We start from the raw sequence: 72,089 nt of genomic DNA on the forward strand, positions 1-72,089 counted from the left end.
GAAACCTTCTCAAATAAAACTCATTGCCCATAAAAGACCGAAACGCCCTTACTCTTTGATCTCGGGGAACCATAAATAACTACTCTTAGAACGGGGCGTTACAAGCTTACATAAATCCAACGAGTTATGTTTTAAATATAACAAAAGATTACATTAAGTGCAAGTTATCGTCACTTCCCATCAATCCCATCACTCCCTTCGTTCCTTCGTTCCCTATAGTATCATTTCGTTACAAGTGGTCAGATTTAGGGATGAAAGTGGGTCCAAACCCAGACCGGATGGACCCGGACCCGAAAAACCCGGAACCGGTTAACGGGGTTTTATAGAACCGGAAATCGGACCGGTATATAGGAACCGGTTCCAGTTCGGTTCCGGGTATGGTTCCGGATAAAGTGGGTCTAGAACCGGAAAACCCGGAAATATCAAAGTGGGTAGGTTGGAACCGGATAAAGTGGGTTTAGAACCGGAAAACCCGAAAAAAAACCAGAATTTTTTGGTAATTACTTAATACTTAGTGGGTTGAACTTTGAAAATTTTCATATTGATATCCCGACTTTGGGGGACTGTAACTTATTGAATACGAAACCAAAATTAACAAAATTATAGTCTAAAATCATGTACAAACTCTAAAATACACTCTGAAAAAACCCTCATGTCAATCCGAATTTAAACGAATGAGATATGTTTGTGTTAATATTTTCACATAATACAAAGTACAAAAACAAATAGCTGAAAAGTTGAAAATTTTCAGTTTTGATATCCCAACTTCGGAGGACTGTAAATCATTGAATGTTAAACCAAAAATGACAAAATTATAGTCTAAACTCATGTACAAATTGTAAATTAGAACTTGGAAAAAACCACATGTCAATCCGACTTCAAACGAATTAGATATGCATGTTTTAAAACTTTAACCGAATACAAAAAAACTAAAAAACTAAAAACTTCCAGCTTTGATATCTTGACTTTTGAGAACTGTAAGTCAATGAATATAAAACTAAAAATGACAAATTTATAGTCTAGAATCATGTACAAACTCTAAACTACATGTTGGAAAAAACCGTATGTCAATTGGAGTTGAAATGAATAAGATATGCATCTTTTAAATGTTTCACAAAAACCGGTTCCGACCCTAAAAGTGGTTCCGGTTCCAAAAACCGGTTTTGGTTTTTAGATCTGGTTTACCCGGACCCGATGGACCCAAACCCGGATTACCCGGAACCTGGATAAAGCCAATTTTTAAACCCGAAACCGGACCCGGTTTTATATATTCCGGTTCTAACGGTTCCGGTTCCGGTTTGGTTTTCCGGTTCTAAATCTCATCCTTAGTCAGATCATTATATTGAGGAGAAAACCCCTAAGATAGGGTGGTCGGAGCCTTATGTCGATCTGGCAGACCCATAGGCTTAGATTGTTTGTTTGTTCATTCGGTTGAGGAAATGTCACAAAAAACAATTTCTTCTTATTCATTCGAATTCCACTTATGGAATTGGCATTTCTGGGTGTCTGGATCACCTTATTTGGTTTCCAATTATGATTTAATTAAGGATGCATCAAAACCAAACCATTATTGCGATTCTCCAAACTTTGCTTTAAACGGTTTCGTTCGTTCCCACCAATTAGGTTTTGGGGTGAAATCAACATGAATGGGGATGAAGAATTCATGTGTTGGATGTTATAAATTTGTTATGATACCACATGTTGCATTATAGTTCCATAACTTATAAATTACTCATAACACATGTACAATCGAATCACAATCAGATAAATCATGAAGCAATCATCATTCTTGATTCACTTTGATTGTAATCCCTTCAGACACAAATCAATTATCCCTTGTTCTTATGTTCTTATGGTATTGGCGAGGGAGAAAGGGAAGAAGAAAAAACGTCGATTATTAACTACTTATTATCTCTCGAGTGACCTCCTATTTATAGTGATGAATGGTATTAGACTATAGCATGTACACCCACCACACCATGTAGTGGGTTGAGCTGACTAGTGATATGCATGGGGAACACCATACTTGGTGGTGTGTGGTGGCCCCCCCTCCCCTCCCTCCTTACAGAAGGTGATTCCACTTTACGTGTTTCCTTTTTTACCGTTGGAAGCAATAAATTTTGATATTTTTCCTTTTTATACATTATAAATAAACAACACTCCTTCCATTTTATATTACAAGTCTACAACTTAAGCACCCAAAATCTCTATATTCTTTATATATCAAATTGAAAATGTTATCATCATATTCTACTTTGTCGGATACATTAGATTTACAGGAATCGATGTTTTTTTGTGAACGTAATGCAAAAAAACACACGTATTTACAAGAAAACGAAGCCAAAAGTCCATGTTCAAAAACTAGAAAATATCATTTATAGAGAAATCGTGTAGCTGGACATAATACTTTGTTGATGATGTCATGTTCGCTGAAAAATTTAGAGGTCGATTCCTGATGAGGAAATAGTTATTCCTACAAAAAGTTGATGACATGAAGAATCGATTTTCATATTTCAATTGAAATGGTTCTCTCAAATTCAAAATGTACAACGACAATTTGTCAATTAGCATTAGACATAGGGTGGACTCATTGGATGCGTATTTGAGGACGTCAAATCGAACGACACGAGAATGTCTTTACATGTTTGTTAAATCTGTAATTAGCCTCTTCCATGATCGGTATTGCTCAAACCTACAATTAATGACTTCCATCAATTGTATAAAACACATGAAAACAAACATGGGTTCCCTAGAATGCTTGGCAGTATTGATTGTATGCATTAAGGGTGGGCAATGTGTCCTAATTCTTGGCATTGTGAATTCATGTAAGGTGATCAAAACCAACCAACAATAATTTTAGTAGTAGCGCATCACATGATCTTTGGGTACGACATGCAATTTTTGGTTCTTCTATGCTAACAACAATACCAATATTTTAAACCAATCATCGATTTTCAATGACATCTACAATGGAAAATTGTATGATGTGCCGTTTCAAGTGAATGGAACATCATATAAGTGTGGGTACTACTTTACTGTGAGATATATCTTGAGTTAGCTATATTTGTGAAGTTATTCTCATGTCCAAACAACGAAAAACAATTAACGTTTAAGACAGTCCTAGAATCAGCTAGGAAGGCTGTCGAACGAGCCTTTGGTGCTCTTAAGGGAAGTTGACAGATACTTAAAGTTCCAGCACGGGTATACAAGCGCACAAGAATACATAGTGTGATGTATGCATGCATCATATTGCATATATGGTTTTAGAAGATGAAGGAAAGCGCTTTGTCACTACAATAAAAATAAAAATCTACTAATATTCGAAGGAGTAGAGATTGGTACGCCAAAGTACATGGTGAGCAGAAAGAGAATATATGACCGCATTAGATCATAACCTTCGTGCTGACTTGATGAAACACATTTACAAAACCCATCGAAGGGGGTGTTTGGCTTAGCTTTTTAGAAGCCAAAAGATCTTTTAGGAAAAGATAGAAAGCAAAAGATGTTTGGCAAGTACACTTTAAAAGCTACTTTTGGATTTGGATACAAGTAAAAAATAACTTTTTGAAAAAGTCAGGAAAACTGACTTTTTGTGACTTTTCCAAAAAGGATTTTTGCCTCTGAAAAGCTAAGCCAAACACCCCCTAAATCTTGTTGGAGACAATATTCGTGCTGGCACTCCATGTAGCCTAACCAGGTTCATAACAATAAATGGTCATACGACCACACATAAATATAAATATTTCAACATTAGTTACACTTATGAATAAAATAATGACTATAACTGGGGTCAAAATCTCATGAAACAATCAAAATTTTGGTAGATATGAAATGAGGTCCACACGAGAATTATGTATTTGATGTCCCTTTTAGTATTATATTTTCCCCTTTACATTTCTATAAACATAGTTTTGTTTCATGACTTTCTTCTTCGCTTCTACCAATCAAATTCTTTAGCCAACACCCACCATCTTTTTGATGAAATCCCCCAAAGAGAATTTCCTGTAACTTTTGTAGCTTTTGATAGCACCCAATCATCTGAATCTTTTGGTCCACTAACATGATTTCCATGTCATCAAGTTTTTGTTCGCTTATAATCAAAACTTACACAATCACCCATTTCATAATTTCTGTTCTTAAATTCTCAAAAGACAATTTTGACCACGACCCTTTACTTATCTAATCATGTATTATACTCTCTTCATAGGCCGGCAATCCGTATGATCTAGACTCAATTAAAAATTTCAAGATTAAAGTCAAGATTCAAACAAAAGGTTCACATCCTTAATTCTTTTCATATATTTCCCACTTGATGTTAACTAATATCATTCCCATCAAGAAACATGACTGAATTATTAAAGAAAGAAAAAAAAAAGATGATGATGATGATGATGGACACTTGACCTAGTAGTGTTTGTAACCCTGGACTTTTATGGTCACACAGTTGTACCTTATGCATTAAAAATTATACTTCTCTTTACAATATATAAACATCAAGTAAAGCTTTTTCATTGCCTAATTATGGGGATTCTAAGCTTATGTTGTTTCTTGGTTTTCTCCATACATAAACTTGTTGATGCTCAAATAACGACTGAATCGAATGAAGGTTTGTATGTGTTTCATGATTTGACTTCATAATCATAACACAAGTTTTGATCTTTTTTTTTTTATTTATTGTTCTTTTTACAGTGATTGCTATAAAGAAAGTGATAGATTATTGGGGTTTGAGCTCAAGGGTAAACTTGTCAATTGACCCCTGCACTCGTGATGCATCTTGGGCTACCGAAAATGCAAACCCACGAATTGTTTGTGATTGTTCTAACAACGTCTGCCACATAACTCACTTGTCAGTTCTTTCATTTTTTTTTTTTTTTAATATTTATGTTTTAAAATTAAATAAAAAATTAATGCTGCAAGTTGTAAAGAAAATGAAAGTTTACATTAAATTCAATTATTTTTGCAGGAAATTATATGCTTTAGATATATCTGGTGAACTCCCACAAGAACTTTTTCAACTTACTGAGCTTATTGACTTGTAAGAAACCAATAAACTTATTTATAAAGAAGTATTAAAAAAAATTGAATTTTAAAATTTTAGCTGAAATGTATTTCTTTTTAACATAAAATTTATATAATTTATGCTACAGGAACCTCGGACAGAATGTATTGAGTGGCTCTATCCCTAAAGAAATTGGAAGATTATTCAAAATGCAATATTTGTTAGTATCTTTTAAAATTCTTTCAAACTTATTATAATTGTGAATTCAATAATAATAACATGTCATTTTATTATTTATTTAATATTTAATATTTATTATCAGGAGCCTTGGTATCAATAATTTTAGCGGTGTCGTGCCTATGGAGCTTGGGAATCTCACGGATTTGAAATCTTTGTTAGTATAAAAATCTTTAATTTATGTTTTAATGACATAAAACATTAATTAATTAATCACCCTTATTATTTATAATAATATATTTTTTTTCTCTCATTCAGAAGCTTCAGTTCAAACAATTTCAATGGACCTTTGCCTATTGATTTAGGAAAGTTGATCTCCTTAGAGCAACTGTAAGTAAGAGTCTGCTTTGTATGAGTAAATTGGGCTATATGGATAATGATATTTATCTAGATAAAATGTTGTATACATAAGCTCTGTTTTTTTGTTTTTTTTAAATAGATGAAACCGTTTGAATGATAAAATAACCATTTTATTCTTATATTCCAAAAAAAAATTTGCAATATTCATTGATTTTAATATTAAAGGAGTCGCGATAAAAAAGAATAGCAAAAAAACAAATTTTACAATATTAAGCCATGTTTTTTTGGCTTAACCTATTAAGTCATTCTATCAAGATTAAGTCAAAAAATAATAACAATCCTATAACTATCCAGATTAGTGCTTTACCCATTAGAAAACATACCCTAACTTTGTAAGCTGCATATATATATATATATATATATATATATATATATATATATATATATATATATATATATATATATATATATATATATATATATATATATATATATATATATAATTTTTCTTACAAGTTTCTTTGTTTGATTTATGTTATTGTTGAATTAGGTACATAGACAGCAGTGGAGTGAGTGGACCATTTCCTCAAGAACTTTCAAACTTGAAATCACTTCATACGCTGTAATTAATTAATTCTAGAAACATTTGTGAACTTTTTATTATAAAAAAATTCATATCTTGAAAAGTTTTTTTTTGTGTGACAGGTGGGCTTCTGACAATGGTTTTACTGGAAAGCTTCCTGAGTTTTTGGGAACTTTTACAAATCTAAAAACATTGTAAACGAGATTACCTCTAGAAATCATATATCTTTTGGTTATAAAAATTTAGTTCATGTAAATAAATTCTCATTTGTATTTTAGGAGACTTGAAGGAACATCTCTTGAAGGCCCAATTCCTAGTAGTTATGCAGCTTTGACAAAACTAGAAGATCTGTAAGATCATTTAGCAATTTTATAAAACTTTAGAAATAATTAGAGAATAAATATTGATTATATGATATAATGAATTTAATCTATTTGTTCATTTCTTTTGTTTTTTATAGGAGAATCGGTGATCTAGGTGGTGAAGATTCTACACTTGATTTCTTAGTTAACTTCACAAGCCTTTCCATTCTGTATGACTTCACTAGTTCACTAATCACTACCTTCTCATTTACTTTTGTTTTGATTATTAGTTCTTACATCTCTAAGTTAAATGACTAAAATGCCCTTTATTAGTTATAAAGTTTTGGAAATATTTAATGTAATTCAACCTTTGTGTATAGCTCCTTGAGAAGCTCAAGAGTGGGTGGCGAAATTCCTTCACAAATTGGCACTTTTGTCAACTTACAAATCCTGTAAGATGTTGTTTCTTTTTTACTTAATGGACTTAACAGATACAAGACTTTGAAGGTAACTGTTTCTTTTTGACTTAATATGTTAAAGGGACTTAAGCTTCAACAAATTAACAGGCGTCATACCAGACTCTTTCCAAGATTCACAATCTTTGCATTTCTTGTAAGTATTTGGATTTTTTTTTTTAAATTAAAAGATTACAAATCTTCAATTAAAACACAATTTTATAAAATTTTCAGGTATCTTGGAAGCAATGACTTAAATGGGGTGATTCCACCGAATATCATAACTCCACAGCTCCGGGCATTGTAAGTTTTCATGTAAATTGACTATTTTGCCCTTCGATATTCATGTGTTTAATTTTTTTTTTTATAATCTTACAACAGAGATGTCTCCTTCAATTCCATCACTGGGAATTTGCCTGCTAATTTCACCAAAATTGGAAGATCAATGTGAGTTTCAACTTTCAACAACGTTTTAAAAAGTAAGAATCATTCAAACACTGCATAAAATGTAACAGTTCTTCTACAGGAATGCTGTAGGAACTTTGGTAAATGGAGATGGCTTACTAGAAGGGTAAATTTTCATGGTGTTCTTCATCATCTTCATCTAATCCAATTTTCTTGAGATGTTTTCTGTCAAGAACTGATTATGAATCAGTGCAGGAAAACCTCTGAGATCTCACGTTGCCTGGTAACTGATAACCAGTGCACAGAAAAGGTTCCAGTCAGTAAGTTCCGTGAACATCAAAAAGTCTCAGAAAATTTGAAGAATTCATATCAATTTTGACTTTATTTGAATGGCTGTAGATTCGTTTGCTGTAAAATGTGGTGGATCTTCAATGGTATCTACATATGGTGTTGCATTCGATGATGATTCAGAAACCCTAGGAGCTTCATCAGTCTACACAGGTTCGAACAACAGATGGGTAGTAAGCAACACAGGGAGTTTCATATCGAACCCTAATGGACCTCAATACACGACACAGACAGCTTCTCAAATCACAGCTACTTTAGATTCCGAGTTGTATAAAACAGCAAGAATCTCACCAAATTCGTTGAGGTATTACGGATTAGGATTGAGAAACGCGAAATACAATGTCGAACTCCATTTTTCTGAAATACAAATGGATGATGATTCAAGATCATCATGGAAAGGTCTCGGAAGACGCTTGTTCGATGTTTACATCCAGGTACATCGATTGATTACAGATTCAGTCTCATATTGTGTTTCATGGTTAACCTAATTTTGATGTAACAAAATTGAAAAGGGAGAAAGGGTTCTTCAAGATTTCAACATAAGAAACGAAGCACAGGGATCAAATAAGGCGTTGGTGAGATCATTTGAAGCGAACGTGACGAACACGATCATTGATGTTCATCTGGTGTGGGCTGGAAAGGGTACTTGTTGCATTCCGGTTCAAAGCACATTTGGCCCCTTGATCTCGGCTATACATGTTTCACAAGGTTAGTTTTTCGGCCACCGGCGAGCGTTAGGGTTTTAAACATCGACATTTAGGGTTCATAGGTTCAAATGCCAATTTCTTCATTTCTTGTGGAATAATCTTTGTTTTTTTTACTAGTATCTAGCCGTGGTGGTTCTTCCAACGACAAGAAGCAGGTCGGAAGGATCGTCGGAATAACACTCGGAGGTGTCGCCGGAATTTTCATAGCATGCTCTGTTTTTTACTTATGGTGGAAGAAGAAGACCCCAGAACATGTTCGTATCCTTACAGATTCGCCCAAGAAGAGCTTAACTTCCGTCTAGATGAACAACTCCTCCTTCTTGTGGCGTATGATCATGTTGAATCTGTGTATGCATTGTAGTAATATTAAAAAATGGTGTGCGTCGTATAATGATATAGCTAGATGTCAAGGGACTAAATATGAAAAATAGTAAAAGTCTTGGGTCAAGGTTGACTTTCACTAGTGAGTTGCTATTTCACTTTTTATTATAGTTTTCTTTTGCCATTGTTGTAATCTCATTTCTCTGTTTGTATAGGTAAGAAATAATGATGCAACAGATTTGTGGTCATTTTGTTGGTTTCTCCCATTAAAATTTTCTTCTTGATTTATTGTTTCTTTTTAATTAATCTTGTTATCCAATTTTAGGTTACTTTAAGTTCGTTTATATTTGAACAATCGTTTTTAGGGATTTCCAAATCCCCAAAGTGAGATGGTTTTTTTTATTTTATTTGGCTTGTCGAGAAACTTCATAGATACCTTCTCCCTATTTCAGATCTTTCTTCATAGATGCTTTCTCCCTCTTTCAAACAAATATGTTATTAAACAAAAACTAAATATTGAAATGGTTTTTTTTAGATAAATAATAGTAATGCCCTTTTGCCATTGTTAGATAAATATGTTTGCTTCAAGACCCATGTTTTAGGTGAAGTTTCTAACTTTTAGTTTGTGGGAATAGAATCATGTATACCTTGTAATTTTGTATGATAAATGGGCATATTATTATGTCGTTTTGCTTAAGGCATTGAAAACCTTATGACTAGCCGATCATATGTGATTCAATTTGTAGAATGACAATACTTGGTTTGAAAACCAACATTTGAGTCAAATATCTGGTTAATGAGTATGTAAGTAGTTTAGGAAATCAACTTTGTTATAAGATTACAAACTTAAAACTAAATTTTTTTATATATAGTAATTTAAATTCAAAGACATGTTTCATAAGTTATAAAAAAATTGGCTAAAATATATGCTTTACACATAATTAAAATTCAAAGTTTATTGTACGAATAATATTATATATGCATACTTCTGAGTTGTAGTAGAAGACTTTTAAATAGAGTTTAGAATAAACTAACAATGAATCATATGATTAACCCTTTTCAAATAATTAAATTAAAAAAAAAAAAAAAAAAGAACTCACTTAATAATATTTGGTTTTAGATTGTAATTTATAAATTGTCTGTTACCACATTTCAAACATTTTAAATGATCCAACTAAAGTTTTTAAAATGCATTTTACCAAGTTAATTGTAAATATTTAAACACATAATTTTATATACCCAACATTCAAGTTGAAAAACATTAATCATTAATCAGTACATGTTTATAGCAATCATTCACTCATTTGCTATCTTAACAGACAATATTTACATTACATATATATAATATCATTAAACACACAATCTTATACCCAAAATTCAAGTTCAAAAAAATATTAAATCGTGAATCAAATACCAACCAAACGAATATCACTTACAAACCAATAACCAATTACCAAAAAATACTAATACTATCTAACTATCCAATAATTTTTATCGTCATTTTCCTATTTCCATTTCGGTTGCTTATCGTGTCTTCCAACATCATATATACGGAAAAAATTAATGTAAAAGTGAATACATAACCACCACTTTGTTATTAAATGATAAAATAAACTTATAATTACATTTAGCAGTGTCATCATCTTTGAAAATGTCTACGATGTTGTCCACATCTGCAACCAACTTCCTACCCAATCTTCGGTGCAAACCAAGGTCTCTACTATAGGTGCAACCAAGTTTGTTCACTAAGGATCAAATATGTAGCATCTTGTACTAAAAGTCGATTTGGATACTACAGTAGAGATTTGAATGCCCAAAATATATAAATATATAAAGTGTTAAATTATAATAACTACTATAATAAAATATATAATTAATTAAAGTTAACCTTTTGCCATACCTGAGACAATCGAGTGATGGGATGCATTATTTTTTCCACCAAAACAAATATTAAAGTCTTTAAAGTATTGGGTTGGTGCATCGTTCAAATATCGTGTTAACTCCGTTTTCATTGAAGCCGATGAGTTTTCCGATTGAACCGTTTTCTAGAACTTATAGTTTTTACATAATAATAATAATAACCTTAGGAATAAGTTAGAAAAATATTGTAAGTAATAGCTTTTATGATAATAACCTGAAAAAGAATTACAAATCGGACGTAATTGTTAATTACGATAATAACCTGAAAAAGAATTATAAATCAGATGTAGTTGTGAATATAAATCGGACGTAATCGTGAAACTATACGCATGGGGGCATTGAGGGGGGCAAAGTAGGCAACTACACATGACCATTTTTTTATTATATATTTTATTTACAAATAAAAACTTATAATAAGTATAAGGGCCATTTTTTTCTTAATCATCCTAGGTCTTTGAAAATATTGAATTCCTCAAGACCGACCGACTATATGTGTTCGCTTTCTTACTCGTAATAGCAATTATTTTCAATGAAAGAATGGGGTGTATACCCCTTACAAAAACATGTCTAGATTGAAAAATGGGACAAGGCAAAGATGATATATTTTTTTAAAGGTTTTCATTCCCAAGGTTTAATAGGAATGCATGTTTTTTTTGAAAGAGCCCAGAGGAATGCATGTTATGTATATAGACAGTTGAACAATGTGCCACATTAATTTAATATCCCCTTTTATCACATAAGATATGCTGAGGATGTATCCATCAACCTATATATATACCTTTTAGCTACACATCAAATTATTTAAAACATCACCAAAAATAAAGCATGCCAGTTCAACAAGAGGACGTTATCCGACCCACCGTTGATTTTCCACCCAGCATTTGGGGAGATGTGTTTCTGGACTATAAAGAGGTATGCAAAGTATTACAAGTTATCATAAACACAACATTTGTGTGTCTTAGAAAATAAATGTTATCAAGCTAGAGTAATATGATGAAGCTCTATATTATCTATATATATTCATGCTTCTATATAAGATAAGATAATTTATGTAGACGTTTTATGAAGAATTAATGTTCCTTCGTGTGGAATTTCAACAAATTTAATTGCGTCTTATATGTAAATGAAGCAAGAAGACAATGACGGGATAGAAAAGTGGTTGATGAGTTGAAAGAAGAAGTGAGGAAAGAAATATTGACAAGTTTGAATGATCCCACACAACATTTAAATTTGTTAAAACTGATCGATGCTATCCAACGCCTTGGCATTGCATATTATTTTGAAAAGGAGATTAATCAAGCCTTGCAACAAATCTATGATGCATATGGTGATAATTGGAATGGTATGGGTACTTCCATATGGTTTCGACTCATGCGACAACAAGGCTTTTTCGTCTCAAGTGGTAATTACTATACTCTTTGTGTGTGTGTTTCTCGTTTATTCTTGACATAACTAATGATGCCTTACATGAAATGAAACAGATAATCTCAACACATACAAGGATAAAGAGGGGTGTTTTAGTCATGAGCCCTTAAAAAACGACCTTCAAGGCTTACTTGATTTGTATGAGGCTTCGTATATGAGTATACCCGGCGAGGTCATACTAGATGATGCTCTTAATTTTTCAAGAAAGTGTCTTGATGACATGGCAAAGAGCAACCATCTAAACCTAGTTTCTACTGAAATACACGAAGCACTAAAGCAACCTTTAAATAAAAGGTTGCCGAGACTCGAGGCAATACGTTACATACCTTTCTATGAACGACAAACTTGTCACAATGTTTCGTTGCTAAAACTTGCAAAGTTAGGGTTTAACCTGCTTCAATCTCTCCATAAAAAGGAGATTTGCCAAATATCCAAGTATATATATATATATATATATATATATATATATATATATATATATATATATATATATTTAAGCTCTTTCCTTCTCCTTAGGTATTGTTATGGATCCAAAATATCTTTCACATATATAGACTAACTAACTATAAATGTGTATATTTTTAAATTACTATAGGTGGTGGAAATGCTTCGATGTCCCAAACAATCTACCTTATGCAAGAGATAGATTGGTTGAATGCTACTTATGGGCATTAGCAGTGTATTCTGATCCTCAACATTCTATTGGTAGAATGTTTGTGGCTAGAGGTTTAGCAATAGGAACACTTATAGATGACACCTATGATGCTTATGGTACATATGAAGAACTTTTGATTTTTACAGAAGTAATCCAGAGGTAAAAAAATTGAAAAAAGGAAGTTATAGTTTAAAAAGACATATTGAGTTACATTTTGTTTTTAATTATCTATAGGTGGTCGATTACATGTCCTAACAACCTTCCAGAAAACATGAAACTTTTATACCAAATGCTCATGAATCTTTTTGAAGAAATGGAGGAAACTTTGGCTAAACAAGGAAAAGTCAATCGTCTTAATTATGTCAAAGAGTCGGTAAGATTCAACATGATTTCATCTTTGTAATAGTATCTTTCACAAAAGTAATATGAATATGCAGGGTTCTTGGACATAAGCTTATCATGGACTGTCCAAATTATTATATATAGGGGTTTTCTTTAATGTAGAAAATATAGAATTCTTTTGTTTTATATAGAGTTTTAGAACATTAAGGCTATATTATTGGAGTTTTTAAAATTTGTTGAATCATGTTGATTTGGTTGTATGTGATTGAGTAGATGAAAGAATACATGAGAAGCTACATGAGAGAAGCACAATGGACACATGATAAGTATATTCCAACCATTGAGGAACACGGAGAAGTTGCATATATCTCTACTAGATTTATATTTGCTCTTGCGTCAAGTTTTGCTGCCATGGATGATGAAATAACAGGGGAGACATTCCAATGGCTTTTCACCTATCCTCCTATTGTCAAAGCTTGTTGTGGGATTTGTAGGTTGATGGATGATATTGTCACCCACAAGGTACAACCAACTATAAAGTTTGTTATGCTAAAAAGCAATCTATATGTAATTGCATAACAACCAACATTAACCTCTCTCTTATATGATTCAAAGCTTATGTGTTATTCATTAATCTTGGATGTATACTTTGTTAATTAAGTATAACATATGCTATTTCAAATCATTTGATAAAAAATGCAGGGCGAGCAAGAAAGAAATCATGTTGCCTCTGTCATCGAATGCTACATGAAGCAATTTGATGTGGCTGAGCAACATGTATATGGTGTATTCAATGAGAAAGTTGAAGATGCTTGGAAAGAAATGAATAAAGAGTCCAACATGTGTAAAGATGTTAAAATGCCTATAATTAGGCGGGTTATCAATTTGGGACGAGGAATGGATGTTATGTACAAGAATAAAGACCATTTCACACATGTTGGCGAAGAACTTATAAATCATATCAACTCTCTCCTTGTCGATGCTATCATCATATGAGTTCCAATACCTCATTAGTTATTGTCTTCCATGTATTTTGAAGTGGGGGATTTTTCTTTACGATGGTTGATTATGGGAATAATAAGATGTCAAGTTCTTTTTGTGTATGATGTCTTAATTTTTTTTATTTCTTTTTGGAAAAACGACATAAAATTAGAAACTAGCAAAAGCTAGAAAATTACAAGGAATGAATTACCTAGAAAGGATTTGCAACCACCCTACCCAATTAAACTAAAAATTCAATTTTCTAACATTAATCAAAATATACAACTGAGAAACTATGAAGTCTCACAAAATTGTCTTCCTAGGTTTGATAGAAGAAAACATAACTTTGGGTTGAAGGTCGTTTTAGTTTAGCAAGAATTTCAGACAATTTAACGACATTTTCAACCATGGTTGGAAGTAATGCTTTTGTGTAGTGAAAACCTACACAAAAATTATGCCACTTACCACCCATGCAGTTCTTGGCTAAAGCACATATTCATTATTTGGTGATAAAACATAAAGCATACATTTTCATTGCTAATAAAAACCATACCATTAAAACATTATAAATACAAATTACCAAATATTAATAAATAAAACACTAGCTAACATTATACAAAATAAAACATAAGCTTTTAAAACACACATACTAATTGTCATCTTCATTACAATCGTCCATGGATAAATCATATGATTTTTTCTACATGTTAAACCATGTTTGTTTATCATTCATCTTGTCACACCCCCGAACCGGAACGGCGGAAACGTTCAGAGGCGAATGACTTCATCTTGTGATATCATAACAAGTGTATATAAATGAAACATAGGCATCATCATCACCATACATAAAATATAAAAACATACATAGTTTACATCATTGTGTTTGTTCATAAAGTTACATCCCAAAAATATCAAGTGTATGATGAAAAACAAAATACAACCACATCCAAATTCCTTAGCTGCCAACCTGTTTAACAAGTTCCTGAGAATACAATTCGTTTGAAAAGCGTCAACATATAACATGTTGGTGAGTTCATAAGAATTTTTTATATAAAAACCTTGTGATAGTTAAAACCCCAAAAAATCCAATATCTTCTCTAAAAAAATAGTTTATGAGTCTTGTTTTCATATCATGTATAGTTGTGTGTGTGTTCTTGTTTATCTGTGTTGAGATCTTGTAAGAAAAATGTTTCCCCAGAAAATCCTATATTTTATGTTATACAAAAGTTGTGGTCTTAAAACCCTAAGACCTACGTGGTGAAATTGTGTTTAAAGTATTCAACCCGTAGTTGGTTACAATTTAAATGTGTGTCCCGCGTAAATTTTAAATAATATAGTTATATTCTAAGTGAGTCGTTATAACGTACCATACTAATACGACAGAGTGTCTGTCTTGACGTTCTTTAGGCGTCGGTTTCAGAGAAGACATTTGTTACCCTAGACTGGTTTGTCTAACTGTAGCGAACAGTTCAGGTGTGTGGTGTCAATCCCGTATAGATCTATACACAAATTTCTGCTCTCCTCCAGGAGACTCTGGTTATAACTACTACAGGACTTTCGGTGTACGCTAAAATAGGTACGGTGAAGGTGCATCTTAATAGAATCCTAACATAAATTTACGCTAATAGTTGATCTCGTTGTTTAATATTATAAATAACGTTAATTGTGTATGTTGCCAAGATATTTCGTTTTTATCACGTATGCCGAGGATAACCCATTTTTAATCATATTGTCAAAGATGGTCCGGTATTACTGAAAATGACAAAAATGACCCAACTTTATATAAAATATCAATTAAGGTCCATAGTTATCCAAAATGCCATAAATGGCCCAAAAGGTCAATAATGGCCCATAATTACCATAAGTGGTCATAAATGGCCCAATATTGTTATAATTGTTGAAAACGACCCATTCCTACTAAAATACTCATTTAAGGCCCATTTTTATAAAAGTGTTCAAAAATGGCCCATGTTTGCTAAATAGTTTGTTTTCGGCCCATTTTAAGTTAAAATGTCATATTTGGCCCAAACTTGTTATATGTTTCATTTTCGGCTCATTTTAATTTAGAAATATCATAAATGATTCATTTTTACTAAAAATTCAATTTTAGTCCAAAAATACCGAAAATAACATAAAATACCCATTTATATCAAAAATGACCATTTTGGCCCATTAATGCCGAAAATGTGATCAAAGGCTCATTTTTCACTCTATTGTCAAATATGGTCCCTTTTATATTTTCTTTAGTTTCATAGTGAGTTTTTAAACATACTTAACCTTATTAACCAAACATGAGAAGTTACATAAGGCAACTTATTCCAATAACTTCAAGACTTGTATGAATCTCAAATTTATGGAGCTTGTAGTATAATATCACAACATTTTAACACACACATAACATTTAAAACATACCATACAAACAATTATACAAAGATTTCATAAGACCTTGACTTGTATCCTCCCCCAAAAGAAAGAAAAACTTGAAAATAGGGGATATGAAGCTCACCTTGGGATTTTTCGGTTTTGAAGAGGAATGATGGAGTGAGTTTCCGGCCTTAGCTAGCTTCTTTGAAGAGATTTGTGGAGTTTTGGTGTTCTAGGATCATAAACACGAAAATAGAGTGGTTTTAGGAGAGATCTTAGCATCAGATGGAGTTAAACAACTTGAGTGTGAAGTAACTTACCAAGTTTGTAAGCTTGAAGAACCTTCTTGACCAAACACACACACACACACACACTCACGGTTTTAGAGGAGGAAAGAAGAAAGGGTTTTCTTTTGAGACTAGAGAGGAAAATGAGGGTGGAGTGTGAGTTTGAAAATAAAGAATGGAGAGGCGTTAGGGGGTTTGCGGCCGATGAGAGGGGAGGGGAGGGATCATAGGGTTGACTTCTAGGGTTTGTGATGTGAGTGTTACTTAGATGCATGAGATGTAATGCATGGTTATCCACCATGCAATATAGAGGTGGCAATGCATTTATCCAATGCATTCCTTTCATTTTAAAAAAATGACCGATCGGTCATGGAGAGGGGAGAAAGAAAAATCTTTTGGGCTTGGCTAGGGAAATGAACCGAGAACCCATTAGCCCAATAAGGGTTTTCGGCCCATGAAGGCCCGTTTATGGGTTTGCGGCCCAATGAGGCTAAATAAAAGGGTTCTCAGCCCAATATGCTTAAAATAATTCTTCGTGGCCCAATAAGGTCCAATATGGGTCTTATGGCCCAATATGGTATTGGATATAGATTTTTGGCCCAATTATGGCCCAAAAGTGGGTCTTCGGCCCAAAGGAGCCAAGTTGAGGGGTTGTTGGCCCATTAGGCCTAATAAGAGAGTTTTGGCCCTTTAAGGGGGTTTGGACCCAAAAAACTTGGGCTAAGGCCCAAGGTTGAGTGAATATACTCATTGGGTTACATTTTGAGTTTACACGAGGGAGTTTTAACTAGAAACACAAATTCTTGGATGTATAAATTTGTATTGATTGAAATTAACTTATGCTACACCTAGTGTTACATAGTTACACAAAAGGAAGCTAGTTGTAGATGGATAGAAATTTCTAGTCCTAAGATGCTAGTTGTGACACAACTCTTTCGCCTCGTCTATTGCCATATGCTCTTCCCATATAAGAGATCATTTGGTATCTACCTATCCATTGTTTAGCTTTCTTGATTTCCTGTTGTGTATATTTTATCCATTTCTCTTTTCTTTTGATTTAATATTCCAAAGCATCCATCCCATCCCTTCTTACATGAATATCATAAAGGTTATAGACAATTTCTTTTTGTTTGATAGTTATCAATTCCTTGATGTCATCAGATATCCTCTAAGCTCTAAAATGCCTAGTTGAGGTGGAAAGACGATTGAATTTATGCGAGATTTTTGACCAGCCCCCCTAGGTGGAGAATTAGATGAATACATTTTTGACAAGTAATTGAATTTTATGTTCTTGAAGTAAGAAGATTTGATATGTTTACACTTTTTTATATAGAGCGTTGAAGTGGCGGTAGCTAGAGAAGACTATCCGCTGTATTGCAAATTCCGACCATAATACTATGAAGTCTGACCATAATACTACGAAGTCAGACCACAATACTTCAAATTCGTACCATGAGAAGTCAAACCATAGTAATGTGAAGTCTAAACACATTAATATGAAGTCTGACCAAAGTACTACGTCTGAGCATAGTATTGAGAAGGATGACAACTCATATAAATACATGACAACAAATTCATATTCTTATACATTGACAATAAAAAAATAAAGAGAAACTCAAAGTATTTTATTACTGAAAAATGAAGATGCCTCTAAAGGCTTACAATAACCCTTTATAAAGGGTGAAGCTAAATTTGGCAGGTACGGCCAAATTTGAAAAACTAAAATTGACAATAAATTCTAACAAATAACATTCTAAATAGGAAAAGGAATTTCAGAAAGTAAGGAAAACGAATATTTTGTCATAAAACAAAATAAAATAAAAACGAAAATTGTTTAAAAATTATGGAACACTGAGTTTGGGGGCCTAAATAGTGGAATTTGAGGGATGGCCATATGTCAACTATGAGGATATTCGGCTCGTCGATACCTTTCCATCGATATATCGCATGCCTCAAAATTCCTTACGGATCAAAAGTTATGCTCATTTTAAATTGGGCCTCTTTTGGCCTTGTTAGTCTTTCTCTCACTTATCCATAAAGGCTTCTGCCAAATTATCTATGTGCCCTGTATCATAATCTATGTGCTCCGCATCATACATAAATATCATAAATACGTAGAAATAAACCAAATTATGTTGATTTCGCAAGGATTCCTACCAAAATGTGACAGTTTGCATGAAATCATTTGAAAATGTCATATTTTGGCTTGTTCCTGCCAAATTGTCACATTTTCTTAGGTATTCATGTTAAAACATATGCACTTAGATCCAAATATATGTTTGTATCATGCAAAAATGTAACATTTTGGCTGGATTTCTTGCTAAATTATCACATTTTATTAGGTGTTCATGTTAAAACATATGAACTTATATCCAGATATATGTTTGTATACATATAAGTATTTTCACATGACCTATGAGAATATGAAAATCCTTGTGATATGGAAATATATGTGAAAATACCTTAAAGTGACGTCTTTTGTGGTTTCGCAAGGATACCTACAAACATTCCTCAAACCCGAGGGGAGTCCTGCGAAAGAGCATACGATTTCATCAAATGTTTAATTTTTGGCTATTTTCCAAAACAATATTAAATGATTTATCTATGGATGATAAACTTTGCCCCATGTACAAATTTACCCACTAAGTTTTTTATGTCATTTACTATTAAACTTGGAAATGATATTCAAAATATACAATTACGAACGAGTGTATGTTTAGCCGATTTCAAATGGTTTTGGCATCTTCGACGAGTATCCAGTCACTTTTTCCAGACTAAATGAAATTTTTTGTGACTGATCTTCCTCTCTAGATTTTGATATCTATTTTTTAAGCAACAAAAAATACACCTCTCTCCCTATCTTGTTTGAGCTTCAAGTTTTTGAAGAAAATCAAACCAACTTAAGCTCCAAAAGATATGGGTTTCTTGTTCTTGTTTCCAACAATCAGGTTTGTATCTTGTTATTGTCACACCATCGACTAAAAAGGTTTTAAAAGATTGTACGGTATAACTCCAATTTTTTACTTGTTCTTGAACATGATTTCTAAAACAAAGTCGATGCAACGATTTTTAGCGATGATGTAACATCCCGAAAATCAGAATAAAGTTTTCATTTTTGCAAAACCAATCCGACGACACGATTGTTTACAAAACATTGTTTCCAATAATAATAGTCACAATCAGAGTATCCCAAAATCCAAAATCATAAAACCAAGAGGATGTGCACAATCACGCCTTTGCTTTCTCACGATTGCCTGAAGTACCTAAAACAATAAACTGAAATTGTAAGCCAACACTTAGCAAGTTCCCCCAAAGTACCACACACAACATATAACATATACAATCATGCATGCTAAGTCCAATCAATCATCGGAATGGAATACCTTTAGGCCCACAGTCATCGGGCTGGATTACCCCCGACCCAATCAGTCATTGGACTACAATACCTTCGGGTCCACAGCCATCGGGCTAGATTGCCCCCATCCCAATCAATCATCAGACTGGAATGCCATTATACAACGGGTCCAATCAGTCATTAGACTGGTATACCCTCGGGTCCACAATCATCGGGCTGGATTACCACCGGTCTGTTAGCTCACACACATAGCAGTAAAGCCTCAACCCAAAACAATACTATGTCAGCATATGCAACAAATAAACATATAAACAATCAATAGGAAACATGACTGTAATACCTTCCATATACCCCCAGCCCAATTAGGCAAATCTACAGACCACTACCACATAGAAACATTCCATATACCATGATATATATCTAACAGATTACTACAGCATAACAACATCATATATACCAAGATACAAATCTAATAGATCGCTACAGCATAACAACATCTATATACCAGGATACATAACCTAGTGGACCGACATTGGTGACTTTGACCCACAAGTACAGTGAGGAAAAACTCACATCTCAGTCTGAAAAGATATCTGGATAAAACACCACTCCATATACGAAATCTATAAGTCACCTCCAAGTGAAGCTTGATGGCAAGGTACTTCTGGATCCAAAGTGATTTACTCTTCTAAGATGGTCTCTTTTCTTTCTCCTTCCTTCAAGGACACTACAAATCACACTTTTAAGCTCAAAATGCACACACATGGAAATATGGTTTGCTTAGGATGAAAATGGGGATGGAGGTTGATGAATGAAGGGGTATCAAAGAGTTAAGGATGTTTAAATAGGGTCTAAACCCTAAAAATTAAGGTTTGGGTCACTACCACGTACGCCCAGCGTACACCCAACGTACATGATCAAATCTGGATTTTCATTTAAATGCATTTCGTGACCAATTTGCAAACAATTATCATACCAAGGGTCAAAATGTAAATACCTGGAATTCGAGGTGTTACAACTCTCCCCCATTTGAATCAGACTTTGTCCTCAAATTCCGCTTCCGCGAATAACTCAGGGTAGTGCTCTTGCATCTCCGCATCGGGTTCCCAAGTCCATTCGGAACCCTCCGATGCTGCCACTGGACCTTGACCAAAGTTACCACCTTGTTGCGCAAGGTCTTCACCTTCCTATCCAAAATTGACACCAGGCTCTCAACATAGTTCAGGCAATCATCGACCTGAATATCGTCTAAAGGAACCACTATTGAATCAACAGTTACGCACTTTCATAGCTAAGAAACGTGAAAGGTGTTGTGAATCTGACTGAGCTCCTCATGCAAATCCAATTGATAGGCTACCCTGCTAACCCTGGCAATCACTTGAAACGACTTGATATATTGGGGCCCCAACTTTCCCCTCTTCTTGAAGCGTATTACACCCTTATAGGGTGATACCTGCAGTAATACCATATCGCCGACCTGGAACTCCAAATCAGATTTACGTCTGACAGCATAGCTCTTCTACCGACTTTGAGCTGTCTGTAACCTCTGCCTATTCACTGTTTTTGTACCCTCCACTTGAAAACAAAGGAAAATCCTAACACGAATCTCAGCTACATAACCTTCATAGTGGAACACGAACAACGTCAACATATTCCACAAGTCCTTTTAAACATTTCGAAATCTAGGCATCTTATAAAGAAAACTCAAGAGACCACTCAGAAACCCACATATGCCAAAAAACAAACCCAATAATTTGAGAATACTCATTCACAACGACTATCTTTCTCTCCTTAACTGAACGACCCAACTTCCAGTGAGGACCACACAACCGAGAACTCTTAAAACTACAACCATAAACCAACTCCATCAATTTACCCTCGGAACCGGGAACCCAGTCGATCACTAAGTCTTCCAACTCTCACAATGAACTAACACCCAAACATGCCCAAAAACTAATTATTCGAGACCTTAGAGCCTCAATCATATGACTACAGGGTCTCTCCCATATGCATCATTTTTGCCACTGGTTCATGATACATCGTGACACCATCAAACCATTAAGATGAGAAGCTCACGGTTCCTTACCATTTTTTGCCAAATCTCGATCTCAGCCATGAAGATCCCCGACCAAAGTTGGGGGGGGGGGGCTATGGACATATGGACATCATCCCACCGACCTGTAGGAATCCAAACAATGTCTCACTTAACACTTACCAAAACCATAGGAGCCATACCACACTACAATACACAATCCTCCCACATTCTCACAACCATTCCTGGTACAACCTCACTCATCCTATAGAATGTTACAGCTCAAGTCGTAGACTTACCACACTTTCACGCCCGTATACCACCTAGTGAACGCTATGGTTATCCCACGGTCCCACTGCACTTCCACAATTGCCATGGGCCTTGCCTATGGTTTCGCCAACCATCTACAATAATGAAAGATCTAGTATACTCAAAAATCATATTAAAGTGATTAACATATGATACTAAAGGGTCACACTAACAACAACTTGATACAATTGATTATTTATTAGAAATTGATTTTAATAAATATTGTAAACTCTTATAATTAAATATAAAATTACTTATTTCTAGGAAATAATTAATTTTCATTAGCAAGTAACATAATATATCATATGATATGATTTATAAGTCATGCACAACATTTTGGACTAGATAAATTTTTTTGTGTTTTACCAAAAAAGTCAAAGTGTATATTTTATAAGCTTTGGTTATAAAATATAAAATACTAGCTTTTCTTTTTCTTCTTAAAAATTTTGAAAGTAGGACTTTTGATTAGTTTTATTGAAAGTAAGGTTATGTCTTACAAGCATGGGGGACAATATGGTCTAGGGACATAAGGGCTTACTTGATTAAGAACTTATAAGTAATAGATTTACTTTATGAAGGCTTTCAAGCCTTTATTTTGTGTACACCCAAAACTGTAAGTGGTAGAGAGTGCATCACTTTCTCCACCTTTTGTTCATTCTTTTGAAGTTTACTTGCATCTCATGCTCTCTTTATGTTCTTATTTTTATAAGAACATAAAGCTTAAGAGATTAATATTTTAAGAATAGCATCTAAATCAAGTTGGTTTCTTGTTGGTGTCTCCAAAGTTTATCATTCTTCATCAACTTCCAAGCCTCCTAAGAGAATCCAAAGAACTAAAAAAGTTGTTATTTCTTCATTCTTTCTTTGGTTGGTGTTTAATCTTTCCAAACTTTTCAAGAAGATCATTGGTGGGTTATAAACTTGTTTTATGTTATTCAAATTATCAAGTCTTCCATTGCTAAACATCATGTTTGTGAAACTAGTTTTTGTATAAAAACCCAACAAATAATATATAATCGAAGATCAACATGAGCCGGAACCCAGAATGAGATAACCCAAATCCTCAATCTTTGATTCCCTGATTATGATCAAAACCAACTATTCTCTTGCCCTTAGATATGAATACCAAGTCACTCCGCATTTGAAATTATTACCGATATTTCCAAGAAGTTCTCCCCCACTTGGAATCAGCCCCTCCCTAACAGCTTCAAGACTTTTACTATACATTTATAGTCCATAGTGTCCAGACCCTAAGCTTTCTAGCTTGATCACCATCCATATAAATAAACTTCTTATAAAACCTTCTCAACCATAATACTAAAACCTGCACAAAAGTTCATCCACACCCTGAAGTAAATTGATAACTCAACAATAGCTCTACCCCTACTAATGACAGCGATCGATTCGACGATCTAACACCACCTTCAATTGATAATCAAACTGAGTAATACGCACTCCTCTTAACTCTATTTCGTTGTCCCAGAAGGGACAACCGGCTACAACGAGATCTTGTCTAAAAGCTTCTGACGCAACGGCTACAGACACAACCCCGAGAGCAGGAATCTAACAACAACTCACCCTGCACCTGCTTCGAATCAATTCTCAGTCTTCTCCACCATAAAATATCTCAACGGTCTCGAACACCAGAAATCCAACGAACTTACAATACAACTTCCTTTGGCCCATCGCGCAGAAACCAGCAAAATCAATATGGCTGTTGATCCTTCAAGCATAATGCTCAATCCTCCCTCGCTTAGGTCTTTCTCATTAGACGACGTCTTCCACGTCGAAGCCTAAAACCGGTTCATCTAGATACTTTTTAACACATCTCTCGGGATGTAAAATGTCATATGACAATTCTTGAATAATAACCAGGAATTGCAAGGAAATCTCGATCCCTATATGGAGATGTTAGAAGTTTTCCCAGCATTACAACTTCCAAACCTTTATGAACGATCCTCTTAGTTTTATGATTTTTGAAGCACCCTGAAAGCCAAAACCCTGACCCTTTAAAACCTACAGATGCTAACATAATAGTTCTAACAAGCTAACTATGCAAATGACTATCCATTCAAGATTAAACCGAGGATCAAAATTCATACTTGTGATTTCTTGTGTTTCAACCTTGACCTCCTACCAGACGGTGGATATCTGGGCGTGCACTCCTTCTACCCATGAAGGATAGTCAAGTTTGAGATGACCCGACCTGTGACATTGGAAACACATCTGATCCTTCTTGCAGTCGCGAATGACATGCCCTTTCTCTCCACACTTGTAGCATTTGAACTTGTGACAAGCAAGCCCGTGGGTTCCACCACACTTCCTACAGATATCAAAGCCCCCTTGACTTCCAGTACCAAGGTTAGCAGCCTCGAAATCTTCATCCATCACTGAATGAGCCCTATTTCTCTTTCCGAGTTGCGTGTCCACATCAAGATCTCCACCAGTAGTCACCACAACAGTCCCTGTCACAGTCTGCAAGGATACAGTTCGCTCCTCGAACTTGGCAACTAGCCTACCAGTGATCTGATCCATAATGTCAGGCAACTCTTCCTATAATATCCATGAAACCTCAGTGACAATCACCCTCTGTATCTGATCATCATTCAACCCCCATCCTATCCTGGCCACCAGATCCGGATCCTGAACCATATCCCCTCGTGAACACCATACTGAAAATGAACCAAAATATATCAAAAAGTCCACAATTCATACCATTTCAACCAAAACAGAGAGACTAAACCCTCGGGGTTTGTGACTTCCTTGCTACGCGTACGGGTCCTATGCTTTTAGTAGTACGAGCTCGTACTACCTTCCACACCTACCCATATTGGTCTCAATGTATCATCACAAACTACCTGAAAACAATCTCAAAACTAGGATACACATACATCCTATCCTTACTCTCTCGAGAGTGGCTAAACATTCCTCAGTTGGCCTGCCACACACACTCACCCAATATAACACTCCCAACACTCGCTAAATAGCATACCATGAGTACCACACACTTCCTAGGCTATCTTAGAATCCTTACCTTACCCTGCCATCAGCTACCGAAAGACCCCCATTGGTGCCCGGTTAACCACTTCACGAATACAGTCACATGCAACATAACTCAAATAATCTTAAATTAAAAGATTCAACCCTAAAACGGTTGAACTCAGACAAGAGATACACAATAGGACCAAATCCTTCACTCTAAGATTATTTAACCCATGTAGCATGCAACTTAACATATTTAATTAGTAGTTAATTCACACCCGAAAGAGTCCTACAAGCAACAAGCAAACAACATTCAAGCAAAAAAAAACTCTACAGGCATAAGGCATCATAATTCAAGCAATTCTATCATTCAATTCCTAAAGATCCCTACCCTACAACTATCATGCAGTTATATCATAAGCAAATAACAGTGCGGGTAACTTGGGGTATACTTTCTTTCTCTGGTTCATCCAATTCTCTCAAACCAGAGCTCTGATACCAACTTCTAACATCCCAAAAATCAGAATAAATTTTTCATTCTTGCAAAAACAATCCAATGACCATAATTGTTTACAAAACATTATTTCCAAGAATAATAGTCACAATCAGAGTATCCCAAAATCCAAAATCATAAAACCAAGAGGATGTGCACAATCACGTTTTTGCTTTCCTACAATCGTCTGGAGTACCTGAAATAATAAAATGAAAATGTAAGCCAACGCTTAGTGAGTACCCCCAAAGTACCACACACAACATATAACATATATAATCATGCATGCTAGGTCCAATCACTCATCGGACTGGAATACCTTCGGGTCCAAAGTCGTCGGGGTAGATTACCCCCGACCCAATTAATCATCAGACTGGAATACCTTTGGGTCCACAAGCCATCAGGCTGGATTACCCCCAACCCAATCAGCCATCGGGCTAGAATGCCACTATACAATAGGTCAAATCAATCATCAAACTGGTATACCCTGAGGTCCACAGCCATCAGGTTGGATTAAACCTGGTCTATTGGCTAACACACATGGCAGTAAAGCCTCAACCCAAAATAGTACTATGTCGACATATGCAACAAATAAACATATAAACAGGCAACAGGCAACATGCAGATCTACAGATCACTATTGCATAGAAACATTCCATATACCAGGATACAGATCTAACAGATCACTACAACATAACAACATCCTATATATATATATATATATATATATATATATATATATATATATATCAGGATATAGATCTAACATATCACTACAACATAACAAGATCCTATATACCAGGATATATAACCTAGTGGGTCGGTATTGATACCTTCGACCCACAAGTACATTAAGGAAAACCTCACCTGTTAGTCTGAAAAGATATATGGATACAACACCGTTTCGTATACCAACTCTACAGGTTACCTCCAAGTGAAGCTTGATGACATGGTACTTCTGAATCCAAAGTGTTTTACTCTTCTAAGATGGTTTCTTCTCTTTCTCCTTCCTTTAAAGACACCACAAAACACGCTTTTAAGCTCAAAATGCACATACAATGAAATAGGGTTTCCTTGGGATGAAAATGGAGATGGAGGCTGATGAATGAAGGGGTCTCAAAGAGTTAACGATGTTTAAATAGGGTCCAAACCTTAAAAATTAGGGTTCGAGTCTCTGCCACGTACGTCCAACGTACATGATCAAATCCAGATTTTCATTTAAATGGCATTCATGACCAATTTGCAAACAATTCTCATACCAATGGTCAAAATGTAAATACCTAGAATTCGAGGTGATACTGATGAAAACAAGATCTACTGAAGCGGTGTATTGATAACATACCATAAATGATTTCTTAAACACAATTTCAAAAGATGACCAAAAAAATCGTTGATGTGTAAAAAAAACTTGTGTTACTGGCAATATTCGGCCATGATGATATACATAATTTTAAATTCAATTCAAGAATAAATTGGATTAAAAAAATAATTAAATTGCAAAATGGTCCTTATGTATCGCTTAAAGTTGCTACTTTTGTCAAAAAAGTTTTTGACTAGTACCATCAATCCGATACTTTGATTTTGTTGGGAGTTTGGTCCAAAGTGTCTTCAAAATATTTAAAATGCTCCTGATATTTATTTTTTCTATTTTTATATTACAATAATTAAAAAAACAAAACTCTTTAAGTGTTTATCCCTCACCACTTCCCCCCCCCCCCCCCCCCCCATTCTCTACCATTATTTGAACTTGCAAACCATATGTCTATCTTCACCGGAGCTTAGACTCCGAGAAATCAACGACTCGCAAGAAAAAGAGAGAGACGAAGCGAGGACCACCACTAGTCATTGTTGCCACCATCTGATGGTCTCAAACATAATATTTCCATATCTCTTCCTGATTCATATACATACATACAATGATGAACAAGATTAAGAATTGAACCAGCAGATTCAATACAAAACACACACAAACACCACACACACATATTAAATACAAACAGACATAAAACCCAAAAACTAATTCAAAGAAATATCAAATTACACACAAATCCCAAGTTTTCCACATTTAATCTTTTGTACATCTCAAAACTAACACATAAAATTCATAAATCAAAGGAAAGAAATACCAAAAATATAAAATGGTAAATAACATATCTTGATTTTTCTTAAACAGATGAAGATCAGGCCTACCACACAAAACCCAAATGTAAAATGGTATCCGAAATCAACATGTCCACTATCAGAGTTTTACAGAGGCAAAGTCGTTGCAAACTCAAGTCACAAACGGAGTTCGAAGTTCTACAGTTACATCGACATCTGTTCTTGCTTCACTCCTCCGGTAAGCCACCTGTGTTTGCAGAAACCCTAGCATTGACATCTTCAGCGATGGTGCTGTGGCAATTTCCGACGACAATGGTCCGACAATCTCGAATGTATTTTGTTAAAGAGGGATATGGATGGTGGGTTATTAGGTTAGGTTTTTATTTTGTTTTAGTTAGATAAATAGTAAACTAAATAGAAAAAGATAAAATGTATAATTGTTATTTTAAGTATTTTTTTTTTTAAAAAAAAACTTTGGATCAAAATTACGATAAAATTTCTATTTTTGATCAATAGTATTAATTCAAAACTTTTTGTACCGAATTTCATAATTTTCGAAAAATCACTGACATTTTTACAATCTTATCAAAAAAAATTAATGACCAAAAAAAAAAAGTTGATTACCGTCGTTATAAATCACGATCAACGTAGATGAAACGCGTCCTCACAATAATTAACATATATCGTCAACCCACACAAACACATTTAAGACACCGCCCGAATTTCTCTGTCACACACAAACACACACTAAACCCCCTGTCTCTCTCTGGATCTCACCGATTCAACCAACCCCAACTCTCCCACCTGTTTCTCCCATCTACCTTTTTTTCTCAGCAGAAAATCCAGCTAAAAAGTGGCAGGGAAATCCGGCGAAGCAACGACAAGATACTCATCGATATGTGGCTGCGTCAACTTCAGATCTGATCGTTTTTCCACCGAAGTCTACAGATCCATTCGTCCACTTTTCCGATCACCTGTACCGGTTTTCTGTTGCAGATCATAAACGGTAAGGCCACCGAATCTGATTTAGTCTCAACCGATCTCAGTTGGCATTTTGATAGGTTTGAACTTTTAGTAAACTTTTGTAAAGTTAGTGAACCAACTGCATTTGTGATTTATTATTTGAATTTCATTTCGCTATTAATAACAATTAATGATCGTGCTTAATATTTTTGCCGATGATTAATGAAGTGTGTTCATTTTTCATTGTTTGGTTTTATGAGAAGCTAATCAATTATAGTCATGTGTGTTTTAACTCCAATTTTTTGAAAATTTTGAAATTTAGTTGTGATTTTTTTTAAAGCCATGAATCTAGAACACATAACACTTTTAGCGTCTAATTTGTATACTGTTGATTTTTCAACTAATGAGATCTGATTCTGTGTGGATGATTTAATGCACTTCGTTTATGATTCCATAGATCTGATTTTGCTTTCTAGGGTTTTTGCTGAAGAAGGATTGCAGCAATGGCGCCGACAACCTTGCGGAAGGCTATTGGAGCGGTGAAGGATCAAACAAGCATTGGAATCGCAAAAGTAGCTAGCAACATGGCACCGGAGCTAGAAGTCGCTATAGTAAAAGCCACCAGTCACGACGACGATCCCGCCGGCGAGAAATACATACGAGAAATCCTCCAGCTCACATCATACTCACGAGGCTACGTCAGCGCTTGCGTCCACGCTGTTTCCAAAAGATTAAGCAAGACTCGTGATTGGATCGTCGCCCTAAAATGCTTAGTTCTCATCCACCGACTCTTGAACGACGGCGACTCAGTTTTCCAGCAGGAAATCATGTACGCTACCAGAAGAGGAACCAGATTGCTAAACATGTCAGACTTCCGTGATGAAGCACACTCCAATTCATGGGATCACTCCACTTTCGTTAGAACTTACGGGTTTTACCTTGATCAAAGACTCGATTTGATTGCATATGAAAGAAAGCAAACCGGTGGCAGCAATGGCAGCGGCAATGGAGATTCCGTGAGGTCCAGGGAAGATCAATGGAGATCTCCACCAAATCGCGGATACGATTATGACGATGAACCAGGGTATGGAAATATAAGAAAGTCAAGATCTTCCGGAGATGTTAGAGAAGGATCTGGATCATCTCACGACAAGAAAGATACAAATACAACCCCTTTGAGAGATATGAAACCCGAAAGAATCTTTGGGAAAATGGGACATTTACAAAGGCTATTAGACAGGGTATTATCCTGTAGACCTACTGGTCTAGCAAGAAACAGTAGAATGGTGTTGGTTGCGTTATACCCAATTGTTCAAGAAAGCTTCAAACTTTATTCTGATATATGTGAAGTTTTAGCCATTTTACTCGATCGATTTTTTGATATGGAACATCAAGATTGTGTGAAAGCATTCGATGCTTACGCAACTGCTGCAAAACAGATTGATGAACTTGTAGGCTTCTATAATTGGTGCAAAGATATGGGAATTGCAAGATCATCAGAGTATCCAGAAGTTCAAAAAATCACAGGAAAATTACTAGAAACTTTAGAAGAATTTGTTAGAGACAGAGCAAAAGCTACAAAAAGTCCCGAAAAAAAACCCGAAGCCATCGAACAAGTGAAAGAAGAACCCGTTCCCGACATGAACGAAATCAAAGCTTTACCAGCACCGGAGATTCATACTCCACCACCACCACCGCCACCTCCGGTGGCGGCTCCGCCGCCCAAACCGCAACACACCGGCGACTTAGTCGACTTACGGGAGGAATCGGTGACAGCCGATGACCAAGGAAATAGATTCGCGTTGGCTTTGTTCGCCGGTCCGGCGAAAGGTAACGGAAACTGGGAGGCGTTTGGCGGCAGCGGCGAGGCGGAGGTGACGTCGGCGTGGCAGAATCCGGCGGCGGAGGCTGGAAAAGCTGATTGGGAGCTTGCGTTGGTGGAAACCGCTAGTAATTTGGAGAAACAGAAGGCGGCAATGGGCGGTGGGCTTGACCCGTTGTTGTTGAACGGAATGTATGACCAGGGAATAGTGAGGCAACACGTGAGCACCACCAGTTTGAGTGGCGGCAGTGCGAGTAGTGTGGCTTTACCGGGGAAGTCGTCCGGTGGCACACCGGTGTTGGCCCTCCCAGCTCCTGATGGGTCGGTTCAACCCGTGGGTGGTGACCCGTTTGCTGCTTCGTTAAGTGTCCCACCACCTGCTTATGTCCAGATGGCGGACATTGAAAAGAAACAACACTTGCTTGTTCAAGAACAGATGGTTTGGAATCAGTATGCGAGAGATGGAATGCAAGGTCAAGTTAGTTTGGCTAAAATCAATAATGGTGGATATGTTGCTCCGGGTCAACCACCCATGATGCCTTATGGAGCTCCACCTGTAAACGGATCCGGGTACTACTATCCCACTTACTAAAATTCTAAATACATTTTTTTCCTAATTCTTATTATGTGTTACATATATTGTGATGTTTTTTTTTTATGGTTCCACTCTATGAGATTTTTTTTTTGTTGTTATACTATGTTTTTGTTAGAACACATGAGTAACTAATTCGATTATGTAATTATTTGCTACTACTAAGTACTAAGTACTAAATCAATCTTGTGCGATTTTGTTGCTTCTTTTTTCATAAGTAATGGATTGATGCCATTTGGAAGTAGCTTTATTCTGTTTGGGTCCATTGATATTGGTATTGCTTTATGCTTTTAGTTGGATAGAGAAAGCATAAATGCTTTGTTTCCTTAATGCCTAAGTATTCCTTCCCTTTTGGCACACAATTGATCTAGTTTGTGTTACCACTTAGATTAATAAATTATGTTTGTTAGCCAAATTAAGGTTAATTAAAGTATTGGTCAAACTCATAATTATTCTTAGAACCTAACTATACGGATTGTAACTGTTAATAAAAATATATTCAAAGAAAAGAAAATGGAATGATGAGTAATAAATAATAAAATAGTAATAGTATAAAGAAAGAAAAAGTCTGGTGAAATGGTAGTCAAACTTTGACCACACGGTTCAACCAAAGAATGAAATTAGTTTCTAGAATAAATTAAGCAAATGGTCCATGTGGTCCCATAAAACCTATATATATATATATATATATATATATATATATATATATATATATATATATATATATATATATATATATATATATATATATATATAGAATGGGTTGATGGATCCACTCACTTTCACTTAGAAAGAGAGTCAACGAATATCAAACAAATTTGGGCTATTTCTAGGATCATGCATTTAAATTTTCCGAATTTTCTGTAATTTCGACTCTATAAGTACAGTGAAATGGGTAATTGCACTCAGCTAAAAATTGAGGAGACAAACACAGAAAACCTGCTTTGTTCAATGTTCTATGAGACAAGGAATTTGTAGAAAAACACGACTGAAAAAGGGATCTTTTGCAATACCGAAAAAATCAACCAAAATTGTTATTTGAAGTTGCATAACCCTAAACTATTATCAACTCAACTTGTATAACAAAAGACATTACCAAAGTACAATATTCAAACAAAAGCAATCTTAACACTTCCTCAACTTTCTTTGATTGCATCTTCCTACCCCAAAATGGGCGTAGAGAACAATATCTTTGGAAGTATCACATACTTCAGGAACCTCTAACTCTTCAATTACATACTTGGACAAATATGTTCGTCCATGTACTGTGTAGATTTTCATTTCATTGTGTTGGTCCACAAACTTAGACAAAACAAAAAAAGACATCTATGGCTAAAAGACCAAAGCCCAAAGTCCAAACTGTCACGGGGAATCAAGAAATTACTAAGGAAAATCTTTAGAAAAAATCATATTATTTTGAAAAAATTAACGATTAAGTACCAACTTTTTTTAATAGAAAAGTATAAGAAACCGGTAAATTTTTTCACTCTTGTCCTTTTTGAACTATTCAACAACAAGTCATGGAACAAATCGTTATTTTTTTAGAAATAATGGGACATTTCTATAGATTCTCAAAAATTATATATATATATATATATATATATATATATATATATATATATATATATATATATATATATATATATATATATATATATATATATATATAATTTTTAAAGTTTTTTGTAACATTTTTTTATATTATAATGTATTAGTAACTTATCAATTATTTTTACGCCCTACAATTGTTACACCCCGGCGGAGGCAACGGGATATAAGGTTTGATTTGAAAATCAAATATAAATGTAAGGATATTTAATGAAAATAATATATTTTATTATTTTCAAAATTCATACCAATTTATAACTTTATTAAAATGTCTCATCTTCGTGACATATACCTCCATATTACTAATGGCAAGTGACATATCATTTCAATTATGGTATTAATATGTGTGCCAATTATTCTATCGATAAAATGTAATATTACAATTTTATGCCCCCAGTTTACATTGTAGTTTTAGAAAATACCATAGATTTTATCAATTTAAATCTTAAACCCTTAAAACTTTATTAATTTTGAAAACTAACAAATAGAAACATATTATTTATTCATAAAAGTTGTATAATTAAAATGATCTCATGAACCGGATAGACACAATACGTATTCGTTCCGAGAACCTCCAATGTTCAACTCAACTTTTAATCAGGAACAATCGATACATAACTCGTATTTCAACAAAAAAACAAGTAATGTATAATTCAGATCCACTTATGAATGAAATTCCGTAGGAATTTCATCCATATGTCACAAACATACAAAACGTGATGGGAGATGGAAATTGGTGGATTTCGTGCAATAGATGTGTGTCTCGATTATAGTGAAGATAATTGGCGTCAAATCCGCTTAGATTTACAGAATGAGTTGTTAGCACACCCAACTGAGTACACACAAATTTTTTATTATGATTTAAACACCATCCATCACTCATTGAATTTCAATGGATCACGTTTCGCACCAAAAGATCATTGGTTGATTATGCCGGTCACTAGCTTTCTCATTACTAACAAGTATAGTGTAATAGTTAATTTTCTAAGCAAAGATAGTCCATCAACATGTTTTCCACTATCACTTGGTCCCCAAGACATCTCAACTCATAGAGTTGTTATTTCTCTTGTTAGAGGTGATCATTATTTGAATATTGATTTACATGAAGCATATCTAATGCCTATTATTTTGCCATTTTGGCGTCACAACAGATCATTACGGTCTGCTGGATGAGAAACTATTTCTGCTGGATGGGAATCTGTTTATATATATATATATATATATATATATATATATATATATATATATATATATATATATATATATATATATATATATATATATATATATATATATATATATAAAGTTGCCGAAATACATTTTAATATATTTTTTAATATAAAAAAATATCAATTCTTAACTGATATATATCAACTCAATCAATTGTTTCGTGTATTTGGAATCCCATTCGTGCATTTAGAATCACCCTTAAAATACATAAACTAATTTTCCTTTTGAAAACTTGCCTTTCACTGGCCCCTAATCTAAAATTTACATGCAAGTTGTTGGATTATATTTACTTTAAGAAAACTTTTAATTAGTCAACATTTAGCAAGAATTTAGCTTTTACTTTTTCATCCATCAAACCAACTTTTTTTCAATGAAATTGTAACATTTACTTTGTATTAAAAAATACCTTATATTTCTTTAGTTAATATTAACTCTATAAAATATTACAATTGTTCCAATTATTAATAATTATTAACAATCATCTTAAATATTTGTTTTCTAATTAAAGCCTTCTAGCTTTTTTTTTGAACAACAGAGATATTATTAACGAGCTAGCAAGGCGTTAGAAACCATTACAAAGTATAAACAATATTAGGAGAAATGCACCAATCAAACCAACTTAACAAATTAAAACTATCTTCACGCTTTAACCAACCAAAAGACAAAATATGCACATAATCCGCCGTTCTAGAGAACCGACTCTCTTCTTGAAAATTTGCTTGATGTCATTGCTATACTGAAATCTGTTTGTTTTTTTGATGTCATTGCTTTTAGAATAACGTCAAGTGTTCTGATACGTAGAATTTACATTAGTATTTCAAAATATACATCTTTTTTTAAAGTAAAAACATATTCATCACAAATGATTATTTATAATGAAATTTTGTAAACGTTATAATGTCCCCTCAGAAATGACATAACAATATATCATCAAAATCAGAATTAGCATGGTCAAATTCATGCATCATTGGGAACATCAAATAGATAAACCAAAGAAAAGTTTGTGACTTTCTATTTCAACAAAATTAAACTTTTAAAAAACAGAGTTAAAAATAGCTCAAAGCTCAGATAAAACACTAAAAGTTGTAATTCCCTGACCTTAAACAAATTAAAGTCTCATAGAGCTGGGATTAGATAATGTCATCATCATTGCACAAGCAATAAACAACAAGAATTAAGAAGAAATCAAAACAAAAAGCTCAGATAAACATGAACTAATTTTAATCCATAACCTTAAACATATTAAGGTCTCAGAGTGAGCTGGGATGCAAGTTCGATCATCATCGCAAACAACAATCAATAAATGAAACTTATTTTCGATCGTGTAAAGTAATTAGTAGTATTAAAGATAAAGGATCAGACTAGCTTTCTAGGCTGCATTATGCATCAAATCAAGCAATTAATCAATTGCTCTCAGAGCCCAGTGCAAACTTCATCATCTCGAAACAATTTCTTATTTTTTCGAAAAAAAAATCATTATAAATTAGTTGAAAGTATAAAGAACTTATTTTGAAAGGATCCTCAGCGTAAATGCTTATAGCTGTCATCAAGATGTTAAAATCAGGTCTCAAAGATATCATGCCATCATTGGATCACCAAAATATGCTTCGAAAATTCGGAAAAGAACATCAATTCGTATAGACAAATCGAAAAACACACAAAAGTAGATAAATTGATGAATTTAGCGGGATTTTATTAGCTGCGCAATATATTTATGCCTCTAGTCTTGAGGACGTATATCCAAAGAAAAATCACATCAACTAATAAGATTTGTGTAGGATTTCTCACAAAGAGTGAAAGAGGAGAGAAAACTTTCAGATATCTGCTATAGCAAAAAAGAAAAAACAAAAAATCAACAAAAAGGGGAAAATTTAGAGATACCAGTGTAGAACTGTAGATGCAGATGAATGACTTCGTATCGTTGGAATATTGTGGATCTCTGGATGTGGTATAAACCCTTACAGCTTCAGTTTATATAGTAGTTTCATGAATTTGGCGATTAGGGTTTTGAACCCATGAAGAAGGGAGTTTTTGATATTTTATGGATTTGGAGCACGTAACTGCGGCCCAAAATAGAGAATTAAATTAGGTTAATTAATTAAAAATCATAATATTTTTAGACAGTTTAGGGTTTAATATTAATATTTATTTTTTTAATATAAAAGTCTCGATTATTTAATTTTATACAATACTCTGTCATTTTTTATTGAAAAAAAAAATAAGAATTTTTTCGTTAAGTTGGACAAAATACAAAGTAAACGAGATTTATCTGTTCAAAAAATAAAAACTAAGATTAAACCATAATTTGACTTAAAATATTAAGACTTTATCAGGGATTTTTCTTCAAATAAGAAGAAGACAATATGGTTTTTAAAAAAGAAACTAGAATTGATGAAATGGCAGTCAAACTTTTACCACAACCTTATAGAATAAACTTTAAATAAAGTGTTAAAAACCAAATTAGGAGACAAATACGTACGTAGAAAATTTGTTTTGTTCTATGTTCTATGAGACAAGTAATTTGTGGAAGAATATGAGTGAAAAAGCGAACTTTTGCAAAACCGAAAACATCAACCGACATTGTCATTTGAAGTTGCATAACCATAACACATAGTAAACCATAAACTATTGTCAACTTAACTTGTATACCAAAGACATTACCAAAGTACAATATCAAACCAAAGCAATCTTCATATTTCCTCAACTTTTCTTGATTGCATCTTCCTACCCTAAAATGGCCATAGAGAACGATATCTTTGCAAGTATCACATACTTCAGGAACCTCTAATTCTTCAATAACACACTTAGACAAATATGTTAACCCATGTTCTGTGTAGACTTTGATTTCCTTGTGTAAATGCTTAATACACAAACTTGGACAAAAAAATGTCATTTTCTTCATTTCTTAGGCTAAAAGACCAAAGACCAAAAGTTCCAAATTGCCACGAAGAATCAAGAAATTACTAATGGTAGTATTGGGGTTAATTTCACCACAACTGGGTCAAATGACCCACAAAAAGTTAGGTTTCAAATTGTACAAAGTATTAGTAAACTATCATATCTGTGTTATTGGGCTTTAGCCCATTACCCTCCAAAGTAAAGGCCCGTTATCTCTTCTTTTTTACCCTTTCAAGTTTCAACACTATTTTAGCTCTCAACGAATGCGTAATATTTGTCATTTTTCTTGGCATCCCACAGTTATAAACAACTATATATATATATATATATATATATATATATATATATATATATATATATATATATATATATATATATATATATATATATATATATATATATATATAAAAGTTTGTTTTTCAATGTTCGATGTCACCTCAAGAACCTTCAAAAGGAAGGTGATTCTTTCACTTAAATTGTTTCATTCACATAATAAAATAAGTTTCGCTAACTTATACAATAGTTGAAGGGTGTTTTAAATTATACGGAAAATCATCTTCTTAAATGGAAAAGTTACCTCCCGTTTTAGTAAATCAGGATTAATTAAAACCTAAGGTAAAAACCCGATATTTGTTTTTTGGAAGATCCACCCCCTATCTGACAAATTAGAAGAATTCGACCCGAATAAGAGGTGACCGGTAATATAATATTGGGTGAGGATGTTTTTTTTAGATTTTTAAAAAAAAAAAATCTGATTGGTTTATGCACCTCTAGTTATTATAATCAAAATAAAGATATATTTTGTTAGTACAAAATATTTTTGAATATTTATAAATGTATGTATTAAAACACGATCGTACTTGTGCTTTTATTTAGGAATTACCATTTTAATAAAATAAAATTCTTTGATCACAAATAATTGATTCTCAATTAAAAATATATAAACTAATGCTCCTTTTTGAAAAACTACCTTGCATCGGTACCTAATCTAAAATTTCCATGCAAGTTGTTGGATTATATCCAATTTTAATAAAACTTTTAATTAGTCAACGTTTAGCAAGAATTTAGCTTTTACCTTTTCATCAAACACATTTTTTATGAAAATGTAACATCTACTCCACGTTAAAAAATACAAATATATTTGAATTTTAAATAATTATTAATTAACAGTCATTACAAAATATTTATAACGCTAATTCTTATGTACAAAAAAAATCAATTTATTGGTATTAAGGCAAGTGGCGAAACCAGAACAAAATGTCAGGGATAACACACATAAATTCAGTGGTAGCACACCGGAAAAATTACATTTTTTTAGAATCAGCAAATGTTATTATAAAAGCAAAAAATGCCCACCTAACAAGATACTAGGCGGGACAAGAAGAGAAACAAGAAGAAAGGATTACAATACACCGTTTTTAGTTTTACAGACATCGTAGTGGGCATATACACCATTCTACCCACTTATGGTGACATTGAATTCTCCTATGTATCAACCACGAATATACCAACGACTTGACTTTGTCCACTACCGAAGTAGGTGTCGAGTGAATGTTTTTGAACACCTGATCACGTCTTGACTTCCATAACAGCCATATTGTACCATAGCAAACACTGATGAGGTTGTTTCTCTTTTTTGAACACCTTCCCCATTTCTTTGCAAAACTGATAAGAGCTTCGATAGTGACAAACCGTGGGACAGGGATATCGCACCATAATCCATTCCCATACTGTGATCGCTAAAGGGTACCGAATCAAAATATGTACGACATCTTCATCCTGCTGTGAGCATTGTGGACATAGTGTATTTGGGATTTGAACTCCTCTTCTCACTAGTTCAACATTAGTTGGGATACGTCCCAATTTTCCTCTCCATATAAAAGTTGTAACCTTTATTGGAACATCATGTATCCATGGAATTTTTGGTCTAAGGATGTTCACATGGAATACACCATCATTAATATGTTGCATTTGCATTTATCTGCTCATGTAGTTGGTTGATAGGCGTCGATTGTAGATAGCAACATTTGGAAACTATGAATCTGATCATCAAAGGTGGGAGGTGTTCTCTAATCCCATGTTTGACTCATCAATTGTATCCTCTTATTGACTTTACATGATTTGTGTCTCTCCACACCATGTATCCATCCTTGATCAACAACATTTGGAAACTATGAATTTGATATAGGTGTGGAAATTTACTTTTGAGAGGCTCACTACCACACCATGTATCCATCCAAAACATAGTATCATCTCCTTCATTCACCTACTTCTTTAGAATATCTTGGAAGTTGATTCCAAACTTTTGCAATTCAGCCTTTACTCCATCCATGTTGTTCCACACGCCAAGAATTGATTTCTTAGATAACCGGTCTGCAGGTTTGTTGTGAAGATTGTGGATGCCCATAATAAATCGTCTCCATAGTGCTGATTTATATGTTTTTATTCCCCACCACCATTTAACTATCATCGATAGGTTAAAGGCTCGAAGTGAACCGAAGCCAAAACCGCCTTTATCTTTTGGTGCCACAATTTTCTCCCACGCGACCCAGCTAATTTTGTGCTTATTATCACTTCCACCCCAAATAAATTGTCTTCTAATTTTTTTCTAGGGATTCAATGACTCCAGATGATGCAACAAACAATGAGAAGAAGTAAGATGGTAGACTGCCAAGTACAACCTTAGCAAGAGTTATTCTACCTCCAAACGAGAGGGTCCTTGCTTTCCTTGGGATAGTTTCGCATAGAACCGATCAATTATGGGCTTCCAGTGTTTCTTTAATTTCATGTTTGCTCCCACTGGGACTCCTAGATATGTGAATGGCACCGAGAAAAATAACGTTACAGCGAAAAATTTCCACTACACCTAAAAAATCGAGGGTAGCACGGGCTATCCCGAACTCCTTAGTAGATCCACCCATAAGGCTATATTTGATGTACTAACTCAAAAATTAGATCATAGCTGAAAAGTTAATTGTTAGTTGAAAAACTAGATGGTAAAAATTTACGTTTGTTAAAAACTAATTGATCAGCTAGCTATTAGATATAAAACTACATAAATGGGGATTTAGAAAAAATATGATTTATTTAATGAATTAAGGGTATATTTGAAAAAAAATATATAAAAAACTTTTGAAAAAGTAACATAATTAGTTTTTAAAAAAAGAAAAACTAATTTATAAATTAGATTTTAAGTTACTTTTTGACTTGCCAAACATAATAACTTAAAAAAACTTGAAAAATAAGCTAATTTATCGGCTAGTTTGTGGCGTGTCAAACACAAACTAAGTATTAACAATCATCCTAAATATTTGATTTCTAATTAAAGTCTTCTAACTTTATATAAAGTAAAATGCTTTTTTCGAGATAAAAAAATTATTTCATATATAATGTGTTCTAGTTCCAAAAAAGAATTTATAACATTTTTTTTCTTGGATAATGCATAAGTAGGAGTACAACCACATAAGACCCATCCGTCCACTGTGACATCCCCATTTTGATGGCCAGAAAAAACTGATTTTATTTATGCTTTATAAAATCAGAGTACCTTTTTTAATAAAAATGTTACGGAATTTGAACCCAAAAAAACATGATAAATACGTTATCCAAGCATTTCCGAAGAAATGTATTTTTATCCATTTTAAAACATTTGGGATGTCATCCTCAATACAGAAACATAAGAATAAACAAGACTTACATTCATTTACACTAGTGATCTACATCTCTTTCAAATCCCTCAGTGTAAAGTAGTTTCATATCGACACATGTGATACAAATAAGCTTGAGTGGGTCAGGTTGGGAAACCTGGTGAGTATATGGGGTTTGCAACCCACAATAATATAATTATTATGTTAAACATCAAACAATCAACCCAATTACCCATCCTCATTATCCTCTTTACTCTTAAGGATCTACCCTAAGATTCACCTATTCCTCGTTCATTCATTCGTAAGGAGTATCCTAAGGAATTGGCACTAAGTCTGCATAGTCGCCAGGGTTTATCTCGTTTATTGACATTATCGTTTTCGAGAGTCCACTCGTAATACCTGTCAATGGGTTTTTAGAGTCCACTAGGTGAACACATCGTTCACAACACCTACAGGTTGTGAGTCTGCTAGTGTTCCACTAGACTGTCTAGAATAGTACGTGGTTGTGACTCTGCTAAATGACAGGGTCATCGCTTGGGTCATCATTTTGGCTCATCGCTTCTCACCATATTTTACCACTCACATATCATCGCTCATTTATCATCTCATTTTTCATCGCTCATCATTTATATCATCTCTAATCTACCCCTGTTATACCCAACATATTTTGTAGATATAAAATACATATACCGTTTAAATCTTTTAAAACATGTATACAATTGTTCATCCAACATAGACAACAGGTATTCAAATAATATGCACATATAGCATGTAATTTATATTAAAATAGTTCATATCTATGTGTAAGATGAAAGTAACTATGCACTCACTTGATAAGGTGGTGACTCGGCACTCAGACAACACTTCGTTACTGTTAAAACAATTTCCCTCGGACAAAACCTAGTATAATGTTTGACGAGACTAATTAGTAGTCTAGCTATTATTACTATTATATCAACGTTAAACAATACTCTTCACCCATATGTACAGACAGTCGCCAGACATGGAACACCGAAGGGCAGGATCATTTTGGCATTTAGCACTTTTGAATCCAGCAACCCAAGCGGCCCTCCAAACCAGATTCCCCGTACCGCGAGTGCTTAAAAAGATGTTATAACGAAACTTATGTAACTCATAATAATAGCCGAGATACTCATTATAAGTTCCTAATAACATTACTATATTGAAACATAAGTTATACTAAAGATAGGTTAGGCGTAGCTCACTTACAACGAGTTTTCTCGAAAACCGGGCTTCGCTGGAGTAGTGTTCCCAAGTCGAAAGGCTCTTTTCTCGGGGTTTCGGCAGCTTTGGGGCTTCCTTCGGGTGCTAGGGGGTTTACCTAGGCTTGGGGTGGAGGTGGGGGGTTGGGGCTAGAGAGAGAGAGAGATGGCGTTGGAATGGTGTGAAGAATGAGGGAACCCGACACCTCTATTTATAGGTTTCCAGGCTGCTGGACTCGCCGAGTTGGGTCACTGACTCACCGAGTCAGTGCCATGTGTCATCATCTGATGGCTTTTCTTGGGGAGAAAGCAAAGGTTGCGAACTCGCCAAGTCACCCAAACTCACACAACACCCTCCCGACTTAGAAAAATCATAACTCTCGCATACGAGCTCCGTTTTCAACGTTATTTATATCCATGCGTAGGGGGGGTCATAATCTAAACTTTCGTTTAGACTCCATCGGCTAATTCTCGACCGATCTTAAATTTAACAGTAGGAGGAGATTAGACTGTTAAATGAACGCGAAAAATTCGTAACTCCTTCATACAGACTCCGTTTTCATCTGTTTTTTTTACCGTTGAGTTCCTATTAATGAGATCTTCAACTTTCATTTAGGTCGCGTAAGCCAAAAACCGCTCGAACTAAAATTCGAGTTTCGGGTCGTGCACTGCTAAGCCAAATCTTAGAAAATTCATAACTTCCTCATATGAAGTCAGATTTGGGCGTTTTTTTTGTATGTTCTCGGTTTAACGTATACTACAAATTTTATTTAGATCACTAAGGCTAAAAAGTACTCTATCGTAAATTCACTATTTACGTCTCCCGGTGCCGTGTCGGTTTTGCTGTAAAACTTCGACGTGCCATAACTTCTTCATTATAACTTGGATTTCGGCGTTCTTTATATGTACGAAATCCTTGTAACATATACTAAAACTTAGTTAAGATTAATCCTTCTAAATAATCTTCCATCAAAAACATATTTTTGACGCTCATTATATCTAAATTGACTAGCCCGAATCTGCGAGCATTGCACCCATGTAATATAAAGAGTATGAATTTTTTTACATGTATTAGGATAACTTTTTTCTGTGATTGTAGGTACAGGGGAGAACACAAACATCTAGAATGAAGCATGGCTAGGCATGTCACCATTATCTCTTCGATTCCCAAACCTCTTCAAGCTTGAAAAGCGTAAATTAGCACGTATTTCTGAACGGAGAAAATCTTACGGTTTTGTTGCGGATTGGAAAAGGACCCCTTCGGCCTCGGTTGAGATTGCTGAACTTGAAGAACTTAAGGAGATTATTAACTCATTTTCCTTCTCGAATGCTAAGGACTCATGAAAATTCTCTTTGGCTACTGATGGTGTATTTAGAGTGAATATCCTTAGGGATCAAATCGATTCGGTTATTACTGTTGTATCGATAAAAAGAATGGAATGGATGAGCATGGTTCCAATCATAGTGTTGGTCTTTATCTGGAGAGCCTGTTTGGGACGAATTCTGACTGCTGATGCCTTAGCTCATATAGGAATCAACACCAACTCAACTCTATGCTCAATGTGTTCGAGTTAGAAGGAAACTGCAGACCATCTGTTAGTGGATTGTATGTTTTCCCGCGACACCTTTAAATGGATATCGAATTGGTGTGGATTAGATATTCAACACTTCTCTACCATGGAGGATGTTATTAGTTTTGCATCTCAATGGGGTAATTGCCCTAAGAAGAGGAACATACTCATAAGTATAGTATATGGTGTACGGTGGTGTATTTGGCTGGCGAGAAATAACCGGATATTCAATCAAGTTCCATCAAAACCTTCAACAACGGCGGACCATGCGATGACTCTGATCTATTGATGGGTCAAGTATAAGGACAAAATCGGAAATTGTAATTGGGTGATTTGGTGTAAAAATCCCTTTAGTATTTTGTAGTTTTCTAGTCAAGAGGTGGTATATCCCCCTATACTGCATGATGTATTTGATTTCGGTTTGTGGCCTGCTTGACACCTTGCCTTGCTTGCCTTAATAAAATTCTCGTCGGTTAAAAAAAAACATGTATTAGTATTAACGACATATTAGAGACGAAATAATAATAAAGAATTAGTGATAAAATTTAGTTTTGATTATCTTTATTAACAATTGTTAATTTATTGTAGTACGCTTATATAAATATAAATAATATTATATATATGAAGCCCATTTTTGTTTGTTGCACTTATTCTTTAAAATCAACCGACCGAGTATGTACGAAATGTCATTTATGAAAGTTGTTCAAACTAATCCTACTTTTGTGAGTTTGTCGACAGATATTAAAAACTTTTATTTTGATCACCAATTTCTTAGTTAACAAGTGTTTAGAAATATCAGTAATAATCAAACAATTTTGTTAAGTTATATGTGTTATCAGACATATATTTTTAAGAGGGAAACTGTCACGGTAGCATAATAAGTCATTGTCATTTACCCGATTTTGTCATTAAACTATTTTTTTTTTGCACAATAGTTCGTTAAACTTACTAGTTATCCGTTAATTAAGTCACTTCCATTAGATTTTAACGGATACCCAATTACCGAGCCTACGTGGAAGTGTGACGTATCAAGCATGACCGGTGACAAGGAGGGGCAAGAAGGGCTTGTGCACAGGGCCCATTATTTTTAGGGGCCCCCAGAACAAAGATAATCCAGGTTGTAACTTAGTCCACAAACGAGAAGGCATCACCGATCGATTGCAGCAGAATAGATCGATCATCGATCATTCATGCTTCAGTGACAACATCGACTGTAGAGGGCCCAGGGTTATTGTGATTCTGTGAATGATCAATTTATGCAATCCTATGGTCCTGCTGTTCTGCTTACCGCTAATCAGGTATGTAACCGATTAATTGATGTTATCCAAATCTTCAACTCATGCGTTAGATCCGTTTCTAATTGAAAGCCGAAATTGGAATGTTGATTGCTATGTTAAATTATCAGTTTGTAATTGAAATGTTGAATGTCGATTATCACTTATCAGTTTGTAATTGAATGTCAATTATCATTATAAGATACAAAAATCACTCAATTAGATGTTGATTATTAGTTTCTATTTGAATACTTGAGTTGAATTGAGCACTCAATCTAATAATGTTGAATTGTTGATTGTTGATTTTTTGAAATCATCTAATCGATCATTCTTGTATGATATATCTATGTTATCAGATCAAGTTGTTGATTGTTGATTTGTTGAATTCTAGATTTCTTTTTGTTCCTTCTACTGATCAAACAAGGTTAGGGTTTAGGGTTAGAAAAAGATTTCAGTAGAATGATAAGGTATATCACAACTTAATCAACCCACATTTTATTCCATGTTGATTGACAAATCTTTGATGTCTTATATCATATACGTTTTCCAAATGTCCAAGTTTCACCAAATTAACAATGGGATAATCCAAAAAGAGCATTTCAAGTTTAGGCACAAAACTGAGAAGAAATGCATTTGATTCATGTAAATATGTTTGTTTCAAGTTCTAGGTTCTAGGTTCTAATAGAGACCAAAATAACTTAGTGTGCACTCCAAAATAATGAAAGATGTTAAGTTTTAACATCCCAAATTTCAATTTCATATGCTCCAAATTGTTGAACTTACACAACAAATAACACTGAAGGGCTTAAAAGTGATGGATTGCATCTAGGAAACCTTTCAATCTGGTCACAAAAACTAACAAGCATTGATCAAAATAGAAAACATTGTTGCAACTTCAACAAGCCGTTTAAGGTACATATAACATACATGGGTGACTTGTTATCTTCGTTTTTAAAAAAAACTTTAATTTATATAGTTTAATTCGTTACACGTTAGGGACTAAGGGCCTTTTTTTGGCTCGTCCCGGGAATTTGAATCCTCGGGGCCAACCCTGGTATCAAGGATGTTTAATGAGCTATTGCGTAAAAAATAGTTTAGTGACCGAATCGAGTAAATGGCAATAGTTGATTGTGTTACACTGATATTTTTTTCGTTTTGTAACTTCCCGAAATTCATAAGTAAAATTTACATTTTTAAGTTAATCAAAACTCATCAAATTTCCATAACAATCCAACAAGAGTATGTCAATGTGAAAATAGTTATCAGAGTACAATCTCAAAGATCATAAAAATGCTAAACTTTGGTGGATGTGTTGCGATAGGTCAGGCTCTTCCCCTTCGAACCGGAAGTACCTGAAACATAAACTTAAACTGTAACCACAAAGCTTAGTCAGTTCCCTAAAATACCACACACAACATACACATAAGTATAACAATATGCGGTTGTGTTGGGTCCGTATCAACCCCATATAACAGCAAGTAGTTATGTTGGGTCCGTATAGATCCTGAGTCTGAAATGACTCTGAGCCCATATTGGCTCTATGCATAATTCATACAATCATATCAGTAATAGTCACATAATCATATACATCCTACACATACAAATCAGTGGGCCAATATTGGTGCTTTCGACCCACTAGTGTGGTGAGAAGACTCACCTCAATTGAAGATATCTGAATCGCACACTCGAGTTGTTACTACTACGACTCCTCACATTGATCATAACCTGAAATCAACTTTAATTAATAATCAGGATTTTAACTCCATAATCGAAGATCCAATTCATCCTCTCTCTTACTAAGGGCAAAAGTCCATTTTTCCCTTTCCATACATGGCCCAACTAGATAAGGCCCAAAACCCCTAATGGCCCAAGGCCCAAAGATGGCCCAAATGGTTGTTTGAGAGTATACCCAACATACCCCTTATTATGCCCATCGTACAACTCGATCTCGTAGGTGTTACAGGGCCACATCTCGATCTCATTTATTGTCTTAATGCTTTAGGACATAATGTCCAAACTTCATATCTAACTCTAATGAATGTATAAAATCATAAAGTCATAACATTTATGCCTTTGCATGGCTACAAGGAGCACAAAACTAAATCCCTAACTTTTATTACCATCTCTAAAATCCCATAACTTTTGCATGGATGAATACAAAGGGCCAAGCTTGCATTTTTATGTCACCAAACACTCAAAAATGCATGAAATGACAACTTAAATAGTCTATAGTAAATCATACTCATAACTTGCAACCTAACAAGATCTAGCAAAGCAAGCATCAAGATTTGAACTTTAACCTCCTGGAGATGCACAAAGATGTGAAGAATCTTGATCCAAAAGCTTGAGAGTAACACCATTTCTCCAAAGATATTCCTTCACCACTAAAAACACCAAAATAACACTTAAGAGCTACAAAACTCACACCTAAGAATTAGGGTTTCGAGATGGGGGTCTAAGAGGGATGGAGGCTGGATGTAAGGAAGGGTTTATGGCCATAAAGTCCTTTAAATAGGGTCAAAACCCTAAAAATTAGAGTTTGAAGTCTACACGAGTACGCCCAATGTACCTTCACATACGCCCAACGTACAAGCAAAAGTGTGTGTCCGAAATTAATGAGCTACACAAGGCGTAGCTCTAACTTATGCCAAGCGTAGGGACTGAAAATGAAAACATTTTGGGTTTTAAGCTATAATTGGAAAAAACCTGATAATGAATGTTACAAATCTCCCCCAATTGAATTAGACTTCGTCCTCGAAGTTTGTTGTTGTAAACAAATCTCGGTAGTGCTCCCCTATTTCCACCTCATGATCCTACGTCCACACAGAGCCCTACTGGTGTTGCCATTGCACCTTCACCAGGTTCACCACTTTGTTGTGTAAAGCCTTGGTCTTCCTGTCGAGGATTGCAATTGACCTTTCTACATAGTCTAGGAACTCATCGACCTGAATATTATACAAAGGAATCACTGCATAATCATCAACTACACACTTTCGCAACTGAGAGACATAGAAATTGTTGTGGATCTGACTGAGCTTATCAGGAAAATCCAACCGGTATGCTACCTTGCCCACCCGGGCGGTAATCCTGAAGGGACCAATAAACCAGGGGACTAGCTTGCCTCACTTCCGAAAACGGATGGCACCTTTCCAAGGTGACACATTCAGTTGCACTAAGTCCCTCACATGAAACTCGAGCTCCGACCGATGACGTTCTGCATAACTATTATGCTGTATTTGCACCACTCACAACCTGTCATGCACTTGATGAATCAACTCAGTGGTCTTGAGCGCCACTTTAGTACCCCCCATGACCTGATGCCCGACCTCGCGCCCAAAAAACTGGGGTCTTGCACCTCTTCTCATACAACATCTAGAAGGGTGGTCGATCAATATTGGCAAGATAAATGTTGTTGTATGAGAACTCAACCAGTGGAAGGTAAGTATCCCAACTCCCTCTAAAATCTAACTCGCACACATGTAGCATATCTTCGAGCGTCTGAATCGTCCGCTTACTCTATCCATCGGTCTGGGGGTGGTATGTTGTACTGAAATGTAGTTGTGTACCGAATTCCTCATGAAACTTCCTCCAAAACCTATAGGGGAAAAGAAAATCTCGGTCCGAAACCACCAAAACTGGCACCCTTTGCCGAACCACCACCTCCCTAATGTAAAAGCTTCTCGGCTGATATACTCTCGACAATCGGAATAAAATGAACGCTCTTGGTCAATCTATCAACAATGGTTTGATAGAATCAACTCCATGTGCCCTCTATGGCAACTTTGTGATAAAATTCATGGTGATCTCATCCCATCTCCACATATGAATGGGTAACGATTGTGTCACGCCCCAAAACCAAGAACGGCGGAAATGTTCTGGGACAGAAGACGTCATGTAAAGTATCACAACAATGCAAAGTAGTAAAAAAGCAACAACATCATCCATTGCATTAATAGTATAATTTTAAATACAAGTGTGTTCTTTCATAGAATACAACAATATAATGAATATTCAAAATAAAAGACGAGTCTTGACTGCTCCGTCTTCACAAAACCTGGTCATCATACCTGTCTAATGGTGACCTGAGAATACAAGTTATTTTGAAAGCGAGTATCAGCATAAAGCTGGTGAATTCATAAGTATTTAATGTCATTATTTGTAAATAAAACTTGTAATAAAAGACTTGTAATTGTTTTGAGGAAAAGTTTGTATGAGTATGAAAAACCCTAAAAAATTCCATATTTCCTACTAGTATAAAAAAGTAGTCTTCTACCAAGACCCAAATGAAAGTAAGTAAATAGTCTTCTAACGAGACCTGCTGATAGTAAGTAAGTAGTCTTCTCACAAGACCCGTTGTAAGTAAGTAGTCTTCTCACGAGACCCGCTGTAAGTAAGTAAGTAAGTAGTCTTCTCACGAGACCCGCTGAACGTATACCTTTGCTACCCAAAGGTACTAAAATGACTGATTAGAACCTTTATATCTACATGTGTATACATAATATATAAGTAAGATTTAGATGACCTTCGGACAACTAACCGATAACTTAAGTACACATCCAAACAAGGAAAAGGAAATAAGGTGAGTTAGCAGTTCTAAGTCCTTCAAACATTATTTATATAACTATACATATCTAGACATGCTTTTAACAATTGTACTAGGAATAGTAAATAGTTTCTCCTAACTATACCTATTATAGTTACTAGTAATGTATGTGAATAATAGAACGTATGCCTTTGTTACCCAAAGGTACTGAATTGACTGATTGAACTTTTATGTCTATATATGTAAAAATGATATATAACTAATATTTAGACGACATTCGGACGAATAACCGATGCCCTAAGGCCACATCCCAACGAGGAAAAGGAAATAAAGCGAGCTAGCCATCCTAAGTCCTTTAAACATTACTTATATAACTATACATATATAGGCATGCATTTGACAATATAAAAGTATAAAAAAGGTTTTATAAAACCTTTGAAAAGTTTAATAACTAAGAAATGATGACTTGATGTCAGTTTATAAAAACAATTTGAAAGTAGTTTGTTTGATAAGATAGTTTTATAAAGAATTTTAACATGTAAAAACGTTTGAGAAAGTCATTTGAAGTAATCTGTTTGGTAAAACAATTAAAAGTGTAGTAAATCCATTGGTATGCTAGTTATTAATCACATGTGATTAATATAATAACTATCATGATTCAACTTGTATTCCCCCCCCCCATAAAAGCATTTATAAACATTTAAAAACATTTAAAAGGTTAGTTAAGGGGTATGAACTCACCCGCTGTGAGTGGATTGTATGGAAGTGTTGGACAAGGTGCGAGGTGTCAAGTGGAGACTTGAACATACACAATGGTCCTAGTTAACATATAATGAAACATATATGCATCCAATTAGTCATATAACAACTAATTAACCAAGTTAAGACACCCTAGGACATGGAAACACTTTGATTCAAGTGCTATAGGTACCGAAGGGTTGCATCTAGGGGTTGTATGGCATAACATTGGAGTTTATGGCCCAAGGACCACTCCTTATGGAGTTAACGGCCCATGGTCATTTCCCCATGAGTTTATGGCCGTAAAATCATGGTACTAAGTGCCATTTGGTGTTTTGAGGTCTTATAAGTCATGATTGAGTATCCGATGAACAAGTCCAAGCTTTAGGAAAGCATTAGTGCACAATAAGACTACTTTGTAGAGTTTACAGCCTAAGGAACATATCCTTATGTGTTTACGGCCGTAAAATCTTATGGGGACTTGTTTTGATTGTTGTTTAAGGTCTTAAACACTTCTAGGAAGGATCAAGGTTAGTATCCAAGGCTTAGGAAGGGACTAGGGTCCATTTAACCCCCTTAAGAAGGGTTTACGGCCCAAGAACATCCTCGCCCGTAAACTCCTTTGATCTTATGATTCTTGATGATTTTCAAGTGTTATCAAGTTCATATTAAGCACACAAGAAGCTAGGGAAAGTGTACTTATAAGATAGAAGCTTGATTGGGTGTTTAAGGTCCAAGAACACTAGTGTGTGTTCTTGGTGTTTTGAAGAACACTTGAAGATCTAGTTGAAAAGCAAGAATGAATGGATGAAATGATGTATAAAAACTAGATGTTAGGTTATAACAACAAATCAAGTTGAGAAATACTTACGTTTTCGAAAGATCGGGTGAAGAACGGGATCATAGTTGAGAGAGAATGGGGAGTGTTCTTGAGGGTGGAAGTGAGAAATGAAGAGTTTGGGGAGTAAACTCATGCGTAAGGCATGAGTTCACGGCCACATGGGATTTTACGGCCCAAACTATAAAAGTTTGGTCGTGAACTCCTTATTAGGGTATTAATGGTGGGTTTGCTACTCCAAGACCCGAGACGGTACTTCCTTTCATTTGTTCGCTTGAAGAATAAATGCTAAAATCACTCAAACGGACTTTAAATTGGCTAACAATTATCAGAAAGGTACTTGACTTTTAATTGAAGTGCTTGACTTTAGGGTTTGTACGAATGAAAATTCCAGGTTGTCACATCATCCCCCCGTTAAAGGGAATTTCATCCCGAAATTCAGATTCGAAAGTGAATACTCCTGAATCATGAAAAGAATAGGTACTTCTGTTCCATCTGCCTCTCCTGTCCTGATCGATGGGAAGTTCTATGTTTGGCTTCTAAGTTATCTGTGTGGTAGCACAATTACTCGTTGTCTGGAGACAGTCTCCGTCCTGAAATTCATATTAGAACTCATACATGGTTCATCAATCACCGTCTCGGGTATACGAGTCATATATAATTAAGACTGAAAAGGTATTCGAATAAATGATTCTTCCCTAAGCTCACATCCAAACGAGGAAAAGAAGTTAAAGCGGAATCATCAATTCTAAACCTGTAGAATCTTGATTATGTACCACCCTAGCGTATACTTTCCACTGTGATAGGTTAATCGTATGGGTCTTTGGATTGAACTTGACATACTGTACGAGTAGATTTCCGGAGAGGTTTGATGAAGTTACTTCAGGAAGGCTACGAATCGTAAGGTACTCTGCGCATGAGCACCTCGGAGTTCTGGAACGACGGCTTCGCTAAAGAGTCGATTATGAGAAAAGGATTTTCGCTTGAAACTGGCACTATGAGGATCAAATCGAGTCAAGTCAAATGACGACGTTGAACTATTCAAAATTACAGGCGTTAGATTGGATCAAAAGGTGTTACAAAACAATACGGTGCAATCTATGAAAGAGTTTTCAGTACGTTAGTTTCAGCTATGCTATTATAGCTCTGAACAAAGTATACTGCAAAAAGCCAGTACAGGCAGCACGAGAATCCCTAATATAGATGGGATCTCGCAAAATATAAGACTCTAGTTGCACTAGTTTTTAAATGTTTAGAAGTCTAACATAAACGCTACTGAACGTAATAGATATTTAACGTGGGCCCGGAGTAGTCTCTCCTGCGGCGGTGATCGTTAGCATCCTTGCGTCTGTGCCAACATTCGCTGTGTTGGAATAGTGTCTAAGGCTGCAACTATATTAGGCAAGTATTTGACCCGGTTGTGCAAGGTCCTTTTGGGTTGCCTTCACCATCGCAACTTGATAGGATGATTTATTAAGAGAGAGTAAATATTATTAATATATTATGGGAATAATATAAAGAATAATATATTGTTATTTGATTACTATAAGTCATAGAATTAATTGGAATTAATTTGGTGACTTAAAGAGGTTAATTAAATAAAGGGGTATAAACTGTCAATTGTTTGATAGTTAAGCTTTAGACTAGAAATCCTTATAGATATATAGTGGACGGATTCTAGAAGCTAGGATAGCTTCAAAATCGTCCATGACTTATCTAAGGAAAGGATTTGGATAGCCTTGAGAGAAGATTATCCAATTAGGGTTTAGGTTGTAACCCTTAAGGAGTCTACAAGTATAAATAGACCCTATGGCATAAGGAAATCGGCACCTCACCTAAAGTAAGAGAACCCTGGCCGATTTCCTCCCCTCTCCTCTCTCCTAAATCATCTTCCTTGTTATTGGTGTTTGTAAGCCATTAGAGGAGTGACATTTGTGACTCTAGAAGCTCCAAGACTACAAGATCAACAAGGAATTCAAAGGTATGGTTTTGGATCTGTTTCAATGTTGTTATTTAACCTAACTAGCCATTAGAAGTCTTGGATTCAAAGCATGTTTAATTAGAAAGCCTAGATCCAAGCATTAGGGTTTTGCATGCGCACATAGGAAAGTTCTTATGGCTAAAACCCATCAGTGGTATCAGAGCCTAGCTTGGTTTTCTTTAAATTGTTGCTTGATTAACTGAAACAAACCTGCAAAATTCGATTTTTTGGTTTCTGAGTCATGGCCTCGGCGAGTTCCAAAGTGGACTCGGCGAGTAGTCCTGACTCGGCGAGTCCCTTTGTGCACTCGGCGAGTCCAGGCGTCTGGAATGGCCAGATTCGGGATTTTTTTCATACTTATCTTATGGAAACTTACCTTAATCATAATAGTTCAACCTAAATCCGATTTTTTGATATATATGGCTATTATCTTGATCTAGTTAAAGGTATTTATCAACTAATAAAATATTTAATTTCCTTATATGATAATTAATTAATTATTTTAATTATTTTGGTAATTATCTTTCAAAGAAATCTTGAATAAAATCAAATATAGATAATTAGGATATTAATTGTTAATTGGAATTATTTGTTATTTGATCCTCTATGTTTTAAATGTTTAAAAGTTGCCCTCAAGTTTTGAAATTTATATTTGTGATTAAAAGTTTTAATTTAGACAACTTAAATTTCAAACCCTATATTTTAAAAGGTTTAAAATACAACCCTATACTAATATGATATTACTAGAATAATATATATATATATATATATATATATATATATATATATATATATATATATATATATATGTGTGTGTGTGTGTGTGTATAACTAAATGCTAGTCTTACCGTTACCAGGCCTCATTCACAAAGCCGATCTATAAGGTGGGTATAAGGTTGCGGCCTATAAAATGGCACTTAATGGGTGTACACTCACACCCACTGCTTGCTTGATTGGTGGAGGGTCGTTAGCCGAACGGGTAGGATAGGGCAACCTCATCCTCTCATTAAAAGTATAATAAGTAATACAAAGTAACTACACATTTTTTTTTAAATTTCCCAATCTTAGTTACTTTAGGAAAAGTGAATTGATGCAATCCCATGAAATTACACTTTGCACCCTTTCTAAGAAGTTAGTGGAGCGTGTGTGGTTTACCGGCACACTAATTGGTTCTAAGCAAAGGTGGCAAAGGGTGATTCATTGTTTATCATAGTTCGATGGAGCGTGTGTGGTTTACCGGCACATCGAATCGGTGATCGTTATAATGAAGGCACCATGTGAATTTGCATGGTAATTCACACCCGCTTTGTGATCCTCGGTATCCCAGTCACAAACAAGAGGGGCATATCAAGATTTAAACATGCCATTGAATAGTTTCAATGAATCTCATTCGAACCTAGGAATTCTCAATACACTTAGGACTAATAGTTAAGTTTTGTGATGGAGAATTAGTGAATCGTCATTCACTTACCTTCAATTTATTTACATGTTAGATTACGGCATCCCTTTTCTAGTATGTAAATGTTATTGTTGGATCCTAGCCCTAATTTTTCTTATTGGGTGATAATTAGGGATTCTTATTCTAATCTATCTTTGTCCTTTCTATTTGTAGATGTCGAACGCTAACAACGCTGCTGCTAGTTCTTTCACGTTGATGAGCCTTTGCCAAAAGGTCACCTTCGATGGAACGAACTTTAGCGAATGGATAAGGTACATTCACACCATTGCTCGCTATGAGGATAAGGAGTATGTCCTCGATGAGAAGCTCGAGAAAATCAACCCCGAAATCGCTACTCCGGCCGAAATCACCGCTTTTGAGACTCATGAGCGAGATGCAACGAAGGTACATTGCATCATGATTGCCACCATGAACTCCGAATTCCAAAAGTCCTACGAGGACATATACCCGTACGAGATGCATCAAGACCTATTGGAGAGATACCACCAAAACGTGAGACAAGAGCGTTATTGATATGTGCATAATTAGTTCATATTAAGTATACATTTTTATTCATTTATTAGTCTAATTATCACATATTAAGGACAAAAGGTACTTAAAAGTGTTAAATTATGTTTTTCAGTCCAAAGATGAAGCTCGAAAGCGAAAGGAAGCAGGAGAAACAGTTAGAAGATCGAGAATGGAATAAAGAAGGTAAACACTTAAAAAGGCACCTACTCGGCGAGTCATATCGTCTACTCGGCGAGTCCAATCGAAGGATCGAGAAGATAATGACTCGGGATCCCAAAGAGTTATCGCAATACGAGGAATGTGCGAGGGACTCGACGAGTCACCACTTGACTCGACGATTCGATTCGTATATTTAAAGATAATTCCACAGATCGATAAGGGAGAGTTCTGGGATGATTCAGAAGTGCTTTGCTACGATTGAGAAGCCTGAAAAACCCTAGAAGACGACGAAGGAAGCTAGAATTCAATTCCGGAGAGTAATTAAGGCAAAATTTCATCATTCCATTTATTCTTTTGTTTATTCATCAAGATTAAGCAACTTGACTTTGATTGTTTGCTGTTATTTACTTTAATTATGAGCTAAAACCTTTAGACTTCTGTTTGGGGATACAAAGTTGACAATATGGTTTGATTGATTGGTAGGATTAATTCCAAGTTGGTGAATTTTTGTTATTTTAGCTTTCTAAAGAACCTTGTGTGTGAATAATAATTAATTTTCTGTTAATAGGAAGATAATTGATTAGAATGAACATCTATTGATTATTGTCCTCATATGATATATTGTGACCACATAGTCATATGTCTAGAATTAATGAATATGAAACTAGAATTAATAAGAAAATTGAGTAAATTCATGTGCAAGCTTGTAAGATGACCATCAAACAAGAGGTTAATTAAAAAGAATAAATTAGTTAACTATTGCAAGTCTAACTTAACCCGAATAATTAATCTAGTAAATATAATTAAATTAGACAATTGGCCACTATTTGAGGTAGTTTATTTGCTAAGGATTAGGGCAGTGAACACAAATCTAATCACTTGAATCGGTAACCAACAAAAGAATTAATCCATTGCACTATTACCTTGAAAATCAACCATAGAGTTAACCAAGTTGAACTAAACAGAAGTTCCTTTCCAATTATTGAATCTAGTTAAATCGTTATTTTCTAGTTTTAAATTACTAATAATTAGTAAGTTTCTAGTCTTGTAAAACTAGAGAAAAACCCCTGCTTCTTAATTAACTTAGATTAAATTAGTTTTTAGTTTAATTTGTCGTTCCTTGTGTTCGATACCCTGCTTATTTAGCTATACCACAATTGATAGGTTTACTGCCTTTTGTGTGTTATTTGATAATTAAAGTAGGTTTAAAACTAGTGGGTTTTACACACATCAGTTATGAGATTTTCACCAACATGATTTCCGCTAAGATGGGTCATGGAGAATCTCTTACCGTGCACTTGCAAACGACGCAAAGGTATGTCGACCGCCTTCGCAAGTTAAATGTTGACTTTGGGGAAGACTTGGCGATCGACATGGTGCTTCACTCTTTGCCTCCGATGTACAACCAATTTAGGATGACCTACCACATGAACAAAGAAGAGGTCACCCTAAGCAAACTCCAAGGTATCTTGAGGGTTGCTGAGAGCAACTTCAAAGACAAGTCTATTGCACCAACTCCCAATCCACCTGCTGCTCCTGTCTTGACTATTGGTCAAGGAAAGGGAAAGAAGAGGAAGGCTTCATCAAAGAACTATCGCAAGGTCAAAGCCCGAGATGGTGCCTCTTCTAGTGGGACCAAAGTTGATCCCGCTAAGCCCTGTCCTAACCCGAAGGAGGCAGAGTGCCACCACTGCCACAAGATAGGACATTGGAAGAGAAGCTGCCTAGAGTACCTGCAAGCAATCAAAGAAGGAAAGATCAAGCCATCTTTCGCAGGTATATACACAATTAAATCTAACGATTCTAATCATACTATTTCTTGGGTTCTTGATACCGGTTGTGGTTATCACATTTGTTCTAATGTGCAGGGACTAAGAAGAAGTAGGGATGTGGAGCAAGGAAGGATCAATCTAATCATGGGGAACAGAAGATCGTCGCCTGTGACCAAGATTGGAGTGTATTCTTTAGTGCTTAGGAATAATTTGTGTTTAGATTTGAACAATTGTTGTTATTCGCCAGAAATGGCTAGAAACATCATTTCATTTCATGGTTTATATAGACAAGGATTTAGATTTTCTTTTAATAATGAGAATGGTTCTATTTTGGCTTATCTAAATGGCGTCTTTTACTTTGAAGCTATACCATGTAATGGAATATATGAAACTATTATGATTGTTGATAACTTAGGAAATGATGTTTTGAATATAGATTCTTTCACTAGTATGGATAAAGCATCCTTGTGGCATTGTCGCCTTGGACATGTCAACAAGAAACGCATAGCCCAACTCCAAAAGGATGGAGTGTTGGAGTCATTCGACCTTTGGGAAGATGACACATGCGAGTCTTGTTTACTTGGAAAGATGACTAAGTCACCCTTCATGAGTACATGTGAAAGGGGTGAGGGTCTATTGGACCTAATACATACCGATGTATGTGGACCGTTTAGATCAACCACGAAAGATGGGAACTACTTCTATGTGACTTTTACCGATGATTATAGTAGATATGGGTATATCTATTTAATCAAGCAAAAGTCAGAAACCTTTGAAAAGTTCAAAGAGTTCAAGAATGAAGTGGAGAATCAATTGGGCAGGAAAATCAAGATGCTTCGATCCGATCGAGGAGGAGAGTACCTAAGTCTTCAATTCCACGATTATCTCAAGGAGTGTGGAATAGATTCGCAATTGACGCCTCCTAGGACACCGCAGTTGAATGGTGTGGTAGAAAGGCGTAATCGAACCTTATTGGATATGATTTGCTCTATGATGAGTCGTGCTTCACTACCTATCTCTTTCTGGGGGTATGCTTTAGAGACTGCCGCCCATATCCTTAACCGAGTCTCTACTAAGAAGGTTGCCAAAACACCTCACGAGATGTGGACAGGGAAAGCTCCCTCGTTGGCACATATCAAGGTTTGGGGTTGCGAGGCTTTCGTAAGACGAGATACTCACGACAAGCTTGAACCTCGAAGTGAGCGATGTATTTTCATTGGCTACCCGTAGACATCCTTTGGATATCTCTTCTATAGACTGAAGGACAATGTTGTCTTCGTTGCGAGGAGAGGAGTTTTCCGAGAGCGAGAACTCATAAGCCAAGGAGATAGTGGGAGGCAAATCGAGCTTGAAGAGATTCAAGAGTCGATAGATGAAGGAACCTCTACCGCTGGCACTCAACCCGAGGAGGAAACTCCGGTTGAACCGATTGACGAATCCTTACCTCTTAGACGTTCCGATAGAGTTAGAGTTCATCCCCGGTTTTATGGTTTTCATATTACTACCGAAGGGGACACGTATATTAGTGATGGTACACTAGTAAATCTTGATGAACCTAATAGCTGTAAGGAAGCCATGGCAGGCCCGGAGTCTGCGAAGTGGAAAGAGGCAATGGATAGCGAGAGCCAATCCATGTATGATAACCAAGTTTGGAATTTGGTTGATTATGTGCCCGGACGTAAGACCGTTGGGTGCAAATGGATCTTCAAGAAGAAGACCAACGTGGATGGAAAAGTACACACATATAAAGCGCTATTGGTTGCGAAGGGCTTTACTCAAACTCCCGGAGTTGACTATGATGAGACCTTCTCACCAGTTGCGAAGATTAAATCTATTAGAGTGATGCTAGCGATTGCCGCATTTCATGATTATGAGATTTGGAAAATGGATGTCAAGACCGTTTTTCTTAACGGAAAGTTGGCTGAGGATGTTTACATGGCTCAGCCAGAGGGGTTTGTGGATCCGAAGCATCCGAATAGAGTGTGTAAGCTTGAGAAGTCCATTTATAGACTTAAGCAAGCGTCTCGCTGATGGAATCTTTGCTTCGATGAGAAAGTCAAAGAGTTTGGATTTGTACGAAGCGAAGATGAATCATGTGTATATGTCAAAGCCAGTGGGAGTATAGTAAGCTTCCTCGTTCTATATGTCGATGACATATTACTCATAGGAAACGACATCTCGACTCTGCAGGAAGTTAAGTCCTGGCTCGGGAAGTGCTTCGCTATGAAGGACCTCGGAGAGGCTTCTTACATTTTGGGAATAAGGATAGTAAGAGAAAGAAGTAAGAGACTAATTGGACTTAGTCAGAATACTTACTTAGATAAAGTACTAAAACGATTTAGTATGGAAAACTCGAAGAAGGGAGAATTACCGATACAAAGTAATGCCAAGTTGAGTAAGACTCAAAGTCCGAGTACCGAAGCTGAGATAGCAGAAATGAGCCGAGTACCATACGCTTCTGCAGTTGGCTCAATCATGTACGCTATGACTTGTACTCGCCCTGATGTAGCCTTCGCTTTGAGCATGGTTAGCAGATATCAAGGGAATCCTGGCAGAGCACATTGGATTGCGGTGAAGAATATCCTTAAGTACCTTCGGAGGACGAAGGAATGGTTCTTAGTCCTTGGAGGGAGTGATGACTTGAAGGTGCGAGGGTATAGTGACGCCAGTTTTCATACCGACAGGGACAACTACCGTTCGCAGTCGGGCTGGGTCTTTACCCTAAATGGAGGAGCAGTGACATGGAAGAGTTCCAAGCAGGAGACCGTAGCTTATTCAACGTGCGAATCAGAGTACATTGCAGTGAGCGAAGCGTCGGAGGAGGCAATATGGCTAAAGAACTTCATCGGTGATCTTGGAGTTGTACCTGCCATAAAGGAGCCTATGGAGATTTTCTGTGATAACGAAGGAGCGGTTGCCTGGACCAAGGAACCGAGGGATCATGGTAGATCAAGACATATCGGCAGAAAATATCATTTCATTAGACATCGTGTAGAAGAAGGACAACTCGTAGTGAAGAGGATATCATCAGAAGATAACCCAACAGATCCGCTTACGAAGGGACTGAGTAGGGTTAAGCACTTGCAGCATGCTAGGAGTATTGGGCTGAAGGATGATATTAGCATAGATTAGATAGTATTAGAAACATGTAATAGATAAATGTAATTAACATTTGATGATTAAATAAAGGAGTTTTATTTATGAGTAATGTTACTGTCTTATGTTAATTGTTTAACTATTGTTTCACTTTGCATGTTTTGACTTCCAGAATAATTGAGTTTATTAGGAATAATCAAATTGTTCAAATTATCCACAATCGTTCATATGTTGGAAGTAGATATGAATGAAGATTGTCATGAATTGGTGTGTAGATTGTCTAAATGGTTTTGGACATAGCAAAGGGTTGCTGCAACGTTCATGAGTGCTTATGAACTAGTTTTGAGCATTGGAACAAACCGCGCTTGCTGGAATCACCTTATGGAATATGATATAAAAGGGTGATCGCAAGACGATAATATCATATAGTCTTAAAATCTAGATATATGGTTTGTTATTTTTTAATTGATTGTACATTGATAATGCGAAAACGCATCAGTAACTCGGTGTTATAAAACGCATTGTTGTGTATAGTTGGTTAATGAATAAGTAAATGCAGAAGAGGGAACGGGTCGTTGATGCAGAGGGGACATGTGATAGCATATGCATCGAGGCAGCTGAAGCCTCATGAGATGAGATATCCCACGCATGATCTAGAGTTGGGGGCAGTAGTGTTCGCCCTCAAGATTTGGCGTCACTACTTGTATTGGGTTCGGTGTACGATATACACGAACCATAAGAGTTTGAAGTACTTGATGGATCAGCCCAACCTAAATATGCGGCAGAGGAGGTGGTTGGATGTGGTCAAGGATTATGATTGTGAGATCCTGTACCACCCAGACAAGGCTAATGTGGTAGCCGATGCGTTGAGCCGCAGGGCGGAGAGCACTCCACTGCGAGATGTATGTTTGAGATTGACCGTGATAGCTCCGGTACTGGATGCCATTCGTGGGGCACAGGCCGAGGCTGTGCAACCGGAGATGCAGAAGAGGGAACGGGTCGTTGGTTTGGTTTCAGAGTTCGTTACGGATGGTCGAGAGCTTATGACTTTTCAGGGTCGGATTTGGGTACCGTTTGTGGGCGGTACGCGTACTACTTTGATGGAAGAGGCTCATCGGTCGAAATTTTCGATCCATCCGGGGGCCATGAAGATGTATTTGGATTTGAGGAAAGAGTATTGGTGGCCCTGTATGAAGAGGGACGTCGCCTGGTTTGTTGAGAGGTGCTTGACCTGCCGCAGGGTTAAGGCCGAGCACCAGAGACCACATGGCAAGTTGCAGCCATTGGAGGTTCCCGAGTGGAAGTGGGAACAGATCACTATGGATTTCATCACCAAATTGTCGAGGACTGCCAGAGGAGTTGATGCAATTTGGGTGATTGTGGATAGGTTGACGAAGAGCGCTCACTTCCTTGCCATCAGTGAGAGTTCTTCAGCGGAGAAGTTGGCGGAGATATATGTGAGAGAAGTGGTATCTCGGCATGGGGTGCCGATCTCGATTGTTTCGGACCGTGATGTGCATTTCACTTCCAGATTCTGGAAGAAATTTCATGAGGAGTTGGGTACTAGATTGCATTTTAGTACCTTATATCATCCCCAGACAGACGGTCAGAGTGAGCGGACGATTCAAACGCTTGAGGACATGCTTCGAGCATGTGTGTTGGATTTCGGGGGTAGCAGGGATGCGTATTTACCTTTGGCAGAGTTTTCCTACAACAACAACCATCATTCGAGCATTGGTATGCCACCCTTTGAGCTGTTGTATGGTAGGAGGTGTTGGACCCCCATTTGTTGGGGAGAGGTTGGGCAGAGAGTGATGGGCAGTACAGAGATCGTGCTTCAGATGACAGAGCAGATTCAGCAGGTCAGACAGAGGTTATTGACCGCCTAGAGCCGACAGAAGAGTTATGCAGACAGACGCCGGTCCGAGCTTGAGTTTCAGGTCGGCGACTTCGTTCTCCTGAAGGTCTCTCCTTGGAAAGGAGTGATTCGATTCAGGAAGATGGGCAAGTTGGGGCCCCGGTATATTGGTCCATTTCGTGTGATTGCGAGGGTAGGCCGGGTAGCCTATCGTTTGGAGATGCCAGCAGAGTTGGGGCAGATCCACGACACTTTTCATGTGTCGCAGTTGAGGAAGTGTATAGTCGATGAGTCGGCAGTGGTTCCATTAGAGGATATTCAGGTGGATGCGAGTCTAAATTATGCTGAGAGACCAGTGGCCATCAGAGATCGGAAGATCAAGGTTCTGAGGAACAAGGAGGTACCTCTGGTGTTGGTTCAGTGGCAACACCGGAAGGGATCGGAGATGACCTGGGAGCTGGAGCGCGAGATGCGGGAGCAGCATCCGGAGATATTTTCAGAGCGAGACTTCGAGGGCGAAGTCTAGTTCTAGTGGGGGAGAATTGTAACAACCCGAATTTCCAGGTATCTTTATTGTTTATGATTTTGGTGTTTTGAGAGGGGACTCGGCGAGTTGGAGCTCAGACTCGCCGAGTAGGGTCGCAATTCTGGACGCGGGATTTGCCTGGACTCGGCGAGTCCAGGATATGGACTCGGCGAGTCCGCGCTGTTTAATGAAACCCTAATTTCTCGGGTTTGGGACCTATTTAAAGGGCCTTATGGCCGTCATTTGTGCTCACCAGTCCCTTGAGTGAAACCCTAATCGAGTGTGAGCGTTTGGAGCAAAGTAGGAGGCCATTATTGATCTTGGAGGTGTCATTTTGCAAGGAAAGGGAAAATCAGCTAAGGGGAAAGCAAGAGGAGCCATCTTCTGAGGGTTTGGAATCCAGAGCATCACTATTGTGGTAATACCTTCGAGCTATCCTCTTCTATGATGATGTTTACATTGATTTAGGGTTTATTGAACCCTTTTGTGGCTAGATCTTGTGCTCTCTTGGTCCCTTAAGCGATTTAGACCATAGATCTGGACCCTTGGAGGTCCAGAGTGTCCCTTTGCCCAAGCTTTTTGGGAATCAATGGAGGTTTTGGATTGGAATCCTTATGCCTTAGGTCAAAATGCTACTTATGAGCCATGGGGTGTGTTATGGACACCAAGTTAGGGGCTTTACGTGATGAATCAGTCTAGGAAGGCCAGATCTATGAATTGTTGGAGCAGATCTGACCTTAGAAGCAAGTTTGAGTGATTGCATGGCATGGACTCGCCGAGTCCGATGAGCAGACTCGGCGAGTAGCTTGAAGATTGCCTTGAGTTCGCTCAGTGAGTGGTCCAGTCGAGTCATAGGTTGACTCAGTGAGTCAGGGTGAGTTAGAGAGGGTTGACAGGTTTACTGAGTCGAGCTGGGACTCGCCGAGTTGTTCTTGAGACTCGGCGAGTTGAGTCGGGGTGGCCCCGCGATTCTTCCAGGTGGAACTCGTCGAGTCAGGGGGAGTACTCGACGTGTAAGAAGGGAATCCTAGAGAGTTGGTGAAAACGTCTAGACTTGCCGAGTTGCCCTTGTGCACTCGCCGAGTCCGGTCAAAGTTGACCGTTGACCAGAGTTGACCTGTGTTGACTTCTTAAGGATAGTCAACCTTCGAGATAAAAAGTGTTAATTAGAGACATATGATGTTATAGGAGGATTAGAGCTCGGAGGATCGAGCACAAGGGATTTCTAGGATTCGTGAGATACCGAGATACGCGAGGTGAGTCTTCTCACTATACTTTACCTTGAGTAGGTAACCAGAGTTATGTGACAGAGTATTTGTATGTTATGTATGCTATATGTTGTACCGCATTATTTCTATGTGATTATGATGTGCATGTTTACAGAGTTGGAACCGGAAGGTTCCTAGAGTTAGAACCTGAGGGTTCACAGAGTTTGGGTGCACGGACCCATAGAGTTATAGCCTCGAGTGGCTAATATGTGTTTTATGTGTGGTATTTTGGGGAACTCACTAAGCTTCGTGCTTACAGTGTTAGTGTTGTTGTTTCAGGTACTAGCGATGACCGTGGGAAGGCGCCGGCTTGATCTGTACACACACAGGGGACTTTTGATATATATTTATGTGATCTTGGGATTTGTATGATACAAATTGGAATTTTAAACTTAATGTTTTATGAAATAAAATGAGAAATGTTTTTATAATTGCGAATAATTATTTTGAAAATTTACGGTGTTACAATGTTGCAGTAACGGATGATGTGTCCCTTTTTGTTGCAATTTAAGCACTTCATTTCCCGACAAGGTCCATGATGGTGATAGTTGCATTTGTTGCACTTTGGGAGATTTCCAGCATAAGGCTTTGCTGGTAATGGGTTAGCAGAGGCTATTGTAGGTACGGTAGCAGGACTGACGGTAAGTAGTTGTTGTTTCTTTGAGGATTCCTGTGAGGACTCGTCTTTCCTCTTATTTCAACATTGCTTCCTATTGTTGGTGTTGTTTCCCTTTTGTTGATCTTGTACATCTATCATTGAGTTCTGAGAGTTTCCGTGGTCAAATCCGCCCAATTTGGGAGGAAATTTTGGAAGGAAAATATGACTCCAAAATCCTTCCCTTCCCCTCACTTTCCTTCCGTTAATGAAACTCAGGAACATGATTTTCCTTTGACACCCCTCAATTTACCTCTGTATCCTCCCATTTCTCTCCTTAAGTGGAACTCGGGAACAACACATAAGCGAACAAGCCCCGACTATCTTTGACGAATAAAAGAATTTGCCCCTTGATCCCCTCTGCCTTCCAATTCTCCTTTTTCAATCCTTCCACCTGAGCCTTCTTGATTAAATCTAACAAAGAGAAATAATAACCATCCTCAAACATATATCATTGATAGGTGCACTCACAACCTAACAACTTAGGGCATCGGCCACCATATTGTCCTTCCCAGGGTGGTATAGGATCTCACAATCATAATCCTTTACCACATCCAACCATCTCTGTTGCCGCATATTCAAATTCGGTTGATCCATCAGGTACCTCAATCTCTTGTGGTCAGTGTAGATAGTACACTTAACCCCATACATATAGTGCTTCCAAATCTTGAGGGCAAAAACCATAACCTCCAACTCCAAATCATGTGTAGGATAGTTCGCCTCATGAGGCTTCAACTGCCTCAAAGCGTATGTAATCACATGTCCTCTCTGCATAAGGACAACCCCCAAACTCAAGATAGAAGCATCACAGTAAACCACAAAATCTTCCATGCCCTCGGGAAGCATAAGAACCGGGGCCTCACACAATCTCTGCCTCAACGTCTCAAAAGTTGTCTGCTGATCGAGCCCCCACCAGAAAATAACATTTTTCTTTATCAAGCGGGTCAATGGCTCAACAATCTTGGAGAAATCTTGGATGAATCTCTGATAATATCCCACGAGACCTAGAAAACTTCGAACCTCAGATGGGGTTCTCGGAACCTCCCGCCGCGTCATAGCCTTGATCTTGGCCAGATCGACCAAGATACCCTTCTGCTTGACGATATACCCCAAGAACTGCACCTCGCACAACCAAAACTCGCATTTGAAGAACTTGACATACAACCTATCTTTCCTCACGATCTCTAATACCTCTCGTAAATGATAACTGACCGATCCAACATGGGCCTGCATACCTGGTTTAAGAGATCCATGAACGTTGTTGGCGGATTGGTGAGCCCGAATGGTATCACCATGAACTCGTAATGACCATAACAAGTTTTGAAGGTTTTCTTTCGCATATCCTCGTCTCTAACCCTCATATGATGGTAACCTGATCACAAATCAATCTTGGAAAACCAAAATGCACCCTGAAGTTGGTCAAATAAGTCGTCGATCCTTGGAAGTGGGTAACCGTTCTTCACCGTTAGCATATTCAAGTCTCGATAGTCAATGCACATCCAGTGTGAGCCGTCCTTCTTTTTCACAAAAAGGATCGGCGCTCCCGATGGTGAACTACTCGGTCTAATAAATCCTTTGTCTAGCAGCTCCTGAAGATACGTATACAACTCCTACATCTCTGGTGGTGCCAACCGATATGGTGCTTTGACCATCGGGGTTGCACCAGGAACTAAATCAATACGAAACTTGACTTGCCTCTTGGTAAGCACTCTTGGAAAATCCTCAGGGAACACATCGGGAAAATACCGAAGAATGGGCATCTCACTCAGCGTCATCGTGCCCCCAACCCGAGTGTACGGGACATAACTAATGAAATTTAATGTGTGTGCATGAGTAGAATGATCATTCTCTGCATGATTTAACGCATATTACCATTAGGGTTAAATAAGATCCAATCTTGCTTAATACGAACTAAATATTGATTTGCATGAGTGTTTGTTCACCTGATCAATGAATTAATAGTTGCGTTGAAATCAAGGGATTAGTAGTCGTGACCATGACACTAGTCATATTAGGAATCGGTGAATAATGAATAAATATCCATTGTATCAGTAGTTAGCCATTAATTTTGAGATGTAATTTATCTAGATCAAAGTACCTAAGAAATTTGTCTTCCAGTCAGTTTATCGATGTTTGATGTTAAGTGGTATTTAAAGTATTTAATAAAACTCATCTTATTGCTTATGTGTTTTGTGTAACCTATAATCAAACACTCCAAATTAATTCACCATCGTTCCCATTGTGTTCGACGCATGCTCTTACCATAACTATACTATTACACGTTTACGTACACTGCCTAGTGTGTGTGTGTGTGTTAGTCCAGTTGCGATAAAATCAGTTTAATAAATTTAAAACTTGAGTAATATATATATATATATATATATATATATATATATATATATATATATATATATATATATATATATATATATAAACACATCAAGTTTTTGGCGCCGTTCCGGGAAATTGTTTTCAATTAATTTGGTTTATTTGATTATTTGTTATTTGTTTTTCGTTTTAATTTTTAATTTTATTTTATTTTTAATTTCGATGATAACGTGTCACTTGTCGGAGGGTTTTGCTGTTGTTTAATTGCAGGATTTAAATATCCAAAGGTCCCCAATGGAATTAGATGGAAAAAGAAATTAAAATGGGCAAAAAAAAATTCATTAAATTACGCCCAACTTAAGTAGTAGTACGCCTTGTGTAGAAGAAAGAGGATCGCGACTTACAAAACCTGGAACAACCGGTACGCCCGACGTACCTTTAGATTACGCTCAACATACATATGGCAAACCAATCACGCTCAGCGTGCTTAATTTGTACGCCCCGCGTACCTCGTCGTCACAGGTTATATCATTCTTCCCTGACTTATTTTTCTCTTTCACTTATTTTCAATATTACGCTTTGTTGGCTTGTACTCTACACAAAGCTCCAAATTTTCTTCTTTTTTTTGCTAAATTCGACTCTAAGGTATGTTTCTTGTTAACCCTTTTACTTTAATTTGTGTTTAATTTCAAGCAATTTGCTGCATTATGCAAAATTAGAAATCTAGGGTCATACCAATTTTGATTTGGGGTCGATTTTTCATACAGTTTGTGCTAGATAATACTTGAATGGAATGATTAAGACCTTAAGAACTACACTTTTCGACTAATTATGGCCGGGAACTCGACGAACAACCCATTGATTAGCACCTCTGGATGTACGCCCAACGTAATTACATGTCCAACACACGATTTTTCTTTTTAATTATGTTTAATGTTGTTTTTGTGGTGGTTTTGTGTTTTGTGCTTAATTTTTGCAGATTATGGCTAGAAGAAATCAAATAAGAAACCAACTCGAGGAAATAACTGATCACCGTTTTTTGCAATTCCCATAAAGTTTAAATGAAGAAACTTGTGTCATATATCTGAACAAGCTTAGTTTACTGCTCACCAAAGAAATTGACATCCCGTCATCATTCTATTGGGGATTGGCATCCCAAACTGGACTTGATGAACTTATTCAGAATTTCTTGCAATACACCCACTTAGACACGAGTGGCGTGTCTTTGTTTGTATGCCGTGGTTGAGAGAGATTGTTCAGTATATAGGAACCTGTTTACCGGGAATTTTTGCTGGAGTTTTATTCTACAGTTTCCTTTGATCCTAGGAAGACCCCTGATGATAGGGCAACCTTTTCTTTTCAACCTGGTGGAGTGAGTAGGGAGTGCAGTGCGATTGAGCTTGCCGTGAGAGTGAGAGTTTATACTTTGGATGAGACACAGAATGTCCACTTCCCGACATTCCTTGTTGATTGTGTTATGGGACGTCTTGTTGACTACAATGAAAATACATTTTGGGTTGAGATTACTAGGTAGTGTACATACCATCCACTGCTAGAGGGAAGATGATTCGGTCCACCACTTACAGATTATTACTTCGCCTGATTTCTATGTCTCTCACGCATCATAAGAATAGTGAGAGAGTGCCTTCTACAGATTTGTTTTTCCTGTAGACCCTTGTTACACCGGGGAGGCACCTGAACCGCCCAATTGCTTTAGCTACTTATATGGGGAGGAGGGACAGGGGCCTCGTAAGGACATCCCAATTTGTGGTGGGCACTTCATCATGCGTTTGGCTAGATCTTATTTATTTTTGACGAGAGATGACACGAGATCGACGGTGTTTTATGACGTGAGGCCGATGAGTTTATAGTTTTTGGAGTATATTAGGGTACTTGAGCGTGGTGAGGATGGTATTTTTATGGATACAACTAGATGACATGGTTGACGAGGAGGGTGTAGCTGAGCCAGAGCCTAAGAGACGAGGGAGGCGTAGACCTGCTCCACGAGGAGCCCAGCAAGGACCACAACTAGAGATTGATCTTAGTTACTTATCTCAGCGTATGTATGTTCTCTCTTTGCATGTGGATGATCGATTTGATTATGTCGAGACGAGGCAACAATGGTTTGAGGGGGCATTGACTGGATTCTTTGCTTCACATGGGTATCATCATCCAGTTCTCTTTCCTCCACCATATGGACATCGGGGTAATGGAGAAGGCATGTATGGGACACAACATAATAACGACGAGGATGATGAGTGACCGAGTTATCCTTTTTATTTTTATTTTTATTTTATTTATGGCTTATTAGACTTAGTTTTATTTTTATTTTGGTGTGTTTTAATTTGTTTAAATTGGGATGTTTTATTTTTGGTTATTGTAATTTTGTTTTCTATGTTGATGCTCTTTGATATTTTAGATTTTTTGCAGAATTTTCGTCCTTAGAAACTGGCAGTAAGTTCAGCCGCTAGGGCCAACTGTTTTTTTTATCACGACAGGAAAAGCCATGTGAGAGTTTGAAATTGACAATGGAGAGCCACGAATTTTTAATAAGTGTGGGGTGTGTGTCGATATTTGGAGGGATTATTATTTCGAAGAGTGGCGTTTCTAACTATTGATTCCTATGGCATGGAAGAGTTGTTCCCACACCACAGAGTTTTATTTCGACACGAAACAGAAGTATCATCCTGATTGTCACGATATGATTGAAACTTTCCTATGTCGTGGGGGGAGTTTTTCATCGTGAGAAGAGGCGGCTATTCTAGATACCACGATGTGATTGACACTTTCCTACGTCGTGGCCATGCTATTATTCGCGATATGGATTTTTCCTCATTCGATGACACGACGTGGTTGACACTTTCCCACGTCGTGGTCACTATACATTGCATTAGTTTTCAATCCTTTGCACCATATTTTAGAAGTCGGTGTTCTTTGTTTTATTTTATGGCACATTCTGAAGCAACAGTTCCAGTTTCCAGTCCTCCAACAAAATTTATAGAGCAACTTTTAGCAACCCCATTCGATCTCGTCACTACTACCCCATAGGAGTTTGTTCATTTTTCTCCATTTTTACTATTTTTATGTGCTTAAATAGTTTTATGCATACAATAAGGGCATTGTATGAAATAAGTATGCAGGTAGGGGGTCGGAAAAGGAATTTAATTTGGAAAATTAAAGATTACTAGATCAGAAAAATTTTAAATTTTATAAACTTGAAATAATAGTTTAATTTAGAAAATCTAGTCAATTAAAAACTTAATAGTGTATTTGTGACTTCCCTTTCTTAGTGAAAAGTCATGAGATTTGAAATATAATCTGGTAGTTTATATGTTGTAATAAATTTTACAGCGTGTATCAGAAATCTATCCAGGAGAGCTTATGTAGTCATTGCACATTAGACTAATACCTTTAACCAATAAAAGGTTGAAGTTAAATTTCATTGCTTAAGCATTTGTTTTTCTAGAATTTTTAGTTTTGAGTGGAAAAAAGTGAGTAATAAAAAAAAGTTGCAAAGTTTGAAAGAGTTTACAAAGTTAATAAGACTAAGAAATATCATCAAAGATTCAAAGTCGAAAGTTGTCAGGATATTTATTGTATTTTTATTTTTGAAGTTATTTTTTTCCATATGTATGCTTGGGGGTTTAACGAAAAATACATTGAGGTTAAGAAAGATTTATGGGGATGGATTCGAAGTGTTGCAAAAATGAGTGTCGTATAAACTAAGGGGAAATGATTGTGAGTATTTAGGAATGAGAAGTTTCTAGGAATTATAGACACAAATACATGTATTGCGGTCTTGGGATAAAGGATGGGTTTGATATGTGTATTTCTATATATATTTTTATATATCATGTCTTAATATTTTAGCCTTAATTATTGATATTTAGAACAAAAAGGTACTTATAGTGTTTAAATTTATATTTTATAGATATATTGTTGCTAGAGCGGAAAAGAAGCAAAAGGAGACGGAAATTGGGCTTGGAATGAAAAAAAGGAACGAGGCGCTGGAGGCAACCTACTACACCTAACATAGTGGGGCTTATGCCCAACGTACCGTGAAGATGTGGACTACGCCCAATATACCGGGCTAGGTCTCTAGATCCATATCGTGATGATTTCCTTGTTACGCCCCGTGTAATTTCAGTATGCCCAGCGTACGGAGTCAGTTCCAAATCATATAAAAAGTGATTTTCGGTCAACCAGAAGGGAGAACTCGATTTCTATTGATCTTTGGTAAAAAAGAAACCTATATTCTGCCGTTTTGAGGGTCTCGAAGGCGGCCAGAAGGCCATTAAGCTGATAGGAGCGAACGAAGGATTGGAGGGTAGATTCATGTTGGTGATCAGGTGGTTTGTTATCGTGACCATGTTTAGTATTCCACTATGATTCCACTATGCGTTTACTTTCTGAATTGGGTATTAAAACCTTTTACTTTGTGATTATGATTGAATGAATCTTTGAATTTATGGTTCAATTGCTATTTGGAAGGTTTATTCGTGTTTAATTTATTTTGTCAAGTTTAATTGAAGATCCATATTTGTTAAAGATTGTTACTTCGTCCCCTATTATTGAATTAATAGAGTTTAGATGACCATATAGCTGTGTTAAGTAGAATCATAGTTGTCCAATGACCATTAGTGATTATGACTAGAGTTTTGAGCAAAACCTAGGGTTAGGAAATAAAGTAATGAACTTTAATGTGTATGCATGAGTAGAATGACCATTCTCTGCATGATTTAACACCTATGACCATTAGGGTTAAATAATATCAAATCTTGCTTAATATGAACTAAATACTGATTTGCATGATTATTTGTTCACATGATCAATGAATTAATAGTTGTGTTGAAATAAAAGGATTAACAGCCATGACCATGACACTAGTCATATTAGGAATCGGTGAATAATGAATAAATATCCATTGTATCAGTAGTTAGACATTAATTTGAGATGTAATTTATCTATATCAGAGTACCTAAAGAAATTTGTCTTCCAGTCAGTTTATCAATATTTGATGTTAAGTGGTATTCAAAGTATTTAATAAAACTCTTCTTATTGCTTATGTGTTTTTTGTAACCTATAATCAAACACTCCGAATTAATTCACCATCGTTCCCCTTGTGTTCAACACTTGTTCTTACCAGACTATACTATTACACGATTAGGTACATTGCCTAGTGTGTGTTAGTACGATTGCGATAACGTTTTATAAATTTAAAATTTGAGTAATTAAAATATATATATAAAAACACACATCACCAAACCTTCCCATCGATATGAGCTCTTGGGAAGATTAGCATGTTATCCATAGAGTAACTTGTATCCGTCGAGCGACGGCCCTTCCACTCGGCATCGTCAAATCACAAAGGCTGACTTTCATCCCTGCTCGACAGGTGGGTCTTGCAGTCACGCTTCCTTGTGCCTTTGCACTCGAGGACCATTAATTAATCTCCTTCCATACTTCACAAGCAACAACTAGTTCATGACTCCATTTGCTAGCCTCAAGGATAATTTCATTACCCTCAGTAGCATTATTGTCGACAGGTTGACCAAGAGCTCCCACTTCATCCTCATTTAGGAGATTTCATCCGCCTAGAAGTTAGCAAGATCTATAGTAAGAAGGTGGTTG

At 36.2% G+C, this 72,089-nt stretch overlaps 2 protein-coding genes, 1 long non-coding RNA gene, 5 other non-coding genes and 1 pseudogene across 10 annotated transcripts; 3 read left to right on the top strand and 6 right to left on the bottom strand.

Moving 5' to 3' along the window:
• Positions 1-4,447: 4,447 nt before the first annotated feature.
• LOC111883140 (probable LRR receptor-like serine/threonine-protein kinase At1g56130) lies at positions 4,448-8,945 on the top strand. The gene is made up of 19 exons (XM_023879497.3): positions 4,448-4,606; positions 4,690-4,846; positions 4,964-5,035; positions 5,148-5,219; positions 5,322-5,393; positions 5,495-5,566; positions 6,087-6,158; positions 6,242-6,313; positions 6,398-6,469; positions 6,580-6,651; positions 6,802-6,873; positions 6,962-7,033; positions 7,111-7,179; positions 7,258-7,323; positions 7,403-7,447; positions 7,537-7,601; positions 7,681-8,063; positions 8,142-8,337; positions 8,454-8,945. Exons 1-19 carry the CDS (start codon positions 4,522-4,524, stop codon positions 8,636-8,638), a joined length of 1,971 nt encoding a protein of 656 aa, XP_023735265.1. The 5' UTR covers positions 4,448-4,521; the 3' UTR covers positions 8,639-8,945.
• A 2,451-nt stretch (positions 8,946-11,396) lies between these two features.
• On the top strand, positions 11,397-14,099 carry LOC111883122 (epi-cedrol synthase-like; annotated as a pseudogene).
• Positions 14,100-28,576: 14,477 nt separating this feature from the next.
• LOC111883153 (putative clathrin assembly protein At2g25430) lies at positions 28,577-31,520 on the top strand. Of its 3 annotated transcripts, none has more exons than XM_023879507.3 (2): positions 28,577-28,905; positions 29,320-31,520. In XM_023879507.3, exon 2 carries the CDS (start codon positions 29,366-29,368, stop codon positions 31,274-31,276), a length of 1,911 nt encoding a protein of 636 aa, XP_023735275.1. In that variant the 5' UTR covers positions 28,577-28,905; positions 29,320-29,365; the 3' UTR covers positions 31,277-31,520. The 3 variants fall into 3 exon arrangements, with proteins under 3 accessions (XP_023735275.1, XP_023735276.1, XP_023735274.1); XM_023879508.3 differs by having other exon boundaries at positions 29,353-31,520; XM_023879506.3 differs by having other exon boundaries at positions 28,578-28,905; positions 29,339-31,520.
• A 3,035-nt stretch (positions 31,521-34,555) lies between these two features.
• LOC111883139 (uncharacterized) lies at positions 34,556-36,169 on the bottom strand. The gene is made up of 2 exons (XR_002847348.2): positions 35,996-36,169; positions 34,556-34,904 (listed from the first exon to the last, which is right to left on the bottom strand). It is a non-coding gene; the product is annotated as an uncharacterized LOC111883139 (long non-coding RNA).
• LOC111883195 (small nucleolar RNA snoR53Y) lies at positions 35,013-35,089 on the bottom strand. Its single transcript, XR_002847362.1, has one exon. It is a non-coding gene; the product is annotated as a small nucleolar RNA snoR53Y (small nucleolar RNA).
• On the bottom strand, positions 35,172-35,271 carry LOC111883199 (small nucleolar RNA snoR69Y). The gene has a single exon (XR_002847366.1). It is a non-coding gene; the product is annotated as a small nucleolar RNA snoR69Y (small nucleolar RNA).
• On the bottom strand, positions 35,306-35,409 carry LOC111883200 (small nucleolar RNA snoR69Y). Its single transcript, XR_002847367.1, has one exon. It is a non-coding gene; the product is annotated as a small nucleolar RNA snoR69Y (small nucleolar RNA).
• Positions 35,468-35,557, bottom strand: LOC111883196 (small nucleolar RNA snoR118). Its single transcript, XR_002847363.1, has one exon. It is a non-coding gene; the product is annotated as a small nucleolar RNA snoR118 (small nucleolar RNA).
• On the bottom strand, positions 35,632-35,706 carry LOC111883198 (small nucleolar RNA R66). Its single transcript, XR_002847365.1, has one exon. It is a non-coding gene; the product is annotated as a small nucleolar RNA R66 (small nucleolar RNA).
• Positions 36,170-72,089: the final 35,920 nt, after the last annotated feature.

The sequence above is a fragment of the Lactuca sativa genome, chromosome 6, assembly GCF_002870075.4.
Source record: "Lactuca sativa cultivar Salinas chromosome 6, Lsat_Salinas_v11, whole genome shotgun sequence".
Lineage (NCBI taxonomy): Eukaryota > Viridiplantae > Streptophyta > Magnoliopsida > Asterales > Asteraceae > Lactuca > Lactuca sativa.

Coding starts and splice junctions, on each gene's coding strand:
- LOC111883140 (XM_023879497.3), top strand. CDS start 4,522: ATGGGGATTCTAAGCTTATGTTGTTTCTTGGTTTTCTCCATACATAAA. Junction 4,607..4,689: donor AACGACTGAATCGAATGAAG/GTTTGTATGTGT, acceptor TTCTTTTTACAG/TGATTGCTATAAAGAAAGTG. Junction 6,314..6,397: donor TTTACAAATCTAAAAACATT/GTAAACGAGATT, acceptor TTTGTATTTTAG/GAGACTTGAAGGAACATCTC.
- LOC111883153 (XM_023879507.3), top strand. CDS start 29,366: ATGGCGCCGACAACCTTGCGGAAGGCTATTGGAGCGGTGAAGGATCAA.